General features: G+C 48.4%; 1 pseudogene; it reads right to left on the reverse strand.

Moving 5' to 3' along the window:
* Window positions 1–16,842: 16,842 nt before the first annotated feature.
* On the reverse strand, window positions 16,843–38,444 carry LOC147729919 (large ribosomal subunit protein mL50 pseudogene; annotated as a pseudogene).
* Window positions 38,445–72,089: the final 33,645 nt, after the last annotated feature.

The following is a 72,089-nucleotide window of genomic DNA, read 5'->3' on the forward strand; positions in this document are numbered from 1 at the left end:
ACTAGGAGACCACAGGCAGCTGAGATGCCATCTTCTCCCACTCACAAGAAGCACATCACAAGCAGCAGTGGAGCAAGCTTCTCACACTCACAAGAACGACATCACAAACAGCAGCAGTGCAAGCTTCTCACAATCACAAGAAGGACATCACAGGCAGCAGCTGTGAAAGCTTCTTACACTCACAAGGAGACCGCTGGCAGTTGAGGTGCAATATTCTCCCACTCACAAGAAGGACATGACAGCCAGCATCTGTGCAAGCTTTTTACACTCACAAGGAGACCACAGGAAGCAGCAGTGCAAGCTTCTCACATTCACAAAGAAACCACAGGCAGCAGATGTGCAAGCTTCTCACACTCGCAAGAAAGATATCATAAGCAGCTGTGGTGCTAGGCAGTGGCTTTTGCAGGCGCAAGAAGGATGAAGACACAGAGTAGCCCTGCAGATTACATTAGCACAGATCAGGCTTCAGTGCCAGGCAGCTGTTATTTGCATACTCAAGAAGGATGATGAGACAGAGGAGCCCTGCAGAATACATCAGGCAGCAGCAGTGCAAACTTCTCACATCCACTAGGAGACCACAGGCAGCTGAGATGCCATCTTCTCCCACTCACAAGAAGCACATCACAAGCAGCAGTGGTGCAAGCTTCTCACACTCACAAGAACGACATCACAAACAGCAGCAGTGCAAGCTTCTCACAATCACAAGAAGGACATCACAGGCAGCAGCTGTGAAAGCTTCTTACACTCACAAGGAGACCGCTGGCAGTTGAGGTGCAATCTTCTCCCACTCACAAGAAGGACATGACAGCCAGCATCTGTGCAAGCTTTTTACACTCACAAGGAGACCACAGGAAGCAGCAGTGTAAGCTTCTCACATTCACAAAGAAATCACAGGCAGCAGATGTGCAAGCTTCTCACACTCGCAAGAAAGACATCATAAGCAGCTGTGGTGCTAGGCAGTGGCTTTTGCAGGCGCAAGAAGGATGAAGACACAGAGCAGCCCTGCAGTTTACATTAGCACAGATCAGGCTTCAGTGCCAGGCTTGGTTGTTTGAATACTCAAGAAGGATGATGAGACAGAGGAGCCCTGCAGAATAGATCAGGCAGCAGCACTGCAAATGTCTCACATCCACTAGGAGACCACAGGCAGCTGAGATGCCATCTTCTCCCACTCACAAGAAGCACATCACAAGCAGCAGTGGTGCAAGCTTCTCACACTCACAAGAACGACATCACAAACAGCAGCAGTGCAAGCTTCTCACAATCACAAGGAGACTACAGGCAGCAGAGGTGCAAACGTCCCACACGCGCAACAACGAAAAACAGGAATAGCACAGAGATGCACAATGCTATATTCTCATACTCGCAGGCAGCAGCTGTGCAAGCTTCTCACACTCACAAGAAGGAGATCACAGCCAGCAGCTGTGCAAGCATCTTACACTCACAAGGAGACCACAGGCAGGTGAGGTGCAAACTTCTCCCACTCACAAGAAGGACATGACAAAATGTAGTGGTGCAAGCTTCTCACACTCACAAGAAGGACATCACAGGCAGCAGCTGTGAAAGCTTCTTACACTCACAAGGAGACCGCTGGCAGTTGAGGTGCAATATTCTCCCACTCACAAGAAGGACATGACAGTCAGCATCTGTGCAAGCTTTTTACACTCACAAGGAGACCACAGGAAGCAGCAGTGCAAGCTTCTCACATTCACAAAGAAACCACAGGCAGCAGATGTGCAAGCTTCTCACACTCGCAAGAAAGACATCATAAGCAGCTGTGGTGCTAGGCAGTGGCTTTTGCAGGCGCAAGAAGGATGAAGACACAGAGCAGCCCTGCAGATTACATTAGCACAGATCAGGCTTCAGTGCCAGGCTTGGTTGTTTGCATACTCAAGAAGGATGATGAGACAGAGGAGCCCTGCAGAATAGATCAGGCAGCAGCAGTGCAAACTTCTCACATCCACTAGGAGACCACAGGCAGCTGAGATGCCATCTTCTCCCACTCACAAGAAGCACATCACAAGCAGCAGTGGTGCAAGCTTCTCACACTCACAAGAACGACATCACAAACAGCAGCAGTGCAAGCTTCTCACACTCACAAGAAGGACATCACAGGCAGCAGCTGTGAAAGCTTCTTACACTCACAAGGAGACCGCAGGCAGTTGAGGTGCAAGCTTCTCCCACTCACAAGAAGGACATGACAGCCAGCATCTGTGCAAGCTTTTTACACTCACAAGGAGACCACAGAAAGCAGCAGTGCAAGCTTCTCACATTCACAAAGAAACCACAGGCAGCAGATGTGCAAGCTTCTCACACTCGCAAGAAAGACATCATAAGCAGCTGTGGTGCTAGGCAGTGGCTTTTGCAGGCGCCAGAAGGATGAAGACACAGAGTAGCCCTGCAGATTACATTAGCACAGATCAGGCTTCAGTGCCAGGCAGCGGCTGCTTGCATACCCAAGAAGGATGAAGACACAGAGCAGCCCTGCAGATTAAATGAGCACAGATCAGGCTTCAGTGCCATGCAGTGGCTGCTTGCAGACCCAAGAAGGATAAAGACACAGAGCAGCCCTGCAGATTAAATGAGCACAGATCTGGCTTCAGTGCCAGGCAGCGGCTGCTCTCAGACCCAAGAAGTATTACGGGCAGCAGTACCACTACCACCAATGCTACTGCTACCAGTACCACCACCACCAGTACTCCCGCTACCAGTACCACCACCACCAGTACCACCACTACCAGTACTACCACCAGCAGTACTACCACTACCAGTACCACCACCTCCAGTACTACCACTACCAGTACCACTACCTCCAGTACTACCACTACCAGTACCACCACCACCAGTACTACCACTACCTGTACCACCACCATCACCAGTACTACCAGTACTACCACCATCAATACTACCAGTACTACCACCACCAGTACTACAACTACTACAGCCACCAGTACTACCACTACTACAGCCACTAGTACTACCACTACCACCACCAACAGTATTACCACCACCGCCAGTACTACCAATACCAGTACTACTACCACCACCAGTACCACTACCACCAGTACTACCACTACCAGTATTACGGCCAGCAGTACCACCACCACCACCAATGCTACTGCATGCAGACCCAAGAAGGATGAAATCACAGAGCAGCCCTGCATATTACATCAGCACAGATCAGGCTTCAGTGCCAGGCAGCGGCTGCTTGCAGACCCAAGAAGGATAAAGACACAGAGCAGCCCTGCAGATTACATAAGCACAGGCTGCTTGCAGACCCAAGAAGGATAAAGACACAGAGCAGCCCTGCAGATTAAATGAGCACAGATCAGGCTTCAGTGCCAGGCAGTGGCTGCTTGCATACCCAAGAAGGATAAAGACACAGAGCAGCCCTGCAGATTAGATCAGCACAGATCAGGCTTCAGTGCCAGGCAGCGGCTGCTTGCAGACCCAAGAAGGATAAAGACACAGAGCAGCCCTGCAGATTAAATGAGCACAGATCAGGCTTCAGTGCCATGCAGCGGCTGCTTGCAGACCCAAGAAGGATAAAGAGACAGAGCAGCCCTGCAGATTAAATGAGCACAGGCTGCTTGCATACCCAAGAAGGATGAAGTCACAGAGCAGCCCTGCAGATTAAATGAGCACAGATAAGGCTTCAGTGCCAGGCAGCGGCTGCTTGCATACCCAAGAAGGATAAAGACACAGAGCAGCCCTGCAGATTAGATCAGCACAGATCAGGCTTCAGTGCCAGGCAGCGGCTGCTTGCAGACCCAAGAAGGATAAAGACACAGAGCAGCCCTGCAGATTAAATGAGCACAGGCTGCTTGCATACCCAAGAAGGATAAAGACACAGAGCAGCCCTGCAGATTAGATCAGCACAGATCAGGCTTCAGTGCCAGGCAGCGGCTGTTTGCAGACTTAAGAAGGATGAAGACACAGAGCAGCCCTGCAGATTACATGAGCACAGGCTGCTTGCAGACCCAAGAAGGATAAAGACACAGAGCAGCCCTGCAGATTAAATGAGCACAGATCAGGCTTCAGTGCCATGCAGCGGCTGCTTGCAGACCCAAGAAGGATAAAGACACAGAGCAGCCCTGCAGATTAAATGAGCACAGATCTGGCTTCAGTGACAGGCAGCGGCTGCTCGCAGACCCAAGAAGTATTACGGGCAGCAGTACCACTACCACCAATGCTACTGCTACCAGTACCACCACCACCAGTACTCCCGCTACCAGTAACACCACCACCAGTACCACCACTACCAGTACTACCACCAGCATTACTACCACCAACAGTACTACCACTACCAGTACCACCACCTCCAGTACTACCACTACCAGTACCACCACCTCCAGTACTACCACTACCAGTACCACCACCACCAGTACTACCACTACCAGTACCACCACCATCACCAGTACTACCAGTACTACCACCATCAATACTACCAGTACTACCACCACCAGTACTACAACTACTACAGCCACCAGTACTACCACTAATACAGCCACTAGTACTACCACTACCACCACCAACAGTATTACCACCACCGCCAGTACTACCAATACCAGTACTACCATAATCAGTACCACTACCACCACCAGTACCACTACCACCAGTACTACCACTATTACGGCCAGCAGTGCCACCACCACCAATGCTACTGCATGCAGACCCAAGAAGGATGAAGTCACAGAGCAGCCCTGCATATTACATCAGCACAGATCAGGCTTCAGTGCCAGGCAGCGGCTGCTTGCAGACCCAAGAAGGATAAAGACACAGAGCAGCCCTGCAGATTACATAAGCACAGGCTGCTTGCAGACCCAAGAAGGATAAAGACACAGAGCAGCCCTGCAGATTAAATGAGCACAGATCAGGCTTCAGTGCCAGGCAGCGGCTGCTTGCATACCCAAGAAGGATAAAGACACAGAGCAGCCCTGCAGATTAGATCAGCACAGATCAGGCTTCAGTGCCAGGCAGCGGCTGCTTGCAGACCCAAGAAGGATAAAGACACAGAGCAGCCCTGCAGATTAAATGAGCACAGGCTGCTTGCATACCCAAGAAGGATAAAGACACAGAGCAGCCCTGCAGATTAGATCAGCACAGATCAGGCTTCAGTGCCAGGCAGCGGCTGTTTGCAGACCCAAGAAGGATGAAGACACAGAGCAGCCCTGCAGATTAAATGAGCACAGATCAGGCTTCAGTGCCAGGTAGCGGCTGCTTGCAGACCGAAGAAGGATAAAGACACAGAGCAGCCCTGCAGATTACATGAGCACAGGCTGCTTGCAGACCCAAGAAGGATAAAGACACAGAGCAGCCCTGCAGATTAAATGAGCACAGATCAGGCTTCAGTGCCAGGCAGCGGCTGCTTGCATACCCAAGAAGGATGAAGACACAGAGCAGCCCTGCAGATTAAATGAGCACAGATCAGGCTTCAGTGCCATGCAGCGGCTGCTTGCAGACCCAAGAAGGATAAAGACACAGAGCAGCCCTGCAGATTAAATGAGCACAGATCTGGCTTCAGTGCCAGGCAGCGGCTGCTCTCAGACCCAAGAAGTATTACGGGCAGCAGTACCACTACCACCAATGCTACTGCTACCAGTACCACCACCACCAGTACTCCCGCTACCAGTACCACCACCACCAGTACCACCACTACCAGTACTACCACCAGCAGTACTACCACCAACAGTACTACCACTACCAGTACCACCACCTCCAGTACTACCACTACCACTACCACCAGTACTACCACTTCCAGTACCACCACCATCACCAGTACTACCAGTACTACCACCATCAGTACTACCACCACCAGTACTACAACTACTACAGCCACCAGTACTACCACTACTACAGCCACTAGTACTACCACTACCACCACCAACAGTACTACCACCACCGCCAGTACTACCAATACCAGTACTACCATAATCAGTACCACTACCACCACCTGTACCACTACCCCCAGTACTACCACTACCAGTATTACGGCCAGCAGTACCACCACCACCAATGCTACTGCATGCAGACCCAAGAAGGATGAAGTCACAGAGCAGCCCTGCATATTACATCAGCACAGATCAGGCTTCAGTGCCAGTCAGCGGCTGCATGCAGACCCAAGAAGGATGAAGACACAGAGCAGCCCTGCATATTACATCAGCACAGATCAGGCTTCAGTGCCAGGCAGCGCCTGCTCTCAGACCCAAGAAGGATGAAGACACAGAGCAGCCCTGCATATTACATCAGCACATATCAGGCTTCAGTGCCAGGCAGCGGCTGCTTGCAGACCCAAGAAGGATAAAGACACAGAGCAGCCCTGCAGATTACATGAGCACAGACTGCTTGCAGACCCAAGAAGGATAAAGACACAGAGCAGCCCTGCAGAATAAATGAGCACAGATCAGGCTTCAGTGCCATGCAGTGGCGCTTGCAGACCCAATAAGGATAACGACACAGAGCAGCCCTGCAGATTAAATGAGCACAGGCTGCTTGCATACCCAAGAAGGATAAAGCACAGAGCAGCCCTGCAGATTAAATGAGCACAGATCAGGCTTCAGTGCCAGGCAGCGACTGCTTGCATACCCAAGAAGGATGAAGACACAGAGCAGCCCTGCAGATTAAATGAGCACAGATCAGGCTTCAGTGCCATGCAGCGGCTGCTTGCAGACCCAAGAAGGATAAAGACACAGAGCAGCCCTGCAGATTAAATGAGCACAGATCTGGCTTCAGTGCCAGGCAGCGGCTGCTCTCAGACCCAAGAAGTATTACGGGCAGCAGTACCACTACCACCAATGCTACTGCTACCAGTACCACCACCACCAGTACTCCCGCTACCAGTACCACCACCACCAGTACCACCACTACCAGTACTACCACCAGCAGTACTACCACCAACAGTACTACCACTTCCAGTACCACCACCTCCAGTACTACCACTACCACTACCACCAGTACTACCACTTCCAGTACCACCACCATCACCAGTACTACCAGTACTACCACCATCAGTACTACCACCACCAGTACTACAACTACTACAGCCACCAGTACTACCACTACTACAGCCACTAGTACTACCACTACCACCACCAACAGTACTACCACCACCGCCAGTACTACCAATACCAGTACTACCATAATCAGTACCACTACCACCACCAGTACCACTACCCCCAGTACTACCACTACCAGTATTACGGCCAGCAGTACCACCACCACCAATGCTACTGCATGCAGACCCAAGAAGGATGAAGTCACAGAACAGCCCTGCATATTACATCAGCACAGATCAGGCTTCAGTGCCAGTCAGCGGCTGCATGCAGACCCAAGAAGGATGAAGACACAGAGCAGCCCTGCATATTACATCAGCACAGATCAGGCTTCAGTGCCAGGCAGCGCCTGCTCTCAGACCCAAGAAGGATGAAGACACAGAGCAGCCCTGCATATTACATCAGCACATATCAGGCTTCAGTGCCAGGCAGCGGCTGCTTGCAGACCCAAGAAGGATAAAGACACAGAGCAGCCCTGCAGATTACATGAGCACAGACTGCTTGCAGACCCAAGAAGGATAAAGACACAGAGCAGCCCTGCAGAATAAATGAGCACAGATCAGGCTTCAGTGCCATGCAGTGGCGCTTGCAGACCCAATAAGGATAACGACACAGAGCAGCCCTGCAGATTAAATGAGCACAGGCTGCTTGCATACCCAAGAAGGATAAAGCACAGAGCAGCCCTGCAGATTAAATGAGCACAGATCAGGCTTCAGTGCCAGGCAGCGACTGCTTGCATACCCAAGAAGGATGAAGACACAGAGCAGCCCTGCAGATTAAATGAGCACAGATCAGGCTTCAGTGCCATGCAGCGGCTGCTTGCAGACCCAAGAAGGATAAAGACACAGAGCAGCCCTGCAGATTAAATGAGCACAGATCTGGCTTCAGTGCCAGGCAGCGGCTGCTCTCAGACCCAAGAAGTATTACGGGCAGCAGTACCACTACCACCAATGCTACTGCTACCAGTACCACCACCACCAGTACTCCCGCTACCAGTACCACCACCACCAGTACCACCACTACCAGTACTACCACCAGCAGTACTACCACCAACAGTACTACCACTACCAGTACCACCACCTCCAGTACTACCACTACCACTACCACCAGTACTACCACTTCCAGTACCACCACCATCACCAGTACTACCAGTACTACCACCATCAGTACTACCACCACCAGTACTACAACTACTACAGCCACCAGTACTACCACTACTACAGCCACTAGTACTACCACTACCACCACCAACAGTACTACCACCACCGCCAGTACTACCAATACCAGTACTACCATAATCAGTACCACTACCACCACCAGTACCACTACCCCCAGTACTACCACTACCAGTATTACGGCCAGCAGTACCACCACCACCAATGCTACTGCATGCAGACCCAAGAAGGATGAAGTCACAGAACAGCCCTGCATATTACATCAGCACAGATCAGGCTTCAGTGCCAGTCAGCGGCTGCATGCAGACCCAAGAAGGATGAAGACACAGAGCAGCCCTGCATATTACATCAGCACAGATCAGGCTTCAGTGCCAGGCAGCGCCTGCTCTCAGACCCAAGAAGGATGAAGACACAGAGCAGCCCTGCATATTACATCAGCACATATCAGGCTTCAGTGCCAGGCAGCGGCTGCTTGCAGACCCAAGAAGGATAAAGACACAGAGCAGCCCTGCAGATTACATGAGCACAGACTGCTTGCAGACCCAAGAAGGATAAAGACACAGAGCAGCCCTGCAGAATAAATGAGCACAGATCAGGCTTCAGTGCCATGCAGTGGCGCTTGCAGACCCAATAAGGATAAAGACACAGAGCAGCCCTGCAGATTAAATGAGCACAGGCTGCTTGCATACCCAAGAAGGATAAAGCACAGAGCAGCCCTGCAGATTAAATGAGCACAGATCAGGCTTCAGTGCCAGGCAGCGACTGCTTGCATACCCAAGAAGGATGAAGACACAGAGCAGCCCTGCAGATTAAATGAGCACAGATCAGGCTTCAGTGCCATGCAGCGGCTGCTTGCAGACCCAAGAAGGATAAAGACACAGAGCAGCCCTGCAGATTAAATGAGCACAGATCTGGCTTCAGTGCCAGGCAGCGGCTGCTCTCAGACCCAAGAAGTATTACGGGCAGCAGTACCACTACCACCAATGCTACTGCTACCAGTACCACCACCACCAGTACTCCCGCTACCAGTACCACCACCACCAGTACCACCACTACCAGTACTACCACCAGCAGTACTACCACCAGCAGTACTACCACCAACAGTACTACCACTACCAGTACCACCACCTCCAGTACTACCACTACCACCAGTACTACCACTTCCAGTACCACCACCATCACCAGTACTACCAGTACTACCACCATCAGTACTACCAGTACTACCACCACCAGTACTACAACTACTACAGCCACCAGTACTACCACTACTACAGCCACTAGTACTACCACTACCACCACCAACAGTACTACCACCACCGCCAGTACTACCAATACCAGTACTACCATAATCAGTACCACTACCACCACCAGTACCACTACCCCCAGTACTACCACTACCAGTATTACGACCAGCAGTACCAACACCACCAATGCTACTGCATGCAGACCCAAGAAGGATGAAGTCACAGAGCAGCCCTGCATATTACATCAGCACAGATCAGGCTTCAGTGCCAGTCAGCGGCTGCATGCAGACCCAAGAAGGATGAAGACACAGAGCAGCCCTGCATATTACATCAGCACAGATCAGGCTTCAGTGCCAGGCAGCCGCTGCTCTCAGACCCAAGAAGGATGAAGACACAGAGCAGCCCTGCATATTACATCAGCACAGATCAGGCTTCAGTGCCAGGCAGCGGCTGCTTGCATACCCAAGAAGGATGAAGACACAGAGCAGCCCACTCGAATTTATAAAAATAGGTAATATTTTTATCTTTTAAATGACACCAAAACGAAAATAATCCACTGTAGGGAACTAGAGATATGAATTTTTAAAGATTAGTCACTTTCTAGTGCTTAGAAACCAACAGTGCCCCTTTAAGTCATTTTTTTTTTCTCTGGCAGGGACACACCTTGATAAATTGTTCTGAAGAATTCTCACCACTGTAGTGGGCCGCCTTCTTCAGCAAGCGGGGTCCAGTTAGAACACCTTCCTGGCGTTCTGCTTGCAGGTACCAAAGTATCCAACACACAATCCAAGGTTCTGGAATCTCCAAGAGGGTCCTTGAAAGTGTGAAACTTCAATTCCGCAATCCAGTTTAACAAAACCCTTACAAATCCACACTGGTACTCCAGGCTTTGAATTCTTTGTGGGGCTGTTCAGGTGAGCTCTGTTAACCTGTAGCTTGCAGGGAGTTTCCACTCTTGAGTCTTTTGGCAGCAAGGTAATCCACAGGGCTGTAGTTTCAGAGGGTGCAGTCTTCATAGGTCATGCCTTAGAGTTCCTTGCACACAGCAAAACCTTCAGCAGGGCACTTCTTGCTTCATTCAGTTTCAAGCAGCAGATCTGGAGGGCTCTGCCCCTCTCAGATACGTATTCAAAATTCTCTTGGTGAAGCACCAGGTCACTGCTGACCAATGAGAGCAGGGCAACTCCTCCTAGTTATGACCACTTCCGGTGGAGTGTGGCATTTAGTTTGTCCCAGAGTTCATCATCCTTCCAAACCCATAATGGCTGATTTTCCAGCAAGGAGGTAAGAGCTGGCTAAACACACCCCCTGGGATATCTCATTTCCATGGATCCTCCCAGTAACATCTGCAAATTCCTTTCTTAAGCCTAGTCCTGACTCTGGGTCACTACTGTCAAAGTGGACTAAAACCCAGGCCTCCCCTCTTGCCTTTGAAGAGCGTAGTTTACGACGCCACCTCCTGGCCTGGAATTCCTATAGAACAGATCAGTGCCTTCCCAGCAGCCTGGCTAATCCACGTAACTCTGACCAATCAGGGCAGACCACTGAAAGGCTGAATTTGGACTTACAAACAAGAAAGTCTCTTCACTTATTGTATGTACACTTTAGGAGAAATTCAACAATATAATATCGTTGGATTTAATACGACCATTCTGGGAAGTCTTTGAATGGTCCGGCTAGTCCTCTCCTATCAATATTTATTAATCAACCACTTACTACCATGTTAACCTATGGGCCATGGGGTTTGCAATGGGGAAAATGACTTGCGCCACTTTTGTAGCACCAGGGCTTATAAAACCATATTTTATAAGTATTTCCCTAATTTCTACCGGACCACCACCCCCTGTGCAACTAGGGGAGACTTCAGGGGTTCTGAATCTGCAGAAATATTGCAGATCACCCTTACCCAATTCTTCCAGCATCAAAGTCGAATTTGAGCACCTCTTTAAGACAATGTGGGGAGTGAAATGTAAAATTTCACTTTACCCAGGCTTCTAAAAACTCATTTTATAAGGGCGCTGCTTATAGATAACTGACCCCCCAACCCCTGGAATACCTAGTGGTGACCCTGGGGGTCCCTAATATGCAAAAACATGGTAGGTTTTTAATGTTTAAGGGCCCCTACCCCCAAAGTCGAGTTTGGGCACAATTTAAGGTTTAAAAACTGTCCTGGCCACCAGTGCAGCTTTTAAACTGACCTCAGGCTTCAGCGCTGCACACATGCTGGTGCAGAGAATCTGCTGGCCTCTAAACTGCCATGCCCCAGGATACTGGAGACGTCTAGGTAGTTTCAATCCCCTGATTGTTAACGCATCCACAATTAACTATTGTAGCAATCGCTGTATGGTACTCTTTACTTTTAAACATATTCATCTAAAACACAGCATGCCACCATTGGTAAAATTACAATCTAACCCACATAATTCCACTACACACCACATGCACACACTCCATAACACATGGCGAAAACACATTGGCATTTACAATGCCATTAGCTCAAACTCAAATAAATCCGAGCCCGATTGCATTTCTAATGCTTGTTTATTTTGCAGCACACATAGAAAGAGGAAAAAGCCTCTTGTGATTGTGTAAGTGCCGGAAGGTTTCCCTTCCTGCACAAAATAATCATCCCTGCAATGCAGGCACCCTTGCACGAAGGTGCAAACGTGCCTGCGTTGGTGCAAGGCAGCCCATTGTGTGCTGGTGCAGGGGAAAAGGACAGGAATGCGCCATATCTAATAGGTACGTCCCTTTTCTTTTGCCGTAGGGCAGCACAGCAGGAAGGCCTGATGTGCTGCTCTACAGCAAAACCTCATAAATGAGGCCCTGATTGCTTGAGGGTGCATCATTTCAATGGAAGATTTATTTGTATGAGTAGCTGCTGTGCATGAGGGTCAGAGATTATGGTCTGATCCTGAATAATTCAGCTAAGAGGAGGACGAAGTACTCAGGTATGTAGATATGCACCTATTTGTTGATCAAAGATCAGATTTGCAGATGTCTCAGTGGGTGCTCAGGTTGTGGCAACAGGTAAATCTTCTGTTTGATGTGTATTGGTTTGCTGTGATCTTGTATTAAGTACAAGGCTATTGTTTTGCTCAAGTTTGCTTATCCAAGTACGTAAGTAACAATTTACAAATCAGTATGCAGGTTTTACCCAGTTAAGGAAGGAGGTGTTAGGAATTTGAGGGAGCATATGACTGACAGCATGCGGTGAATTCGCACAACCCGTAAAAGAAGGATAGAGAAAGTATTGGTGAGTAGACAGGACAGACTAAATGTCCATACACACTTGGGTACAACAGGAGGTTTGCTTGTAAAGGCAGTGGAAGTTACTGAAAACCGGGCAATGCAATCAAAATCCTTGAACTAGACCCAATCCATCTATGCAACCACGTCAAGGTTAGAGGACCCATTCCCAAGGAATCTCGGCAGCAGGACTATTTGAGTCTGTGGCAATCACTGAGTAGCTGTCTCCCAACTTATTGTATTGTTCTATTTCATGTTCCCTCATCTTTCTTATGTTTCCCCTTTTTGGTTCAAAATGTTAGTTGGGCTTTAGGGTTAGCTTGTTTGCTTGCTTCTTTGTACTGTCTACACATCACCTCTCTTCTTAAAGTCCTGGCTGTCCTCTGCGCCCTGGGCTTCCTCACCTTTTTCCCGGATGGTGTGAGGACCCACACCAGCACAATCTGGTTCGTATTTTATTAAGCACTGGTAAAAGCTGTTTATAGTGAATGGTTACCATTCTTTCTGTAACCATGTGTTTATTTTTAACATTGAATATATATCTGTCATGTCTGCTGAACCCATTGGTGTTCCAAGAAGCATACAAGTGGCACCTCTCTTTCTATCCCTTTTCCCGTCATTCTCTCTGATTAATGTGCATTTGTTAGTTGTTTCAGATTTGCACCTTGTAGATTTTTGTTGCAAACTTAAGTATACATTGCACTCAAGAAGATGGACCTTTAAGGCCAGATGCATCAAGGCAAAAAACGGTCGCAAACGGGCAAATTCACAGAATCTGCCCCTTTGCGACCAGTATTTTTTCATTTGAGATGCATCATTCCAAATGCAAAAATTGCAATGTAAGTAATTGAAAAATTGAGATTACTTAAATTGCGATTGCATTTAAGGAATCGCAAATTGTGATTCCCTAAATGCAATGCATGAAGCAAATTAAAATAGCGATTTTGCTATTAGGGGTCGCAAATTACAGTGAAATGAAACTGTACGGTAATTTGCTAATACTTTGAAAAATGCACCAAAGTGCATTTTCCAGGGGTACATGTTACACACACACATGACCTTGGAGCATGTGTGCGTGCAACATGTGGTCACATGGCAATTTCTGTGGTGCAACAGGGGTCCTTTTGGCACCCTTGCACCCTTGAAATTGCATGCACAATTTGCGAGTACCTCTAGGCCCATAGGAATGAATGTGACTCGCAATTTGCAAGTCGCAATTAAGGAATGTTTAGGAATCGCAACATTTTCTGTGGTTAGTACATGCATAGGCAATTGCGATTCTTTAATTGCGATTCTTTAAAAATCGCAATTAAAGAATCGCAGTTGCCTATTTTGATGCATGTGCATCTTAGTTCCAGATTGAGGCATAGCGCAATAAATCGAATACGTTTAAATAAAGTCCCACAGAAATAACGGAAAGTGGAAAGACGCCAATTCCTTCTTAGCGCATTACCTGGAGGCGCTAGCTTTTTCAGAGTCAACACTCCGACCACCTGGGGAACCTCGCCGCCTGTGTGTTGGGCAGGACTTTGGATGCTGCAGTGAGCGGAGCAGCATCAGTGCAGGACTCGGGTTAGTGGCTACAGCGGGGCTGCGAGCGTTGCAGGGACTCCATTTCCCAGGAGTCCCTGCGTGACCGTGTGAGAGCTTCTGGTCCGCTCTCCCTGTTGGCCCGCCCACCGCCCACTGGAGGGCTTTTTAAACCCCTGTTCTCACCACAGCTTTGGGACGCCAATTCCTTCTTAGCGCATTACCTGGAGGCGCTAGCTTTTTCCGAGTCAACACTTCGACCACCTGGGGAACCTCGCCGCACCACCTCCGCGGGTGCCGCTTCGCCGCCTGTGTGTGGGGCAGGACTTTGGACGCTGCAGTGAGCGGAGCAGCATCAGTGCAGGACTCGGGTTAGTGGCTACAGCGGGGCTGCGAGCGTTGCAGGGACTCCATTTCCCAGGAGTCCCTGCGTGACCGTGTGAGAGCTTCCGGTCCGCTCTCCCTGTTGGCCCGCCCACCACCCACTGGAGGGCTTTTTAAACCCCTGTTCTCACCACAGCTTTGGGACGCCAATTCCTTCTTAGCGCATTACCTGGAGGCGCTAGCTTTTTCAGAGTCAACACTTCGACCACCTGGGGAACCTCGCCGCACCCGCTCCGCGGGTGCCGCTTCGCCGCCTGTGTGTGGGGCAGGACTTTGGACGCTGCAGTGAGCGGAGCAGCATCAGTGCAGGACTCGGGTTAGTGGCTACAGCGGGGCTGCGAGCGTTGCAGGGACTCCATTTCCCAGGAGTCCCTGCGTGACCGTGTGAGAGCTTCCGGTCCGCTCTCCCTGTTGGCCCGCCCACCGCCCTCTACGTTTACTATAACTAAGATCAGTCCTCCCGCAGCGCGGGACGCAGCTCGGGCGAAGACCGGGCTAAGAGCGGGCCGTTTGAGGCCGTTCGAGGTCTGAGAGGTCTGGGCTGGGCCACTCACCTTGGCTTGCTGTTGTTGTTGATTTATTCCATTTCTACCACTTCGTTCATTCCTATACCTACAATGTGTACACGGGGTAGTCGCAGCAAAACTACTCAGGGAGTTAAAAAGTCCAATGGAACCCTAGATGATTTCCTCACAAAGACCAATTTGGCCATTGATGTGGAAATCAGTAAAATGCAACATAGGGTATCCCTAGAACTAGAAGCTGTCCGAAAGCTTTCCCTGAACCTAGCTTCCTCCAAAAAATCATCTTTAGGGAACTTTGCCTTAGCTTTAACCCCAGAGCGTACATCAGGCCCCCGCTCATTGTTAACGCTGGCAGATATCCATCATGTTCCAACTATATCCTTACCTGAGCCCCCTCTGAATCCAACACCACCACCTCTAAAGCCCACTGAGGAGTGAGTCTGTATCTTATGCCCCCGTGGCAGGTTTAGGCTTCTCCACTAAATCCGTTTTGTCTAAACCAGCAGTAAATGCTAAAAAAGCTGCCACTCACAAAAAGAAATGTCTTGCTAGATCCATCTATGCTCGCAAAAAGGCCAAAATTGCGAGATCCCAGTTCTTTAATAGTAGACGACCACTGGCCACACATGGGGTGGATGAAGAAGCCTCTAAAACTAACATTTGCACCCTGGGTAAGGAAAACGACCCTGGTCCATGCAGTGTTGTGTTAGACCTTACTATGGGGACCTCTCCAGATAAGATCGAGGAAAGGCCAACTGAGGGTAGGTTGAGTGAGATAGGGAAGGATAGGGGTAGGGATGAAGAATTCCTTAAAATTGTTTGGGACACATTAAAACAGCTACTTACTCCCCTGGAACTTAGACTTTCCCGTATAGAAAACAACCTACAAGAAATGGATAAGACTATAGTCACGTTGGCTAGCCTTAGTCTTAAACAAATGGAAGCTAAGCTTTCTCAGGGTGAGGATTGTACCCCTCAGACTCAGGTGTTAGAACCTCCGGCCTTGCCCCCCCCAAGACCCAAACCTATACCCAAACCCCGTACTAAAGTCTGTAACCCCACTGCTACTATTCCAAGACCTACAGCCCCAAGCGCCCGTCCCCCTCAGAGTATAGCACCTTCCAAACCAAGGCCTCAAGCTGTTTCACACCAGTCTAACCAGCCAACAACCACGAATACACTCCCTCAGCAATCCAGTCGACCAAATTTTCGAGGGGGGTATATCGACTTGCCACCAGAAGCGGGGCCTTATGTCATAGTATTAGCTGGCGTGCCCGCCCTTGGCCCACAAACCCAAGAGAACCATTGGTCTTTAAAAAATAAGGTCGTTTACTGGCTTAATGTAAATAGACAGCTCCCTAATCATCAAAGAAGTCGGGTACTAATGGTACGTAGAGTACCTTGGGTTGGCCCTACACGCAAGTCCATTGCTGGTGATTGTATAGTAGTGTCTTTCGCAGATCCCCACACAGCTCAGCACCTCTGTTCATGGGCCTCATGTGAAGACGACCCCTCTATTGTTGTCAGACCTCTCACTTTTTTCTACCCTCCTCGACAGCAGTTTGAGATGGAGGGGTCCTGGTCAACAGTCCAAAACTTTAGACAGAAAGGACAAAGGGACGGCTGGCAAAGCATCACTCTTTATTACCATCACATTCTGCCATTAATATCAGAAAAGAAGCAACTTCTAAAAAACATTAAAGAAACGAGAACATTGATCAGTCCAGGAAGCGAGACCAATCCTGTCTAGAAGAATGTACGGTCCAAACCACACAGCCAAGTGTGAAGGGCATTCTTGATAGAGAAGGTTTGGAGCACACCCAAGTTAGCAGAGTACACGACATGTGGTCCAGTCTTATCCTCAGTATCCCCATTCGATCTTGAGATTCGCAGGTAGGTCTGCAGCTATGAGTTCATCAAATTTGGACGCATCCTTGACAGGGGTCCTGTAGAAGGCAAGCAGGTCAGCGATTGTCTGCATCTCACGCAGTTGGCTATTCGGAACAGCATGACCCAGCTCAGATGCCAGTCCCGCCAGCAAGTGGAATTTCTGTAGACCATTTTCAAGGGATACCCGTTGCCAGTCAGCAGAAACCCCAAACACCTTCCTCACGTTTGCCTCCAGGAGTTTTTCCAGGTCTGGGGGAGGGTTATACTTCCGGCTGCGGGGAGGAGGGCCCACTGAAGCAGGTTCTGCTTGGCTGGAGGCTAGCTCTAGATGTCCTGTGACCCTCACAACCTCAGGGTCTGCAGTCTTCTTCCTGAAGCCGTCCCACAGCGCCCTGCGGCATCCACCGGCCACCGCAAAGCCAAAATAACTGGTGGCAAGGGGTTCCCACTACTAACATGTTCGGTTGTATGGATGAGGTTGACTGACTTGGGGAGATTGATGCCTCAATGCACTCCACGGAATTCATTCTCTCTCAGGCGACTGCTCCTCTCACCCCCCCAGTAATTTGTATGGATTGTTCAACCTCTCGTAAAGGCCCTAGCACAACCCTGGATTATGTTAATACTCCTACCTTGATCAGGACAGGGGCCCTGGGTTTATCGCAGACTATCTCAATTAGTAGCCCGGCAAATGCAATCAAGGTGGCCTCATGGAATATTGCAGGACTAAAGGGTCGCCTGGACAATGACGACTGGGTCGACTTCATTGACACATATGACTTCGTCGTTTTCCAGGAAACTTGGTCAATCGTCCCCCTATTTAGGGTAGGCTACCTGAATTATTACAAACCGGCTACACAGGGCCCCAGAGGTAGGGCTTCAGGAGGACTCACCGTATGGATTAGAAATTCCCTGGGTTTCCGTGTAAAGGAAATCCTGGTAGAGAATGCTGACCTCCTTTGTATTACCCTGAGTAAAGATAACAGCAAGGACATCCTCTTAATTAACATCTACGCTCGAGGTTGTCAGGGTGGGAGGAAGCAACCAGTCCTGAATGACCTTGAATATCTCCTGAAGAAGCACAAAGGTGATCATCTTGTCGTAGTAGCAGGTGATTTCAACTTCTCATTCGAACCCATCCTTAGTCTGGCAGAAGATGTGGGGATTGACGAAGATACTGCCTGGAATATCCCCCCGCTAGCTATAAGTAAGGGTGTCAGGGGTACGGAGGCGGCCCTCCACTGGCTGGGACTTTGCCTGGAGTGGGGGCTTCGGGCAGTGAATGGCCGCACCCCGTCAGACAACTTAGGGAAACCAACTTTTGGTAATGGGACCAGTGCAAGTCGCATTGACTACATATTGGTCAATATAGAATCCTGGTCACATGTGATAGATATGGTGGTAGAGACTAGGCCAGAGAGTGATCATAACCCCCTCTCTTTGGGGCTCAGGGTTCCCGGACTGGGTAATCTCCAAATAGAAACAACCTGCCTAACGCCTGATTTAGTTCTGTGCGACAACAGAAGACGGGTCAAATGGTCTAGGGTCATAGCTGACCCAGAGCTTATCTGTAAAATAGAGGAGTTGGTCTTAGACACAAGGGATAGGATGACTGTATTATCCCCCTTTGGTGGAGCCGATTCCCTAACCATTAATCTTCACGAGAAGTGTTTTACGGCTCTCAAAAATCTCCTCACTAGGCCACCCAAAAAAAAGAAAGACAAATCACACAAAAGATGGTACAATAAGAGCTGCAGAGAAGCTCACAGTAAACTAATAGCAGCTGTTAAAACCAGGATTACTCCTGATATTAGGAAAGCTAGGCAGTTTTATAAACAAGTCCTTTGGGCAGCTAAGAGGGACTGGAACGATTCCTACTGGTTAGATCTCCTTAAAGCTTGTGAGTCATCTAACCAAGTACAATTTTGGGAGACAGTTAGATGGGGCAGGGACCCTGACTCCCAAATACCGGTCAACCATGTTTCTGCTCTGGACTGGGTGGAATTTTTCTCTGCACAATTTAAAGACACGAATGCCGAACAGGAACTGTCAACCGAGCCTGCGGTGGGGACAACACCAATAATTCATGGGGATAGGCTCACATTTTCCGCATCAGAAACGGTACATGCCCTAGGTTCTGTCCAGTCTGGTAAAGCCCCAGGCCTAGATGCTATACCAGCGGACCTTTTTAAACTGAACCTTGATTTATGGGTCCCATACATTACTATATTGGCAAACACTATCGCAGCAGGGGCAAGGATTCCCCAATCCTGGAAAGGGGCTGAGATACTGCCAGTATATAAAAAAGGGGATTGATCACTACCTAATAACTATCGCCTCATAAGCCTGATCGATTCTATTAAAAAAATTGTTTCAAGAATGGCCCTAGCAAGAATTCAGGGGTGGATTGAGCAGAACAATATACTCTCCCCTATGCAGGCAGGGTTTAGATCAGGCACCAGCACCTTAGATCAGGTGTTTCGATTCACCATGCTTTATTGGAAGGTGGTCTTCTTGGGCGGAGGGGTCATCTATGCCGCATTTGTTGATCTTAAGTCGGCTTTCGACTTAGTTCCAAGGGCAAAACTATGGGAAGCTCTTAGACTTATGGGTCTTCCTGTAGAACTCCTGGAACTAGTCAGGCGTTTACATGAGGATAATTTCGCCCAGGTAAGGTGGGGGAGGCAGGGTCAGGTGACCAACAGCTTTCCTGTCCAACGAGGGGTGCGCCAGGGCTGCGTGTTGGCTCCCACCCTGTTTCTCCTCTTCATCAACCAGGTAGTTCAATATTTTAATAATACACAGACTGATGCACCTACCCTGGGCGGATCAAAATATCCTATGTTAATCTTCGCCGACGACACCCTGCTCCTTTCTAAAACCCGGAGTGGGTTACAGGCAGCCCTGAATAGGTTTGCTGAGTTTTGTAAGAACAATGATTTGCAGATCAACGTTGATAAAACTAAATTTATGGTTTTCAATAAAAAAAAACAATCAAAAGTTCGGTTACTCTGAACGGTGCCCCAATTGAACAGGTCAAGGTCATAACGTACCTGGGCGTGATCCTTGATCATCAACTTAGCTGGAACCCCCAGTTGGAGGCTTTAAAACTTAAATTTGTCCGCCTTACGGGCTGCTTACTGCAGGAACAAAAAAAATCCCTGACCAAACGCATCATTCCTGCTCTAAAAATTTATGAGGCCAAGGCCAATGCAGCAACCCTGTATGGAGCTGACATATGGGGTTATAAGGATTTGTCAGTCTTGGCCACAGCACAGAATAGGTTTTTACGGAACCTGGTAGGGCTTCCACAATCCTCACCAATTAAACCACTGCTATTAGACCTAGGTTGCAGACCTTTGGACGAGATGGCACAGTTTCGCCTAGTGGCACTCTGGCGTCGGCTCTGGACGACTCCAGAGCTTAGCCTCTTCGCTCATGAATTGGATGAGGTTAAATCATTGTGGGGTGCTCATAGAATCCCATGGTTCAGGGAAGTGAAACAAATATTGCATTCAATGGGCCTCTCTGAGCTCTGGACAAATCCTGGGTGCTCCAGGTTTCCATCAAAACAAGAGTTTAAGGATCTTTTCTGGGCCACGAAAAAATCTATACTGGTCACCCATTCTTCGGACAATAATCTAACGGGACTCTTTCTAACATATAAGGTAACTCCGTCCCTTGAGCCCTACTGGGATTTGATTTGCAAAACCCTAGACCGTAAACTGTATCACCAGTTTCGGGTAGGCACATTGCCCATCAACTCCTTTACTATAAAGTGGGTGAAGAATGCAAGCAATAAATGCTTTTGGTGTCCCGACCAGCTAGAAAGCATTGGCCATCTGTTTTTTGCATGTCCAGCATATCGACCGACCTGCGCCTGACCCAAGACCACCTCTCCTTCAGGAAGAAGCTCAAGACCTGGCTATTCGAGCAGTAGCAGCACTCCCCCCCCCTAGCGCCTTGAGACCCTCCGGGTAAGTAGTGCGCTATATAAATGCCTGTGATTGATTGATTGATTGATATCGATCCCGTCGATTGAAATGGCTGAAACCCATATGTATAACTTTGAATTGTGGGGGACATCGTGAAGCCCTGCAGAAATTACGTGATACAAGAACTGAAATGTCTGTGATTTGTGTAGCTAAATTTCTGGGTTGGGCGTGGCTGATCCGTTCAATGAAATTGAAAACCCTTTTAAATTAATTGTCATGATATGATTGCATGTTGTTTGTTTGACATACTTTTTTTTTTAGATATTTGGGGGCATGTCTGCAGTAGTTTTTTATATATTATGTATTGTATGTCGTCTTTTATGAATTTTATTCGAAATAAAAACATAAAAGAAAAAAAATGGAAAGTGGTAGATGTGCAAACCTTGAAAATTAATTAACAGATTAGCAAAGGTACAAATTCATATAATTCAAATTAGACTTACATCAGTAATCAATACAAGAATGCGTTAGTCAATATGATTCAAATCAATTCAAAATCGCGAATACAAAGACAAACTGTTTAAAGTTGTCATAAAGTAAATCAAAGCAGGCAGTTTCCCATGAAGGTAAATTCCCTCTTTAGCTAAGCTGGGAAATCTGAAAGGTTGGGAAGAAATCAGACGGAAGGTGTCGGCACAAAAAGCCTCTGAAGGCAGATTCAAACAAATCAAATAAAGATTTGATCAAACAAATGAGAAGGAATTTACCCATTAGTCTAACTCTTCGTGCGAGAGGAAAGAACATCATCTTTAAAGGGAGCAAGGGAGGCTTCTCATCCTAGGAAAGTGGAAAGGGCATCTGAACTAACTCAGCACTGCATAGTTGAAATTATGTCTTCTATGAAAAGATACAACTCGCCATCATTCCCATGAACTGAACCTATCAGGATTGAACATGTTGCATAAAAGAAGTTCCAGTTCTTTTCCTCGGCTACCATACAATGGTGCCTCTGCTGCAGGGGGATACAATACAGTTAAGAGGTTCCCACTCGTAGTTGCATGCCCATCATTTGACTCACCAATGAACATACACAGATACACATTCACACAAAAACTAAACAAGAAATACATTTAATTAACATTGACTGGGACAGCTTGGCTTCTGCAACAAGAAAGAGAACAAGTACACGACAGACAGAAAAATGGGGAACTAAACATGAGCCATTTTAAATTGAGGCTTACATTAACTAAGGCCAACTTTAAAATGAATATCACACAGTGAATGTGTGTGTGTGCTGCAGATTAATGTACATACATGTACAAAGCATTCAAAAATTAAAATCTCTATCATGTTAAACCCATCGACAGAGTGAAAGGGACTACTGGGATTCTCAACATCATTGTAACTCTTTGCCGAAAGCTTGACAAGAGGCAGTTTAGGGAATGTGACAAACAGGCATGTAGCAATGCAAATAATCAGTATACAGGCTATACCCATTTGCAGACTGAAACACTGCACAGGGCACCAAGGTGAATGCAATGCAGGGGAGCTGTTGCTCAAAATTGAGACATTCACAAACGGTAATGTGGTGTGTAGTGGGGGATAACTGGGCTATCTGATGTGGCAGATGTCATACTAGAAATTAGAAGAGTGTTTGTGGAAAGGGAAGGGATACAGAATCTGGATTTTCTTCATGACCACCCCAAATTGTTTACCTTTTTATGGACCCTATATGTGCTGGTACTATATGCCCTGTGAAACTATTGCTAATTGTCACTGTGCTTATGTTCTGCCCCATAAATGGTAATATGAAAATAGGTTTCATTGAACTAGTGTGTGAGATTTCATAGAAAAACAATTCAAGGGAATAGCACTACTGAGAAACCATTTCTTCCAAACGGGTCAATGAAAATTTTCAGGATAAATAGAATTTCACAGAAATCAGTACATAGAATGTTTTTTTTCTTGAAATTGGCTCTGCATGTTAATGTTTTGCGGTGTAAATGAAATAAATGGTTGCAGGTTTTACTTTCTGATACATTTTTGTTGAATGCCTTTATTTCAATCCTTTACATCAGGGACATTATTTTGTATTTATATATTTTACATTGTCAAATAATGAATTTAGATGCTTTTACTTCGTGAAACCCTAGCCACCCTTAAACATCCTCCAACTCTGCGGCCATAAAATGTCTCTCCACGTGTAAACTACACCCATCTACGACCCCTGAACTCAACAGATGCCACCCTCAGCACTGTGGAGACTTTACTTCAAATTCGGTGCACACCCTACCCAGGCCCTCCTCACCAGCGCCTCAGGTTGCACCTCGACATGCACGCTACGCATCCAAAATTAGCCTCTTCTCTGGTGCTCACGATGACCCGGCACTCTTAATCAACGCCCTGCTTGCACCTCGACACGTACCCTTGGGGTCAGAGTCTCTACTCTTCTCCCGGTGCACGCGATGTCCAGGCGCTCTTCACCAACACCCTGGCTGCACCACGATACGCACTCTGCGTGTCCGAGTCTCATCTCTTCTCCCGGTGCAAACGATGACCAGGCACTCCTCACCAATTCCGTGGCTGCACCACGACACACACCTTGCGGGTCCGAGTTTCACTTCATCTCCCCATGCACACAACTACCAGGCGTTCCTCACCAACACCTTGGCCTGCACCACAACACGCACCCTGCACGTTTGAGACTCAGCTTACTCCTGCGTGCCCATGATCACAAGGCAGAACTTCCAGCGCCTCCAATCACAGTTCCAACAGCCTCTCCCTTGGTTAGAACAGCAAACTGCAGACCAGCTCCAGATCACGAAGCAAGGATTGGCCTTTCCACAGCAGTCTCTTCAGTTGCTCCTTCTTTAGCAGAGGGTCCTCTTGACCACAGAATGGGTCCAAGCCTTTTCATTCTCAATCCATTTCTGTTTCATTCCAACGTTCAGGGGTTCCAGCTCTCATAGTTATACCCCTTAATGTCTTTGAAGTTCGTTTGTGCTCAGGGGTCTCTGACCCCTCCCTAAATCAGTTCTGTGTGTCTCCCTCCTAGTGTTACCTCTCTCCCTTTGATAGTGGGGATCTGGATCCTTAATCACTCAGCAGGAGATGGGTCAATTGGTTTATAGCACCAGCCCAGGCCTTTTCACCTCCCGGGCTTCTCCTCCCCCTAATCTCCAGATGCAGGGCAGCCTGGTGCCATCTCCACCCCTCCCTGGGTCAAGACCTCTCCCAGCTCCTCTCACCTTCCAGATTCAGGCAGACAATCCACATTTCAGCAGAGACTCACAGAAATGCCTATAGAACAAAACTCAGCCACTTTCTAAAAGAGTGGTTTCTAAATACACAGTGACAAAACCACTTTCACAGAAAGATGTGTTATGACACTGTGAGTTCATATATACTAAACTTCACCTCTCTATTATAAACATACGGGAAACTAGGCTAATAAACAAAACACCCAGCCTCCCCATTCTGCCTGTGGGCAGGATGGCCTTTCAGCAGTGCAAAACGAAATGGAGTGTTTTTCACTGTCAGGACATAACACACACCTTAGTATATGTCCTTGCTTTTACCTACACTGCACCCTGCCCAGGGATTACCCGGGACCTACCACAGGCGAGCCCATTGTGTATGTTAGAGGGAAAGCCAGGCCTGACAAGTGATTGTGCTTGTCAGGACAACATGCTCACTTAAAAAACTGCCCGCAGGCACTACACTGCAGGCCTGACTTCCCTTCCCTGCCCGCCTTTGCATTACTAGCCCTGGCACATGCAGTGCACATCACTATGGGCTTTACTAGTAAGGCAAACATACCAATCATGGCCAACCAATTACTATTACATTTTACATAGGGAACACTTGTACTTTGACACTGATCAGCAGTGGCAAAGTACCCAAAGAATCTAGATTGCAAAGGAGGCAGAGGCAAAAAGTCTGGGGTAATCACACCAAGACATGCTAGGTCTAACACCCTCCATTTGTGTTCCACAGGTTGTTTGATATATTCAAAGCTGAAAAGAAAGTATGTTACAAACCTCGGAGGCACAAAGTACAAGCCCACCCCACAGAAAGGATTTTAGGATGGGGCTTAGGTGCTACAACAACAAGCTGCCAATCTCCACTAACTGACTGATACTCTTTCCGTGTTTCACGTAAAAATAAATATATTTTGTATTCAATCAGACTACTTTTAAAGCGCGCTACTTACCCGTGAGGGTCACAAGGCGCTGAGGGGAGGGGGGGGGGGAGGGTGCTGCTACTGTTCGAGGAGCCAGGTCTTGAGGAGTCTTCTGAAGGCGAGTAGGTCTTGGGTCTGCCGTATGTGGGTAGGGAGGGTGTTCCAGATCTTGGCGGCGAGGTAGGAGAAGGATCTGCCACTGGAGGTCGTACGTTGGATGCCGGGGACATCGGCGAGGGCGAGGATGGCGGAGCGGAGCAGGCGGGTGGGGGTGTGGAAGCTGAGTCTGCTGTTCAGGTAGGCTCGTCCGACGTTGTGGAGTGCTTTGTGTGCGTGGTTGAGGAGCTTGAAGGTGATCCTCTTGTCGACGGGGAGCCAGTGTAGGTTTCACAGGTGGGGGGTGATGTGGCTGCGGCGGGGGGCATTGACGATCAGTCGGGCGGAGGCGTTTTGGATGCGTTGTAGTTGTCGTAGGAGTTTAGCTGGGATTCCTGCGTAGAGTGCGTTGCCTTAGTCCAGTCTGCTGCTGACAAAGGCATGTGTCACCGTTCTTCTTGTTTCGGTCGGGATCCCCTTGTAGATCCTGCTGAGCATGCAGATGGTGTTCTAGAAGGAGGAGGAGACGGCGTTGACCTGTTTAGACATGGAGAGGGAGGAGTCGAGGATGAATCCTAGGTTGCGTGCATGGTCGTGGGTGTTGGTGCTGTTCCCATTGTTGTCAGCCACCAGGAGTCGTCCCAGACTGAGGGGCTGGGTCCCAGGATGAGGACCTCCGTCTTGTCCGAGTTCAGCTTCAGACTGCTGCTCCTCATCCAGTCAGCGACGGCCTTCATTCCCTTGTGGAGGTTGGTTTTGGTGATATGTGGGTCCTTGGTGAGGGAGAGGAGAGCTGGGTGTCGTCGGCGTAGGAGATGATGTTGAGGTCGTGATGGCGGGCCACTTGTGCGAGGGGGGCCATGTAGACGTTGAACAGCGTCGGGCTGAGCCCTGGGGGATGCCACAGATGATGTCGGTGGCTTCGGATCGGAAGGGTGGGAGGCGGAATCTCTGGGTTCTGCCTGAGAGGAAGGACGTGATCCAGTCAAGGGCCTTCTCTTGGATTCCGGCTTCTATGAGGCGTGTCTTTAGAGTGCAATGGCATACCATGTCGAAGGCGGCTGACAGGTCCAGGAGGATGAGGGCTGATGTTTCGCCGTTGTCTAGTTGGCACCTGATGTCGTCTGTGGTGGCTATGAGGGCTGTCTCGGTGCTGTGGTTGCGTCTGAATCCGGACTGGGATGGGTTCAAGATGTTGTTGTCTTCCAGGTGGCGGGCCAATTGCATGTTGATGATTTTCTAAGTATGGTCGGAATTTTTTTTCCGCTCGCGGAATATGCGAATTTTTGGCAATTTCGCGATCTGCGCAATATTGCCCAAAAATCCGCAATTCGCGAGTTGGTGGATTTTTTTTTCTGGTTCGTGCTTCAAAAATACAATCTTGCGCACGCGGCATTGACTTACCATGATTCTGCATTCGCTGATGAGTTTTCCTCCCTGTTTCCGTGCGCTGCAAGATTTTGGTAGCCGGCCGCGCGACGCCGCGATCGCGAACACGTCATTACGACTCGAAACAGGATATTGCGAATGCAAACATGTCATTGCGACTCAAAACAGGAAATTGCGAACACGTCATTGCGACCCGAAACAGGAAAAAGGCATCGCAAGCAGGCTGGTTAGGTGGAAACAACATGTTTGCGACTGTTGCGACCGCATGCGCAAGTTCTCATTCCCGAACTGGTAAAAAAATCGCGAAAATTTTCAAAAAAAATATTTCAAAAGCTCGTGGAATTTGGTGGATTTTTGCGAATCACGATTACGAATTCACGTGAATTCGCATATCGCGAATTCACAAATTCCGCACATGCTTACGATGTTCTCGATGACCTTTGCCGGGAACAGGAGCAGGGAGATGGGCCAGAAGTTCTTGAGGTCCTTGGGGTCTGTTTGGGCTTCTTGAGGAGGGCGTTGATTTCGGCGTGCTTCCAGATTTCCGGGAATGTCGCTGTTTCAAAGGAGATGTTGATGACCTTCTGTAGTTGGGGTACGATGGCTGCGTCCGCTTTGTTGAATACGTGGTGTGGGCATGGGTCTGACGGACATCCTGAGTGGATGGAGTTTATGACCTTGCGTGTCTCTTCGTTGTTGACGTTGGACCAGGAGGTCAGGCGGTTGGCTCTAGTGGTGTTCACAGGGGAGGTGGCGTCTGGCGTAGTCGGGGTGGTCGTGGTATTGAAGCTGTCCAGGATGTCAGCGATCTTGCAGTGGAAGAAGATGGCTAGTGAGTCACACAGTTCTTGTGAGGGCGGGATGTCAGTGGTGTTGGCGCTGGGGTTGGAGAGTTCCTTTACGATGCTGAAGAGCTCTTTGCTGTTGTGTGTGTTGTTGTCCAAGCGGTTCTTGAAGGAGGATCTCTTGGCTAGTCTGATGAGGTAGTGATGTCTGCGGGTGGCGTCCTTGTGGGCTGCGTGGTTATCCTATGTGCGTTTGTGGAGCCATGTCTTCTCCAGTTTCCGGCATGCGCGTTTGGAGGTTTGGAGCTCGTCGGTGAACCAGGTGGCTCTCTTGCTGGCGTGGTTGTTGGAGGGTTTCTTGAGCGGGTCAAGGGTGTTGACGCAGTCATCGATCCACTGTCTGAGGTTGCGGGCTGCGACGTCTGGGTTGGTAGGGTCAGTGGGTGACTTTGTTCCAGCAGCGGCGAGGTAATTGTTGGGTGGTGTGGTGTGTGTTTGGTTTCTTCAAGGTGAAATGGATGCAGCGGTGGTTGGTCCAGTGGAGTTCGGTGGTGTGGTCAAAGGTGACATGGGAGCCTGTTGAGAAGACAGGGTCTAGCGTGTGGCCGGCGGCGTGGGTGGATGCGGTGACGAGTTGTCTGAGGCCGAGGTTGGCAAGGTTGTCGATCAGGGTGGCGGAGTTGGCATTGTTGTTGTTCTTGAGGTGGAAGTTCAGGTCCCTGAGGAGGATGTAGTCCGTGGAGGTGAGAGAGTGGGTGCAGGCGAGGTCAGCGATGGAGTCACTGAACTGAGCCCGGTGTCCGTGGGGTCTGTAGATGAGTGTTTCTCTGAGGGTGGTGTTGGGGTTGGTGTGGATCCGGAAGTGCAGGATTTCGGCGATGTTGAGGATGTCGTCTGCATGGGTGGCGACCTTGAGGGTGGACTTGTAGACGATGGCTATTCCTCCTCCGACTCCATCGGCACGATCCATGTGGGTGATCTTGTAGCCGCCCGGGATGGCTATAGCGATGTCGGCCGCCGAGGAGTCGTTCCACCAGGTCTCGGTCAGGAAGGCCACGTCTGGGGCGGAGGTGTTGATCGGCGTGTTTGCGTGCGGAGCGGGTGTTGAGGAGTATGCAGCGGAGGTGGTTGGGTCCAGTAAATGTAAATGTAAATGTACATGTATTTATGTAGCGCAAATCACCGACCCGGTAACTAAGCGCTTGCTTAGGGAACCCGTCCTGGTATTCCCCTGTGAAATAGCCCCAGCAGGGTATCCACAAGGTGAAAGCCAGGCATCCCACCGCGAGGGGCCGTTGTGGAGATTAAGCAAGCTATTGCCCAGAGTCGCAGAGTGTGAACCCGTGAATCGAGTAGGCACCGGAGCGAGAATTGTTGAGTTCGTGGACATTTTAGGACTCAAGACCCCGCCGAGCCGGGAATTGAACCCTGGTCCCGGGCTGACCTCTGCTTCCAGGTCTGCCTCCTCTAACCAGTGAGCCACACTTCTCCACATTCCTGGGAGGTTTGGTGGTTCTGTCGTAGGTGAATCCTCAGGTGCGGCAGGAGAAGGGTCCGAGGGTCCGTTTCGGGGCTGCCTGGAAGCAGGTGAGGTTTCAGCCGGCGTTGAGTGCGTGGAGGGTGCTGACTTCGTAGTGGGTTCTGGTGTCATGGCGTTCGCGGGGTCTAGGGGTTCTGGCGCTGGGCGTTCTGGTGCTGGGACTAACTCTGGCGCGCCAACGGCGCGCCCACTGCGCGCAGCTGCGCAGCCGCCCCAATTTAAGGCGGGGAGGGAGGAGCAGCTGGGAGATGGGAGCGGGGTGGCGAATGGAAGGCAGGGGGGGCGGGGACACGGGGGAGCAGTGACGGGAATCAGCCTGGGGGTCCAGAAGAAAAAAGGGGGTGTGGGGGGTTATGAGTGCGACACGAGGGAAGAGAGGCACAACAGGTACAAACAATAAAGGACACTACTTGCAAAATGCGCAGGGGATCGCAAGAAAAGAGCAACAAAAAAGCGGGCGCAGCAGACAGTCAGCATGCTTCAGGGGGCACAGCAGGATCGAACTCACGCTCAGCAGTAGCAGCGATGAGGGAAGGCACCGGCACATGGGTGGAGCTGTGTGATAGGTGTAGAGCTACCTGTCCTGCAAGCAGGGTCAGGGGTATTGTGCAAAGTGAAATGTCAAAGCAGCTGAATGAGGTGCTATCTAAACATAGAAACAGGGTCATACTACTCCGCCCAGCAGCAGAACTTCGCAGAATCTTGCAGAGTTTTTCAGTGCTTAGTGGAATTCTATGGAGTGAAACTCCCTGAGCTTTGCGCAGTTGTTTTGTGAAAAAATGAAGTCCAACTGAGTATATAGCAATACATTTTTTAACAGATAAAATTACATTTACAATGGCACAGTTCATGGGTTTTAGTTCTACAGAAAGACGTATGTAACATGCAAATGCAATGCACTCACATGACATTAGCATTTTAGTACATACGATACGTAACTGTTTAAAGTTTCATTAGGAAAACTTTCCCCTTTTAAAACTTTCTTTCCCATCAGTATGCACAGCTATTAACCTAGCAGTCTTGATTAACAGCATCAATGCCACTCAAGAGAATTCCTATTTACATATTTTTCCATATTTGAAAATCCATACAGGCAGTGAAATGGATGTTTTTTGGTCTGCATTTATCTGTAAAAATCAGTAAAAACAGAAAATTGGTTGCTGTACTTATCATATAGAAAAGTAGCACACTCCATACTTGAAAAGTGTGAAGAGTTAGATAGCTTACCTCCATTTTTGCCTGCCACAGGGACATCGGAGGCAGAGGCCCTCCTGACTCCAAGAGACCTTTCAGGAGCCCTGGCTGGAGAGATATTCAGTATTTAGCACCCTGCCCCAGGAATCTGAGTGCTGCAGGAGTGACTAGGAGGAGATTTCCTAGCAGATTTTCCACCTCTGTGGGACCGGTACAAGTGCTAAGACTTGCCCAGGGAGGACACCCTGAAGGCAGGCGAGAAAACCTGGTTGGCCCGCTGTGAGCTTTTAGATGCAGTGAGTTCAGGTTCAGCTGGATAAAACAATAAATATATTTGGCTTTGTGGTGTCCTGCACGCCCACAGCTTTGTCACCCAGAAGGATTTTTAAAACCAAAAAGTGAATATATCCAAATATAATTCCTTGGACTACGGTGTAGCGACAAACTTTTCCCAGAAACAAACAGACCTTGGTGGCTTAAGAAATACAGATTTGTCTTACTGAGAGCCTTAGTGCAAAAATCAACAGCACTGGCGGGAGCTCAATGGCAGTGCATCCAACTTCAAGGAACAGTCTCCAGCTCCAGTCTTGGTCTTTGCCCATAAAGGAATTTTATTTCTGAGATAAAATATTTGACTAGGGCGACCTGCTTTGTGTATCCCACCTCAATCATGGGTAGCCTGAAATCCCACCTAGACCCAGTTCATATGCAAACTATTACTTCTGATTAGCGCTTGAAGTTTTCTAGGCACTTTTTGCCTTCAACATTAAAAATCATATCACCCGTTCCCTAACCTGCTTTCCATTATTTTGGTATCTTGTCCCTCATAAAATCTTTCTCATTTTCTAAATTGGTTTGGGCATTTTATTATGTGGATTTATTAATTTACAAAAACTGTTGGTACTGCTTTAAGTTAATACACATTTTCTGGGGGGCCCTGGTTTGGCCAAAACTATGTTTTGACCAAACCAGGTTTGTTTATTAACCTGGAATGGGGGCGCTGAAAGGAGTCATTCCCTTCAAATTAATCACCCAGAACGAAATTCACAAGGCAAGAGCTGTTATCAAAGGATGTGCTTTGCTTGAGGATATAACTGGGTGAGGCTATCCAGAAACAGTTCCAAGATTTACCCAAAAAGTTATTAAGTCGAGTGAGGTGGATTAGTGGCCATGGCCCTATGCCCCGTCAGGTGCTTACAGGGTTAAAGAGGGAATTACTATCAGAAGTCACTGTTTGCTGCTTAGACCATGACCAAACAGAGAACATTAGGCCTGAAGTATGGAGTGAGCACCGATGATGAGAAGCTTGGGATAAAGTAACTAGCAAATCGTTGATTCCTCTCTGTTGCTTCCATGAGGTGCCTCCTCGTTATTTTGTTGATTTCTTTTGTTCGACAATTAGACTGTGGTCATCTGTTGGCACAGTCTTATGCTAGGGATTGGATCTAACTATGATATTGCCTGTTAAATTGAATCTGTGAGAAGGATAGGACAATGATAGGATGTACCTGGTTTATGATTATTATAAATAGGACATTTTCGCTACGAATCAATATTTTTAATGGTTGGGGCTTCTGGTGTATGACATTAACAAATGGATGCTTCCAACTCAAGCCGTTCTTGGCTGTTTTGACCCTTTGCTGCAACATAGAGACTAGATTCCAAAGAAGCAGTACAACAACAGGCAAGAAGGCTACTCTGGCTGCTTGCAGAGGCCCTCTAGAGTTTGAAGCAGACAAAAATTGGCTTTATACCAATGCGATACTGGGTGAAATGTTTCATTGTACTCCCAATAGTCAACCCTAATTTAAGGTGTAAGCTGGTGGCATTGTAAGAGTATACATTAAATTACATCATTTTACAATAAAATGATCCATTTGAAAAATGAATGGCAAAACCTGCAGAAGGATTGCAAACAGGTTTCCATGATATGTGACAAGGACAGGCTAAGGCACACACCAAATTAAGGGCATTTTTATGCCCTGTAAACTTACAATGATTGGTCATAAGTATGGCTACCATATCAAGGCCAATTTCCATTATACCCAATTGCCACATCACTGCCAGATTCTAGGCCGGATGTACAACCATTCCATTTAGCGAGTCGCAAAGTGCGATGTTTTGCAACTCGCAATTTGCGACTCGCAACATGGAATATACAACATCATTTTTTAAGAGTAGGCAGTGGCCGTGGAACCATAGTCTTCTCTTAAAAAATATTTTCGCTGAGTCGAAGGGAGCCCTTGGGGACACCTTCAAGTTTGCGTGTGGCTTACCACTTGAGATAGGTGGTAAACTGTGAGGGGCATATTTACATTAAACTAATGCAGTGTGGTGCAGCAAGTCATTTTACTGCACCGTGCTGCGTTAGTTTTGAAGCTCAGGGATGCAACATATTTAGAACAATATGTCGCATCTCTGTGCTTCCCCCTGCGCTGGCTCACAAACTGCTGCCATGGTCCGACGCAGGCACCCTTGCACCATGGTGCAAGGATGCCTGTGTCATGGGGAGATTGTTTATGTGCAGGAAGGGTTCCCATCCCGCACATAAACAATCAGAAAAGGCATTTTACAACTTCTATGTGTGGTGCATTAGCACACATAGAACTTGCAAAACGTCATGGATTTAAAGGCTTGTTTATGTACAAGAAGGGACACCTTCTTGTACATAAACAATCATTAGAGGTCATTTCCTCATTCTATGTGTGCTGCAGAATGCAGCACGCATAGAAAGAAAAAAAAACAAGGAGAAATTAATACATTTCTCATCGTTGTGCCTCCCTACGCCTTCCCTGGGGAGGCATAGCATTCAGATGCATTTCCAGATTTACGATTTCTTGTAAATCTGGAAATGTGTCTGGTTCCATCGGTGTTGCGTAGGAACACCCTCAGCAACACCCATGGAATGCCCCTTTCACGCAAAGTACTGAATGTAAAGGGGCCATATTTACAAGGGCAGGAAAAGCCATGCAGGATGGCTTTTTCTGTCCTTGTATTTATGGGGCAAAAAAATGCACTGCCGATGCGTCACAAAAAGTTACGCACTGACAGCGCAAGGGGCTTGTAAATCTGCCCTGAGTGTTTTGCGACCACATTTGCGGTCGCAAAACAATCGTACATACTAGTGTGACTCACTATTAGGAAGGTTCCTACTAGTGACTCACAAACCCTATTTTGCAAGTCGGTAATAGGTTACTGATTTGCCAAAGAGGGTTTGTACATACCACCCACTTTTTTAGTGGTCGCAAACTGGCCTATTTCCCGTTTACGACCGTTAAAAAGGGTCGTACATCTGGCCCATACTTAGCCCCAGTTAGCACACCACAGTCACACTGCTGTCTTTTTAACAAATCACTGCCATTTTCCCATCACACCCACTTCCACATCATGACCAGTTTCCTATATGCCCAATTAGAACATCAGGGTCATTTTATTACGTAAGTACATCATGGCCTGCTTTTATTATATCAGGTTAGGATATTATGACCAAGTTAAATTAAATCTATCGAGGACATAACTCGTCACAGTTATGAAAGTTAACATATCTGGAGCAGTTTTCATTTTGCCCTTTGAGAATTTCATACAATGTTCATTACAGCATATCAGTTACTTCCATAATGTGATATATTAGATTGATTTCTTGTAAATATATTAGTTTTCAAGTGTAATATGATGTTATAATCATTGTTTAATTTACCAGATGTGTTGATGGGGGTGCTTCTGAGATTTTGGAGACTTTGCTAAATTATGACACTAGTGGATAACTGCGTCCACTAGTTGCTCACACTTACACTTGCCTGAAATAACTTTCCACCCGGTTAGCGATATTTGTGCTTTCAATATTTACCTCCGAGTTCAGATTGTGCCCAGTTAGAACTTCATGGTCATCCTCGGCTGCTCATTGTGGCCAATCTGCACAATCGGTCGTTATAATATGTAGTTAGAAGAACTTGCTCAGTCGGAATTAAGTTCACTAAACTCATCATGATCATTTGCACAGTTTTAATTCTTCTCACTAAATATAGTTTGGGCAGTTTCCATGACTTCCTTAGCCCTCCACTGCTAATGTCTTTCATATCTCTTTAGCACATTAGAGTCACTTTCAATTTTGTGTGCTTAGATTATTCGGGTCATTTGTCATTATACTCAATTAGCGCATGGCAGCTAATTTCTATTATGCCAAGTAAATATATCGCTGTCACTTTCGTTTACACTCAGTAAGTATACTGCAACTCATTCTTACTGTAACCTGTAAACACATGTCGGCCAATTTGCGATTTTACACAATATACAAGTTGGTACTAAACTCATTTATCACGTTGTTCCTATTGCCTAATGCCCTCTCACCACAGCAATAATCAGGGGTGGCTAGCTGGCCAAGATGGTGAATACATAGGCCAGCTGCTCCTCATCGGCGCACATTACATCCAGAAATGGCGCCATCGGCCCCATTCCGTGCCAATAGCAGTGACCTGACCTCCTGGGACTGGAGAGGATCCCCTTTGGCCACGAGTGGTCGACCGTTTTCTGCGGGCTGCTTCTGGAGGAGCAGTTGGCAGTGAGCCACGCATTGGCTGAGCTGAGCGGCGGCCTGGGTGCGCACGTACGGACAGAGCAAGCTGCGCAAGCAGTTGAGCAAGACCTCTGACCTCCTGGTCAGAGAACTCTGCTCTCTCCTCGTGCAGCTCCATTGTTGCACCGCTGCACCTTGCACCTCCTAGTCCTGGTACGTGCTCAAGGCCCATTTGGACTGTCTGGTTTTGTGCCTGGTTTTTTTTTGTGTTATTGTTAATTGTGCCTGTTTTTTCTGTTGTTTCTGGCGTTTCTGTGGTTTCCTTTATTTGTTTTCTTTTTCTTTACTTTATTCTGTTTGTGTAATTTTTGACGGTGTCCTTTTCATGCAGTATTCCCTGCCGCTGCCGCCCCTCCCCCCTGTCGGTTCCCGCTCCCACTTACTTAATGGAGGACGTGTGCAGCGGGCACACCGCTGTTGCACCAAAGGCGCGCCGCTGGTGCACTAAAGGTTCACCAAAGGCTAGCCAGTCTGTGCCCGTCTGCGACCCGACCGCGACCAGCGACAGTGTCCCTGGTTTTCCGATTTCCCAATACTACGACTCAGCCTCCCACCACACACTCAATCCCGGAAGAAACAACAACAGCCATCTGTCGATGCCAGGCACCACCCACAGCCAGTTCTCCTGCCGACACTGCCGCTGAACCTTATACAACCTCCACACCCCGCCTACAGCCACCGCCCACCCTCCAGAAATCAGAGCACCCGAACCCCTGACGGTTATCGTCCTCAACGTGCGCTCCCTGCACAAACATGCAGTAGCGATATGGGACCCCCTCACCACCCTCTCTACAGATGTTGCGTTCCTCACAGAAACCTGGACCAACTCCACCTCCACTCCCGACATCACCACCGCCATCCCCAACGGATACAAGAATCAGATGAAGGACCCCTCCAAATCACCCAGAGGAGGACTCGCCATCGCACACCAGAACTCCCTCCTTCCCACCACTTCCAGCACGAATGACACCTCGTTCCACACGGACCACCTCTATTTCCTGATCCAGACTAGCCCCAGAACAACCCTACATGGCACCCTCACCTACAGACCCCCAGACCACATACTGCGTTTACCACAACCATCATGAACCTCATTGCACCCCATGCCATCGCCTCCATGGACTACATACTGCTCGGAGACCTGAACTTCCACCTCAACAACCTCAGCAACCCAAACTCCACCACCCTCCTGGACAACCTCGCCAACATCGGGCTGAAAGAGCCCATCACCACCCACACCCACAAAGCAGGACACACCCTCAACCCCATCTTCGCAGGAGGGAACAACATCCTCTTCAGCCACCCCACGCAGCCCCTCTGGACAGACCACCACTGCGTATACTTCTCCTTCGAAAAAAACACAGCTCAAAAACCTACACCACGTCCCCACAAAGGAATTGGAGCAAAGTTAAAGAGGAGCACATCAACTCCACCCTCAACCACGACCCCCCTCCCACCACCAAAGACACTGTGACGACTAAGAAGTGCATTCACTCAGGAGCCCCCACAAACCACTGCCCGCTGCACATTTTCCACAGAGCCGCTGCCACCATAGCACCTGAGCTACAACGCACCATCAATGCCACCTTCGAATCTGGCACATTCCCAGATGACTGGAAACGTGCAGAAGTCAAGCCCTTCCGCAGACCAGACGGACCTCAAAAACTACAGATCCATCTCTCTCCTCCACTTCGCAGTTTAAGTCAACGAGAAAATCATCAACAACCAGCTCACAAACGTAATGGAAGACAACTCCATCCTCGTCTTGTCCCAATACGGATTCCGCAGCAACCACAGCACAGAGACCACCCTCCTCACCGCCACAGATGTCATCTGCACTCTCCTCCTCCACACGGCAGCCCTCATCTTACTGGACCTCTCTTTAGCCTTCGGCACTGTCTCCCACCGCACTATCACCGCCAGACTACACAACACCAGCATACAGGGGACTGCCCTGCCCACGTCTGGATACGCTCTTTACTCACCGGCCAAACTCAAATATTCAGACTCCTGCCCTTCCTCTCCAAACCCACTGAGATCAACTAGAGAGTAGTCAAAGGATCGAAGCTCAGCCCCACGTTCTTCAACATCTACATGGCTCCCCTAGCCGCCATCATTAAAGAGCATGGACTCTGCATAGTATTGATTGCTGAAAACACCCAGCTCATTCTCTCCCTCATGAGAAAACCGAACACCATCAAACTCAGCTTCCAGGAAGGAATGGAAGACATCGCATCCTGGTTGAGCAGCAGCTGTCTGAAGCTCAACTCAATGAAGACAGAAGTCCTCGTCTTTGGAACCACCCCCTCAGAATGGGACAACACCTGGTGCCCCTCCGCCCTCTGCAGCCCCTCTACTCCTATAGACCATGCCCGGAAACTCAGCATCATACTCAACTCCTCGATCACCATGACCCGACGGATCAACGCTGTCTCCTCCGCATGCTTCAACACCCTCCTCATCCTTCATAAGACTTTCAAGTGGATCCCCCTGAATCCAGAAAAACCATCACCCACGCACTCATAACCATCAGGCTGGACTACAGAAATGCCCTCTATGCCGGAATCAACAAATCCCTTCGCCAGAAACTCCAGACCATCCAGAACATCGCTGCCAGACTAGTCTTCGGTATTCCACAACACAAACAAATCACCCAGCACCTACGAGACCTCCATTGGCTCCCTGTCAAGAAAAGAGTCAACTTCAAGCTACTCACTCACACCTACAAATCCCTCCACAACACCGGACCCCAATACCTCAACGAAAGAGTCTCCTTCCACGCACCCAAGAGAAACCTCCGCTCCGCCGAACTCGCCGAACCCCGCGCATCCACAGGGCCAGAACATGTGGAAGAGCCTACTCCTACATCGCAGCACAGACCTGCAATAAACTCCTGCTCAACATCAGATGTTCCCCCACTCTGCACACCTTCAGGAAAGCCTCAAGACCTGACTCTTTTGCTGATTAGGAGCAGCATAACCTTCCCCCACCCCCAGCACCTTGAGACCCCCGTGGGCGAGTGGCATGCCTCACAAATCCCTGATTGATTGATTGTAAGAGGAGCTGACTGTTAAGGCCACCTAGACTCGCTGGTGTCCAATCTCTCTTGGTGACCGAGGTGTACGTCGGTGAGCATAGCATTGGACATGGTCTCATGACATGTGCCGATTTCCAGAAGTAGAGTGGCTTGGGCTATAATTGAGAAGAGAGCCTGGGGGTTGTGGATGGGCCCACTCCTCATGCACTGAGGAGTCATGCATAGAGGCCCTCCTTGAAGCAGAGGAATGACGATGGATTGCTGTGTCCCTGAGACCCTGCACTGAGTTGGCTGCCTGGAGGAGAGTCGTAAGTGAATGGCTGGGTGCCCGGCGTAGGCTGTGGCCCGACTTAGGGGTACTTGGAGCCATACATCAGGAGGCAGCTGCCCTTGCCCTCATAGCCTCTATGGGATCTGATACTTAGTGTAGCCCTCTCTGTGTCCCCTGCCCGATAGGAAAGCTTGGACAGCAGAAGCCACTGGGGGTCCTTAGACAGTTCACCTGATGAACGGGAGCATTGCTCATTAATGCAGGGCCCTCTGGCGGAAGTCGGTTTCTTAACCTTTCCTCTGGCGGGGCCAGCGAGAGCTGAAGATGGCGCCTGGCCATAGGAAGATGGCTGGGGGCAAACCCTGGTAACAGAGCCTTGAGGAGGGGGTTCATTGAGAGACACTGAGGGGGCCGGCCTGCCCTTTACTGCTAGGGCATTGGATTGAGAAAGTGATCTGGATACAGTGAGGGGCCCTTGGAGTTTGGCTGATTGCTGGGGGGGCCCTGTGTCTACCCACATGCTTACATTGGTTATGGGAAAATCGAAAGCAAGGATCCTGGGCTCACAACCTGCAACATTGGAGGCTGGCAGCAATGTTGAGATCCCTGTAGAGCCACTTGAACCCTCATCCCATCCTTTACAACTCCAGCTTGACAAGATTTTGGAAGCCATTACAGACTTCAATGCCACCCTGCAACGTAAAATAGGCATGGTTTCTGCTGAGCTAGGATTACTGTATGTAGACCATCATAAGCATGCTGAGAAGGTGAAAGATGCTCAAGCCCTGGTCACTGACTTGCAGACCGAACAGCAGGCACTGAAGCTACAAATGGTTGAACGGGCGGAGCAGGTGCGCATTCTGGAACAACCAGCTGAAGATGTTGAAGGGCGGCATCGCCGTAATAACATTCGGATAGTGGGCCTCTCAGAGGGTATGAAAGGAGAGGACATGGTGGCCTATCTGGAACATTAGCTGTGAGCAAAGTACATCATGTGCTGGCCCACGCCCGTCCTGGGGTGCCCTCCTAGGCCGATGGTGGCTAAACTGTCACACTACAAAGACAGAGATGTATTACTGCAGCTGGCATGCATAGGGGGACCACTCCATGGAGGAAATACTAGAGTGTCCCTTTTCCCATATTACACGGCTGCTGAGTAATCCAAGAGGACCTCATTCCTGGAAGCCAAGAGGGCAATACGGGAAGAGGGACTGCAATATTCTATGCTGTCCCCAGTGAAACTCAAGATTATACTGTATAGTGCTACACACTACTGAGCCGATCCAGTGGAAACCTAGAACTGGTTAGAGGTCAATAGAGCGGGGGCTTGTCCCACAATGGACCAGGTCACAGATCCTAAAACCAGGCACAAAACCAGAAAGTGTACTAGCTCCACCTTCAGACGGAGGATACTCAAAAAGCCATCCAGATCCCAAACAAACAGGGACCAAGCCACGGGACTCCTGGTGGCAGCAGGGTCACTGATCAGAGACCATTTGGATTCTGAAGACAGTGTAGCAATGGGGTGCCACTTGGTGATATCAGACTCAAGCGACTCTACCTTGGAAATTGGCAACTCCCCATTGGTGACACCTCAGATCATGAAGGACGACGCTCTCTGAGGTGGTGGGGGTCTTTAGGCCAGAGTGCCTCATTGGCTAACTCTCATATTTGTTTGTGCTGTTGAAAGAGCCCTCTTGCCCCGGTGTGGGAAAGAGGGCTCTTTCAACAGCAACTGCTATGATGAGTTTGCTCGCCGACATACTGCAATGAAGCCAGTGAGGTTGTTGGTTAATGATCTCTAACTATTGCAGAAATGGAATAATGCTATATGTCAGGGCTGGCATGGGACTGACCTTCATGAGCATGCCTACGTACCCCGCTGTGTTTATACCTGGGGAGCTATGTTTACACCACAGTTTTCATCATCAAAGTTTCGGTTGCAAGCCGTTGCTGGAATGCTCTTGGTATGGGGAGTTTGTAGCTGGTTTGTTTGTTTTTGTCTTCAGGACTGCTGTGCATGCTACAATAGGAGCTATGGGTACATGGAGGGGGGATACTGGGGTGGTAGTTGGACGATTCTCCTCTGGCTCATACCATGACCGACACACACCCTAGCCTTACGGTTCTGACCTGGAAAATTAGGGGATGGGGTCAGCAGCCAAGTGGCACTACATACATAGGTGTCTCAAATGTGGAGGGATGCATATTGCTACGCTTTCAGAAACACATCTCACAGGGGTGGAAGCAGAGCATTTACAGAACCGCTGGAGGGGGCAACACAACAACATATTTGGCTTTTGATTGGGGGTTGTTTTGTGGCTGCGAGCAGGGGTCCCCTTTAAAGCAGCACACACCAACATAAATAAGGCGGGGCATTATGTTTTATTTACAGGCAGGTTATATGGTGGACAAGTCACGCTGGGGAGTCTTAATGCACCTAACCAAGATCAGGTTGAGTTCCTACATTCCTTCTCCATGCCGCTGAGCCACCTCACAGATGAAGCCTTTATCTTAGGCAGGCACTTTAACTACATGGCGGATACCACCCTTTATTGTTCCAGCCCCTCCTCTGCCTGGTGCACCATCCCACAGGTAGACCACAGGCTTACAGGATTGGCTGCGGGACTGGTGGCTTGAAAACATTTGCTAGACGCAACATGGTGCAGAGAGGAATTACTCTTATTACTCCCACATGTACGGGCTGTACACCCATCTTGACCCTTATGTGTGTACGAGCCACTGTGCCAATATGTGATCCAGATGAAGTATCAGTGTCACACTCTCTCAGACCACAGCCTGTTATTAATGGGCTTCTGTGTGATGAATGCTCAGCGGTGCCTACGTGGTGATTGAACCCAGCAGCACTATCTGCAATTGTGAGATATTTTAAAGTCAATCACGGCAAGGCCCCTGATTGCTTAGTAGAGTGAGAGGCCTTCAAGGTGGTCATCCATGGGTATTGCCTAGGCTGATCTGTTGGTGTGCAGCGGGAGTTAGATAGAGAGCTGCGTGAATTGGATGATGTCCTGCACAAATTGGACAATGCGCTGGATGTGGATCCAGACACGCTTGCACAGATCCATCTGCGAAGGGAAGGCATAATGTAGCAATAGAGTGGCTGCATTGCAATAACTATAGGGAATACAGCAACAGACACATAGAGAAAAAGGGAGGGCTTATTAAACCAGAGACCTGAGGCATGCCCATCATCCGTTTGCTTACATCAGACGGTACAATGCTGAATACCCCTGTGAACATCAATGAAGCCTTCAGAGACTATTATGTGGACTTGTATCAGCACAGGGATCCACATTTGTCTGGGACATCAAGTGTCTTTCTGGAGCAACTCTCCCTCTAGGTCCTGCGAAGAGAGACACAGGAGAGTTTGGGGGACCTGGTGACACACCAGAAAATCAGAAGTGCCATTAGAGATTTACTCAATGGATGCGAGAATACTAGTTCCTAAGCTAGCTGAGGTGCATGCCGAGTCATTTAAATCTTTGGCATTTGCTGGCCACGACTAGGGAGGTAATTGTGGTCCCACTTCCCGAATCTAACACCCTGGGTGCTGCAGTGGCCATGTCCCACCCCCTCTCCATGTTGAACATGGACTTCAAAAACCTTAGCAAAGTCTTGGCTACCAGACTGATGCAGCATATGCATGGTTTATTTCAGACCAGAACAGTTTTATACCATTGCGGAATACCTCCCATAAACTTTGGCAACTTTATCATATATTTTACCACCCTGATGTGCAGTCAGTTCCCGGTGCCATGATTATGTCATTTGACACTGTTAGGTGGGATTTTCTTGGGGAGCTCATGCTTAGAATGGGCTTAGGGGAAGGCTGGGTTTATTTGGTGTAGCTATTGTATACTCGACTGAGCAATATGAAGTCCATTGTGGAACTGGTCATGGATGTCCCCTGTCCCCCCTCTTGTTCGCCATAGTAATTGACCCATTGGCGGAACTGCTCAGACTGGAGGGCAGAGTTGGGGGCTTCACAGTGAGGGACTGTGTGAACATATAGTTTCACTTTATGCTGATGACCTGGTGCTCTAAATGGTGGACAAAATCTTGGATGCGGGCTGCATGATGCACCTACTTGAGGAGTTTGTGTCCTTTTGGGCAGACAGGTCAACTGGACTAAGGCTAAAACCTGCCTGTTCCAAGTCGCATGCAGGCTTTTGCCATTGCTGGCATGCCCACAAAGACTGATGTGGGCGCCTGATACCTTTAAATATAGGGGCATTCAGATACACCACACGTTAGAGGAGCTACAGGCGAGCAACCTGAGGGGAGCCCTGCGCTCTTCTAAATCATGCGCTCACTTCTGGAGATCACTCAAACTCACAATCTAGGTGTGCATTGTGATCTCGAAGATAGTAATGTTCCTGCGGTTGCTTATTACTTTTTTAATCTCCTGGTTAGTATACCAGGTTCTGATTACGACAATAGGACTCCGGCCTAAAAGACCTGATTTGGGATGGTGACTGCACAGGGTTTCTCTAGAGGCCCTCAGATGGCCACTGTATGAAAGGGGATAGGGGGCCTCGGACTTTGAGCTCAATTTTGTGGAGGCTCAACTCCAGTGCAATACCCAATGGTTAGATGGTGCCAATAAGGCAGAACTCGGTCCTGCCAGTATGGAATCTAACGAAGGGGCCCTATTGAGCAGACTGCACCAATCCACAGTGCGGATTCCCGACCCAGGGCCACTGTTGTCTGCTGCCCTTAACTGTTGGTGCCGAAATGTCTGGCAAATTGGGGGGATCCCGCTCTATGCCCCTGCCTTACCACTAGTGGGACTCCCGCATGGTGACCCTCTCTACATCTTTACTGCAGCAAAGTTGACCGAATGGACGAAAACAGGATTGGTGATGGTAGGAGACTGGCTCAGCATGGGCATATCAATTCCCATGGAGTAGATGATGGAAAGGAATGGCTTGCGACCCAGTCAGTTCCTCATGCATGAGGCTTTGACAATGGCGCTTAGAAACTTATGGGGTAACATGGGAAAGAAGCCCCAGATTTGTGCTGTACTTCAGTTGCTGGTAATGACGGGATCAGTACAGCATATGATGCCATGGTTTCATAAATCCCTAAACTGAATGGTCGAGAAATCCCTTGGGTCACTAAGGGCCACATGGAGAGTGGTTCCCAGATCTAGAATGGGGTAGGATATTGTTATACCGAAAGACTGTGTCCCACAATGCACGTCTGAAATATATTTAGTTTAATTATACCCACATGACATATTTGAGGCTGCACAGACTGATGACCTTATATGAGGAGAGCTCCGGGGATGCCCCTGTTGTGCGCATCTTGATGCTGACTTTTGTCATATATCGTGACTGCTCACACCTGCAGGAATACTCACAGGAGGTCTTGAACAAGCTGAACAGCACACTTCAACGCACCCTTCCTTGTACAGTGTAAACATACCTTATAGGGGCCTTTACCAGGCCCACATCCCGAAAGGTTGGCAATAGGTTTATAGATTGTGATAACCTGGAAGTCTATGGTGGGACCGGCTGTAGGGGTGTGAATGAAAGGTGTAAGGGAGCTGCTGCAGGAAGAGGCCAGAGGAGTGCGTTTGCGCCCAATAGTGGGACTGTGGGTGGAGATGTAAGCATGGGAGAATCCCACTGGCAAGGTAGACCCTGGTACCATAGGGCCCGATGCACTGATGAAGACTGGCCTAGGAGACATCTGAACACTGGGAAATATTACAACAGAGCCACCCAGTTGTGGGGTACTATCTCCCCCAAAGCTCAGGACCCCTACCCAGAGATGCTGATGGCCAGACCACACCATTGCGGAGCACCGGACCCCATGACGAGCTATAAGTATCTCCTCCACACGCATTTATCTGTAGATGCTGGCAGAAGTCCCCTCAAGAGACAGTAGTTTTGGAGTTTTTCTCCGCTTTTCAGTTTATTACCTTCCCCTCTACCCATTTCCTTTCCCCTTTCCTCTTTTTTCCTTTTATTCTCACTAAGATGGCTTTTGCACATGCAAGCAGACAGGAAAACTGCAAGGTCGACTGTATTATGCCCAAAGGTGGGCGAGAGCTCAGGAGCGTTTAAGAAGACCCTGGCTTTTTGAACCTACTAGCTGGGGTATAATGGAAAATTGAACGCGACGTAGAAGTCTGTTTCCTTTCAGTAGTAAATCAAAGTAACATATATTTGTTGTTTGACATTCACTTTTTATTTGGGGTGAATAAGTCCAAATTCAGAAAGTAGGGTGTGCCATTTGATGTGTGGTACAAAGTTGGAGAACAACACATGGTAATGCACCTTAAGACCATGCCAAAAGACTGAAGAGGGATTCAACCCATGGACTAAGATATATACAGAATTGAAACTGCTTTTTAAATGAAGACGCTATGGAATTTTCTTTTTCTCTAAGCCTTGAGAAAGTCCCAGGCATATCAGCCTGAGGGGGCGACACATGTTGGCTGTTCTCAAACCACGCCCCCTATCTCCACTACTCTGCAAACACACCTCCTGGTGCGCCACTGGTTGGGAAAGAAGTCCACCTAATTCCTGAGACCCTCACTAGGTAAGGGGACTTCACGCCCAAACTAGTAGCATGCCAGGAGGTGCATTTGCAGAGTGGTGGAGAACGGAGGCATGACCTTCAAAGACTTCTCAGCAATCCTGCTGTGTTACTTACTGGAGGTAATAGGAGGGCTTGTTGGCCCCCAAGGACCCTCTGGATCCAAGAGGGTCCTTGGGGGACCCTCTTGGATCCCCAACTGGCAGTGCAGTGCACCAGAAGGCGTGTTTTTAGAGTGGTAGTGAAAGGGACATGGCCTCCAACAACTTGCAGGAGTTGTTTTTCCTTGTTTATTCATTTTTCCAAGGGAGGGGAGTTGTGTCCCCCCTTTTTCCAAGAAATGATATGGTCGTACATAGACCCATTGTCCCCTACCACTTTGCAATTGCTGCGAGGGCCCGGATGCGCTAGCACCTGTCTGTTGCCTCTGCTGGCTTCCCTGCGGCTTGACTTTCCAACATTTGACCAAGGGGTGTTTCTTTCCACACTGAGAGCACTCATGCCTGAACCTACAGTACCCCCTTGTGCACATGCCTTTATTAAAATCCAAGGACGCCCCTGACCCAGATTCTGTAGCTGTCGTACTCCCCAGCCCTCCCCGGGTGGGTTTCCCCTGAAAGGGCCAGTACACTAAAGGCAAGCCACTTGCAGTAAATATGGTCTTGCCCCCCACCGGTGCCTCCATTGTGTGTTGCCATAAATCAGAGTCCAATTCCCCCCACTTTGCCTCCTCATCCCAAGCCATACGGGCCCTGAACTCCTCATCATATTGGGCCCAAGCATACCCACTCCCCGTGATCTGAGCCTTCAGAATGACATCCATATATTTAAAAATAGCCACGCAGCGCTCAGGAAACTTTTCGCAAAACACGCTGGCATAAATAAAAAATGCCGGCGTCCAGTTTTCAATTGTCAATGGCACTTAGGCCGCTTAACCAGCTCATACTCCTCCTCCTTAGACCCTTCTTTTGACCTCACCTCCCTGTGAAGTAGCTTCAACAATTCAACATATTCCCCTTTCCAAATGCGCTATTTAGTGGCTAACATCAAATGAGCACCCAGGGGCTTCGTCACACCCATGTAGGGCAGCTTTTTAAACTTTAATTCTTTACTCTGTAAAGGCTCTTTACCTGGCACTTCTGGATCAGTATTCATTCCACTCTCTTCTTTAGCGCCCGGTGCACCCACATCGCCAGTCCCTACCCCTTGATCTTTAATGTATTTACCTTGATGAAGCTTGCCTTCCAACTCACCCCGCACCTCTTCACTCCCTGTTTCCACCGACACAATTTTTGGTTTCGCCCGTGGGACAAAATTCTCACCTGGCTCTAACAAGGCTGCCCGACCGGGCGCCGACCTCCATGCCACTGGCTCCACGTGGTCCGTCGTCCGAGGGTCCCAATGACACTGCCCTCCTGGGCTGCACCACCTCTGGTGCCTGTAAAACACCAGGAGACACATGAGAAAACATCCCCCCTCCTCCGTGTCCCTCCATTCCCCTTCCTCGGGGCTGTCCTCATCATAATCCAGTACAATCACTTCCTCTAACTGTTGAGGATCTGTCACAAAACTAACACCGTGGATCTTAACCGACCCCACATTGCTTACACCAGTCCTAACGGCCCCTGCATTCACTCCTGGCAGGGAAGCCGACTTTACTCGCTGATACTCCCCCCTGTGTTGACTATCTTGAGCATTCCTGTCCAGTGGCCCTGCTGACCATCGAATCCTACTTGAAGTTGGGGGCAACGAGGTTGCGCCGGACCTTCGTATGCTGGCCACGCCGGGATCCCCCGCTGGTACAGAATGTGCTGCGCAAGGCTCCACCCTCCCTTCTCCTCGGTGCAGATGGGCCGCGCCTATACCTACCGAGGCCACTGTCCTGAGACGCTCCCCCTTACCCTGTAAAGAAAAAGTTTGAACTGGTGTGCTGGGACCTCCAAAAACGCTATCTGGCCTGCTTTCACCCCTATCCCAAAAACCACCCTCCACAAACCTATCACTACCCTGCCCTGCGTAACGGGACCTTACCTTACTTTCCCGGGGCTGACGGGGGGAAGGGTCCCCTTCCACCTCGTCTTCACTCCACTCTAACCTCGCCTGTACCACTGGCGCAGAAGGGGCCAAAACCTGGCAACCCCTCCCCACCACAGTCCCAATGGGTCCAAACCTCACCCCCTCATCTCCTCCTGCTTTACCTGTGCCCACTATAGAGCCCTTGCTCCGTGGAGGGCTAACAAATTCACTGCTACCTCCTGCCCCCATGCCCTGAACTCCCTCCCCCCACGAAGGAAAAACATCCAAGCCCTGCCAATCTTGGCCCCCTACAGCCATCTCCAAGTCTGCCTCCGAAAGCCGTAAGCCCTCACATTGCTCTCCCCACCTCAGTGACCTGCCTCTGTGCCACCCCCAGAGGTTGCAACACCCCCACCCTCCAACCTGTGCCCATTCCCCCTCTCCCGGAGAACTGCCACCTACTGAAAAATCTCCCCTCTCGAAGAATAAGGAGGAGAAAAGAGAAGAGGGCTAACCGTATCCCTCCCTCCTCCACCTCCAAACCCAACCCAGCATCTTCATCCCTACCACCTTGCTCTGAAACAGTGGACAATACTACTGACGGGGCCCTCTCCTCCGTGGCCCACTCCCCCCTCTCCAAACACCATCAGCCTCCATTTGTTCACCAATGATATGAAGGGGGAATATGCCCTTGTTGTTCAAACTCCACTGCCCCGCTCAAACTCGTTAATTTCCTCACAGAAGTAGGAGTAGACATATATCTCAGCTGCTCCCATTCCCCTACCCGACTAAAACTGGGGGCCGCACTGGCTTCATTACCAAAACCCCCCTCCCGCCCACCCACCGCTGACGCATACATCTCCTGAGCAGCCAACATAGAAGCAAAGTGCCTCCTGCGGCCCGCCCCCGCGCTTTGCTCTCCACGTGGGGGCAGATGAAGCCCGCTGACTCGTCAACAATGGGACAAAAGGCTCCCCGGCTGGCAACACGGCAGCGCTCCCTCCCGCCGCACTCCTCTCGCTTTCCCGCACCCCAGGGCTCACCTGACTAATGATGCCCTCACCGCCGGGCTGAAAATGCCATACCGGGGCCGCCTTCCTTGAACGCGGGCGGGCCCGCTCCAATACCGGGGTCAACCTAGGATGCTTGGGCAATGTGCATGCAGCCAGCGTTGCTGCCACGCCCGCCGAGGCCTGCCGCGCCGGGAGCGGCGGCTCAGCTATGTCACCGATGACCAAGTCCATGCGCCCAGCTTCGCTCCGGATCATAAGGGCTTCGAGCACCCTGATGTCTTCTGCCGCCATAGCTAACACGCTGACACTTCGCTGATGGCTACACAAAAAACACGCTAAACTAAACCTGAAAACATTTTCCCTGACTGAAAAATTTTTCCCTGACTAAAGCTCCCAGCCACCTGGTCACCAAAATCAAAATGGTGGCTGGGAGCAGTAGCCCAACGCATTTAAACAAAATGCCCGCCTGTTCTCTGCGAGCCCCCTCCCCCCCGCCCCTCCCAAACTGCCCGGGGTGGGGGCAACATCCCTGCGGGCTTCCATCCCCCCAAATCCCCCTTTGCCTCCCAAGTGATAGGTATTTTTGAGCATCACTGAGAATTCTATATTTTAGAGCTACATGGGTGAGGAAATCTAACCAGGGTATGGGGCACACATGTTTTTCCTGTGTCTTTGCCAGTGGGAATACTAATCAATTCCCAATTCATTGCGTTTAGCCCGGATAATCGAGACACACATGCAATAGCAATGTAGGCACAGGGATGCCCATGGCAGTGATCCCTCCAATCAGATACATTTTATACCTGATAATTATAAATATTAACTGAAACCTTTGGAGACCGGTGAATACATAGTGACGTTAGAAATCAGTCCCAAGAGGCAACTGGAGTTTCCTCGAGGGAGAACAGGCCGTGGCACAAGCTCGTGGGGGGAATCCTTGAACATGGAGCCGCCGAACACAATGCCCTCATATCACGGACGAATGGGAGGGGACATCTATCTAACCAGAGGAATTTGAAGGTTATTGTGTTTGCGGCCTGGCACCTGACCTATAAAATCCTAAAAGACTCAAGTCACACTGTTCAGTTTACAGATAGCAATTGGAAGAAAAAAAGCATTGGCATAGCCAATAGGTCTCGCATTTGGGACCTTATAAGTATTTAGACATGCAACAGTTGTTGTTGTTGCACCAAGGATATTCTGCTGCATACTTAATACCTATAAGGTTCCAAAAGCGAGACCTATTGGCTATGCCAATGTTTTTTTTTTTAAGTCACTGGGAGATTAAAAGTGATTTGCCCAGAATTACATCCATTACCATTGATCTCTGTCTTACTAGATCAGATCTGAAATGCCAAGATATTTATGAAGCTATGTCTTAAGGGAGCTTACCATCCTGTCAGAATCCGAGAGGATGACAATGGAAGACTGCTTTTCACACTCAGTTTGTGTATTAGGTCATGCCTTTTGAACTGTGCTGCATAATAATATGTTATTTGTGAAGTGTTGCAAGGATTTCTAGGTATGTTCTGTATTATTTACATGAATAATATTATGCTCTATTCAGTTTCTCTAGAGAAACACATACAACATGTTAAAACTGTATTACACTGGGGCTTGGCCAGCCAAGATGGCAGAGCAGACGTAATCCTCTTGGCTGTGTCGCAACTCGCTTTGAGAAAAGTAAGAAAACAATTGAAAATTGGTCCCCAAAGAGTCGCAACAGCAGCATTCACACCACTGATGCTATCAGTAAGGGAAGTCAGAGGCTTTTTGGTGATACGAACCTCCGATGCAGCATGATACAAGGAGGTCCAAGCTCCGGCATGGCTGTCATGGTGGGATGAGCAATCTGCCGGTAACCGAAGCGCTGACGAGCAGGGATGAAAACAGAGGCACAGAAGGGGCACTCTTTCCCCCTCCACGATTTGTGGGGGGAAACAGGCCCGATGCTCAGGAAACCATCAGAGCGGGCTACCTGACCTTAAAATGGCGCCCGACTCAGACACAATCCTATAAAGAATAGGTCACCCTCTAGAAAGAAAATATAAAATAAGCATTGCAGAAGATATCCTAGTCCTGAGAGGCTCCTCAATGAAAGGGGGATAGAGCCTGATGAGAGGTCCACCTGGAACTGACCAATATAGACAAAGGGGGCCCACGCCCAACCTTAAGCTGGGGACTGTCTTAAACGTTGGAAAGCTTCAAAGGACCCTGGATAGTGAGCCTGCGGGTCACCTGGGGTCTATACAAGAAGCAAAACATTCAACCTAGGCTTCTCACAACAGTGCATAAGGGACCCTCTGAGCACAAAGAAAGGTGAGACCAGGCCTACGCACATAGCAAGTGAAGGGAGGCAAGACGTGTTTTCAATTGAGTGGATCACCCCGTACCAGACCTTACTCAGCCTGGAACCCCACCTCATTTATTCCTAAAAAAAACATCAACACGTTAACAGGGTCTCTAACTACTTTGCCCAAATCCCGCGGCAAGGCAGACACCGACCCAATGATCCTCAAGAAAGAAATACTTTTATTCTCCATTAATGATATAAAAAATGGCCTCCTCTGTAGATCTCTCAGAAAAATGATTGGCCCTCAGCTACAACGTAGACTCTTTTTTTTATATATAATTTTTATTGAACATAGCAATGGATAATCAATGGTACAGAACATCTTTTCATTTTTCATTTTCAATATTCATTTCAATAGTTAAAAAGGCTTTAAAAAAAAAAATATATATATATATATATATATATATATATATATATATATATCAGACATGGGACACAAAGATTAGGAAGAGGAGAAGAAATTCATCAAGCACAGAAAGGGAATACAAACAACAATTTTATCAAGAAGGGTCTGTGCAAAATCCGCAATCTATAAAGTGACACTGCAAAAAAGTGCAAAAACCTGCAATAAAGTGCTACTGCAAGTGCAAAAAGCTAAAATAAAGTGAAATCTAGAAAAGTGCTAGTGCAGTCGAATGTAAAGACCCTTTCCTTATCTCCATCCATCTTTTTCAGCTCATCCCTCCTTTAATTGTTCCAAATCCCCAAAATACTTCCAATTCCTTTCAAACCTCCTAATAGAACCTACTCTGCCCGCGTATGCTTTTTCAAAGAGACAGGTTCTCCTCATCTTATTGAACCATTTTATCAGTGATGGAATTTCCCTTGATTTCCAATTTTGTAGTATTAAAGAGCGAGCGACCGCACATGATATAAATATAAATACCTCTTCAGATTTGTTAAACCTGCTCCTATCCTTGCTTATGCCAAACAAGGCCGCTTCTACCATTGGCGAAAATTATTTTCCAACGGCCAATTCAATTTCCGCAAATATCTCTTTCCAGAAAGATTCCAACATCGGGCAGGCAAAAAAGATATGATACCATCCTCCCTGACCATGTGCTGAGCATCTAAAACACTTATTTTCTGTTCCAGGAAACATTCTTTCCATAGCCTCAGGCGTATAATAAGCTAGCCAACGGGACAAGAAGGCCATCCTCTTATAGTTGGCAGCGCGCAAAGATTTGTTTCACAGTAAACAGAGAGCCTCCCAATCTTTCAAGGAGAAAAAGCACTGGGTCGAGAGACTTACTTTATTCAAATGTTTATCGATCAGTGGGGATTGACCCGAGCAGTGGAGCAATTTATACCACTGCCCTATCCCGCTGCTCTTCCTTCCATAAAGGGTATTTAATAAGTTATTAGGGGCATTCAACAGGCCACTTACATCCTTTTTAATAAAATAAATAACCTGTAGATATTCAAAAAAAGATGGTCTCCTTAGAATGTTTGTTCTAGTTATCACCTCTTGCCAGCTAATAACCCTATTTTGGACTAGCAAGTCTCTCAACTCCCGAAACCCACACAATTCCCATTTTTTAATCTTAGACAAACTTAATGGAAGGCCTATTTTACTACATTCGGACAAACTTAGATACTGGGAACCATCAGAACCATGTTTTTTAAAAAGCAGCAGCAAGCGCGTTGTATATTCTTTCAACGTCTTATACCTCGATTTTTTAGGAAGCTTTGCGGTCTTTAAAAAAATTGGGAGGTACAACGTAGACTCAGCGGGAAGCAGGGTAATGGATCTGGAAACCAAACCGGTAGAACTGTAACAAACTGCTGAATGCAAAAAGGAAACCACAGCTTCCCTCCAGGAACAACTACAGGAGTCTATACTAGAAGGGGGGGGGGGACTGTATAATAGGTCATGCAGGGAAAATATAAGGGTCTGACACCTGGAGGAGGGAGTGGAGGAACCCGACCTAAAAGACTATGTGCAGGGACTATTCGTGGAAATACTAAACACTCATACTGCAGACATCAAAATTGACAGAGTCTAGAGAGTGGGGAGAGCGGCACCCTGGGAGAAACAGCGGCCAAGAGACATTCTCGCTAAAATGCACTCATTTAAAACTAAAGAAGCAATCCTACAAGCAGCACGGAAAAAAAGAGACAGTGTCCTTTCAGGAAGCTTCTTGCGCCCTCTTGCAAGATGTGTCGCAGGCCAAGCTGGTCCACAGTCACCAATTTCCTCCAGTAACGGATAATCCTAGATCTGAAAACATCAAATACAGATGGACTTATGCATTCAGGATAGCCTTTGAATTCCGGAACAGAAACCACCATTTCACAGAGCAAGGCGGATGTTAGGGCTACTCTCCCCTGAAAAAGGGAACACTGAGCACGCAACAGATACAAGAGCAGCGCCATCCACGAGCATGGCAGGACCGGCCCCGGCTCTCTCAACGACTCCCCAAGCAAAAGAAGCGCTGAACGGGGCATAACGATAAGAGTTAGTATCAGGGGAAGGCAAATTCTCTAGGGGCATCCCTGACAAGGCAGAATCGGGAAAGGCTTCACTCTGGACTCATAATTTCCAGCAGATGTCCAGACAACAAAGAGACCTGTACAACTATTGTCACTTCACTAACCCGGCCTAGTTAGCCAGCTACATCTACAAGAGAAAATAGCATGAATGTTCCTGTCAAGAACTCTTACTATAGGTGAGAACATTAAGCAGAGTTGCAACACCAATGGCCCGATTCACCCAAAACAGACCAGGAAGTCAACTCGTTAAGTCTATTACTGGGAACTGTAATCCTTGTTTTGTTATGTTGGGGGTTTTTCCTTTATTATGTCATTTGGTTATCAGGTACTCAGGGGCCTAACGATAGGACTAAAGTGGGGTTTCTCAACACTCAATCAGTTACAGGTAGTATGAAGGGTCCTGGGAGAGTGGGACGGGGACTACAGGGTAGGGGGTGGCTCGAAGAGGCAATTCCTTATGGCCAGCAGAGATTCAAGAGAAGAAGGAACCCATACGACAACAGACATGACACTCACTACACTTTCATGGAACATACAGAGTCTTAATTCCCCGAAGAAGCGACACAAACTCTGGAAGCATCTCAATGACCAGCACTATGACATGGTGGCTTTACAAGAAACACATCTAAATAGAAAGTCACCAGTAATCAAATCTGGGAGGGGCCGAGGCCACCCATTGTTTACATATCACGCTACGTGCCAATAATATTGAGTAAAAAATCAACCTTGCCTTGTTCTTTGTAGTTTTTACCAGAGAGTCCACACATCCAAAGATAACAGGCTTACCTTGATATTAATCACCAACATACTAGACAGAGTCTTACTCACTTCCTTCCAGAATGTCTGGATCTCTGGGCTATCCACAAACATGTGTACATCGTCCTCACTCTTACTACCACATTTCAGGCAGGCTACTTCGCCTCCTTTCCCAAACTTCGATAATCTCTGCGGGGTCCAGTAGGCTCTGTGAATGGTGAAAAGATGATTTCTCCCCAGGTATGCTGGTTTAACTATTTTGTACAACATAGACATAGATACGTGCCATTGGTGTTTCAGCAATGTCTCCGGCAAGCATCTTCCCCACAGTTCCATTGGCAGAGTAAAGGCTCCATCCCCCAGTTCGAATATCAACCAGTAGATTACCGCAAGTTCCTTCTTGACTACTGTCACTAGCATGAGTCAGTCTTCAAGTTTATTTTGTTCCCCTATTGTGATAAAAGAAGATTGCTACAAACTCTGCATTTGTAGGTATTTGAATCTGGATACCTTATGATCTGATCTTTGTTTAAACCTTTCCCATGTAGTCAGGTGTCCATCCTGAATTATATGCTCCCATCGTATAATACCTGCCTCTAGTAATGGCGCTGCCATTGCATCTTTTGTCCATTCTGGGGAACCAGGAGAGTCCCAAATAGGAGCCAGTAGACTATGGTATGGAAATATTAAAACGTTTTTAATCTTACACCAAGTCTCAGCCAGCCCCTCCAAGATCTTTAGCCTGCCCTTTTTGAAGTACTTGGGGCCGTGTATTTAACCATAAAACCATATTCGCCCCCTACCTCCTGCCTCGACATCACAGCCAATAGTCTCCCAATCTCAGAGGGTCTGGGTCTGTTTAGCAGCATTCTTCATTAAAAAGGCCCATGAGTAAAACAGCAAATTTGGCAGTGCTAAACCTCCTTTTCCCACCCTCCTCAATTTCTTCCATGCTATCCTTGGCCTTTGCATGACCTAATGAAGCTTGTAATCTGACTTTGCATCTTTTTAAGCCATTCCTTCTTAAAGGGCAGGGGAATTGCGTTGAAAAGAAAAGGGAACTTGGGGAGACTATCATTTTTACTAAATTTACACGTCCGAATAAGGTGAGCGGAAGATGAGACCATAATTTCAGAAGTCCACCAACCCCTTTATTAACTATTTCAAAGCTTACTTTAGTTAGTTCTGTTAAGCATATAGCCAGTTTGTACTTTTCAGGGTCTAGAAAGCACAATTTCTGACTTCTCATGCTTAGTTGGTGTGAGCAACAAGATTAAGAATAATTAGGGGTCCAATTATTAAGCCTACCCGCCTCGTCTGGCACTTTTGTTTCTTCTCTTCTCTAAATAAATGAGAGAGAGTGGAAGGCTAAAGAGTGAAATTGAAGAAGAGGGAGGTTATAACCGAGGGCGGCAGGGCCTTTAAGGAAGTAAATAGGGGCTATTGTGTGGCACTTAACTCAGCCCTAAATAAATAAAAGACAAAAGAAAGCTTAACACTTGAGGAGGAATTATGCGCTACAGAGAAGGCCGACAAGAATACACTTTCACTAATCCTCCGAAGGAAAGTGACAGCTAAATGCTATTTACACTAACATGGCGAAGTTGACACTTCTTAGGCTCAAACATAACATTTATCTACAAGGCAACAAAATTGGGGCATACTTAGCTAGGCAACTTAGAACACAGAAGGAGAGGGAATACATAGGAGAACTGCAACTTCCCTCAGGAGAGCTTGTGTCTACGTAACAGGGGAAAGCTCAGGCCATGGGGCAATTCTATTCAAATCTATACACAGCAGAAATCGCAGACCCAAGGGCCCAACTGGACTATTTACAAGAGGTACAGTTACTACAAGTGAATCAGATACAAAATGGAATGTTGAGAGACTCTGCCACAGAAGACAAAGTTAAAATGGCAATCACCTCTCTAAAACTACACAAAGCTCCAGGACCAGACGGCTTCACTGCACACTTATATGAAACATACATCCAGGAACTGACCCCTACTTAACTAAGCCTTTAAACCACATAGCAACATCAGGGAAGGTTACAACTACAATGGGTGAAGCAGTGATTTCAGTACTCTTAAAACCAGGCACAGCCCCTCGAAATTGCGGATCTTACCGCTCCATTGCGCTAATTAATCTTGCTGCCAACATTTACTCTAAAATCTTAGCAACACGACTAGAGAGTCTATTACTCGATCTCATCCAACCTGATCAATCAGGTTTTATTAAGGAACGCCAAATGCTTGACAACGTGTAAAGGGTAATCCACCTTATCGAGAAGGTCAATATGAAAAAGGACCTGTCAATCCTACTGTGTTTGGACGCCGAGAAGGCGTTTGATCGTGAAGATTGGCCCTTTCTCTTCAACACCCGTAAGAAATTTGTCTTTGGAGACTACTTCATCAAAATGGTTTCTGCAAATTACTCAGCGCCACCCTCTAGAGCAGCGGTCTTCAATCTATGGGGCGCCATCCCCAGTGGGGCCGTAGAGCCATGGGAAGGGGGTTGCGCACTCCCCAGCCTTATTGTCTGTACGCAAGGATTGGTGAATGGCATCAGCTCGAGGCGGTTGTCCCAGACAGAGCCTCGCACTGGGCGCTGCTCTGAGAAGCAAACTTATTGTGCACACTCCTCACCAGCTGATGAAGGAGGATGGGTCTTGCTGTGGGGGATCAAGTACCAGCTTAATTGAGCCCAGCACGCCTGTTAATGTACTGTGTCCACAAAGGAAGATGCGAGCGAGGCTTGGGGGTTGGTGCTCATTTGCCTGTGCAACTTACATTTCTCATTTTGGAAGCTTTTAGTTGATTTTACCTGTTAGAAAACTGCTTCACAACTGTTCTTAGTTTGAGTGGTACATTCCTTCATTTTCTGGCATATCTTTTTCAATGGTGGATATTGGCAATGGAAATGTGCTTACAGTCAGTGGTAATTTTACCTTCCAGAGTGGATTTTTGCAGGGAGTGAGTTTCCTTTTTCTGTTATACGCATTATTTTATTCTAGTGGCAATCATCAATTGCAGCTGACGGTATTTGCTTTGCATTTTTCCTGTAAAGAAGATCGGAATCATATGGGGAAGTAGCCGTCTTGCAGTAATGGCGCCTTCTGTGCAACTTGGCCTGCATGTAATCCTAGCTCCTCCATTTTCAAAAGAGCTGTGTGTTCTTGGACATATTTTTATCTACCTGCGCCACGATTGTTCTATCTACTAGTATTGGAAGCACCTACAAACAGGACAGGATTGCACACAAAAATTATTGACATTTGCCTCAGGAAAGCACAGCAGGTGCTAAACAAAGGAGTGCGTGGCTATTAAAAAGTAGTTGAAGCACTTTTTGCATAGCTGATCCGGCAAGGCCTTTTTTGGGTAACGTTTGCCTTTGTTGGTTTTAGCGAGATATTTATGTAGGTATCTATTTGCAGACAAGGGCATCAAGAGTTCAGGGTTCTAATCCTCATTTGCCAAATTGAGCACACTGTGCAACCCTGCTCTCATCACCCAGACTCAATGTGCATCGATGTATTTAAAGGTACAGAGCGAGTGCGCTTAGAAACCTGCTAGTCTAAACCCAGCACCAAGCGGCGTTTAAAGTGCACAATTTGTTCAAGAAAGCAACAGGGCCCGGAAAGCAGACCCTTGGCAGTTAAGTACGAGACTCGTATTGCCTGTTCATTGTTACCACTGAGAGGACGTTTAGATATGAAAAAAACACACGGCCTTAAAGTTGTCTAGTGTCTAAAATGGTTGCAATGGGGCCAGAAGCCAGAAATGCCAGCTTCTTTCCCATGTGTAAGCTTTGTGATCCTGACCAAATCAATATTTTCTAAGTGCCTCCATTCTCTTAAATGCAAAGTTAGGGAGCTCTTGGAAACCTACTAGTCCACAATACATAGCACTATATATTTTTTTAAAGGCGTGACATCCGCAATACAGCTGTATCCTCGTGACAGATAATATCTACCTAGAGTTGACACGGGCATCTGTAGCACATTGAAGCCCGGTTTCAGTTCCCCGGCTGGCTCCGTCTGAGGCTCCGAGCATGTGCACATGTTGTGTTCATTTGAGCGACAGCCGTCTGATAAAAGCAGGAAGGCATATCAACAATATTCCACAGCCTTCACTCCCCCCAACAGACACTGAATCTATTAATCTCCATTTCGCCTCTAGCCATCATGATTTCACCAGTTATTCTTCCCGGCTGACCCGCGCTGTGAAATGGGATCTCTGACGGGACACGAGCAGTGCTTCACTGGGGCGTAGTTTGCAGGATTACCCCGCTTCAAAGGCAGGCCCTGTCTCCAGGCGCTCCCGTCCAGAAACGGCAATGTGGTGCCCCTGTGCTCAGGGGTACCCCGGCATTTATCAAGTAATTGTCAGCGCTGGGAGCAGGGGGGCGGTATCAAAGCATCTTCACCGGGGAAGGCCTCAGAGCGCTATCAGCCTGGTACAGCTGAGGTGAAGGGGCTCCAGGGGGGCGCCACAGCCGGTGCCGCCACTATTAATTGAAAGCTGATAAACGGAAGGAACACGGTTAGCAAACAGCTAGTATAGATGTCACATTTATCAGTTATTTCTGCTGCTACACTTACACATCTAGTAATATCATGCTCAAAATAAACAAACATTCTTCACATGCAGCGTACCGGAAGTGATGCATTACTGACCTCACAGCGCATAGTCTGCTATTTCCTTTGTAGGTATAGTGTACTAAGTTACGCAGTTCTATACTTAGGTCATGCACCCCTGTCTGTGTTGTCAATGACATGATTATGGGGGGTACAATACAACCACTCACCCAAATAATGAATGAATGGATGAAATGATGGGTGGTTGTGCGGATAGATGGATGCCTGTACGAACAGATGGTGGCATGTATTTATGGATAAACGGATGGATTGTGGTTGGAGCGGTAGATGGAAGAATATGACCTAAATAGGTGGATGATGGATAAAAAGATATGTGCACTCTGGAAAAGACATTTCCACAACTTAATTTGCAAGAAAGATGTGACGCGTTTGCTACACACTAAACAGGCAGTGAAAACATACTTGTTTTATAACCTTTGACAACATCAGCATTACAGGGTTAATCCAGGCATACCTATTGTATATATTTCGAATTTCAGCACATCCTGGAAATCCCCGATTCTTCCTGACTGTAAACAATCGTTCTGAAAGGGGAAATAAAGCCAAGGCCAGCCCGAGCGCCACCTCTTTCCAATTAATGGGGGCGCGAAAATTGGAAACAGATGGCACTGATGCTCGCTCTCGCAAGCCATAGGTCCTGGGCAGATGAAAAGTGACATGCACCCACCTTTACCCAATTGCGTGCTGTCTTACTTAGAAAGACGCACGCAAAGGCCAACAGCTTGTGAGCAAAGAAAAAAAAAACACACGGACAAGCGTGTGGTCCGAGTTGGAAGTCCTTACAATAAGCCTCGCAGAGCAGCGACTGCGCGCTGGCTCAGGCGAGATCTAAAAACAAAACAAACAATTGCTTGCAATCTGGGTATTACTAAAATTCAAGATTTAAATAATGACTTACATATTCACAGTGCTTTCTGTCACAAGCTGTGACCTTCTAACCTTTTAGCACTAAAAATGCATAAGTCACTATTCTCCATTGCATCATCCAAGATTTAATCCTCCAGGTCTCTGTTTACACACAGGCCTCTGCAGTGCAATAACTAATAAAGGTTTCATAATGTACTATTGTGCATTACCCACTGAGTAACAACATTTTATAATTATTTTTCATTTAAGCTACCCGTTACTTTATACCAAGCGACCTGGCAGAGAAAAGACCTAAAAATCTTACAGAATACACTATTTTCAACATTATTTCCCCACTGCAAAAATAATTCTCCATTGCAATTGAGGGTGTTTATTGTTACTGATGATGAGTAACAGGTTCTAGAATTTTTCATCAGGAGGGGGTCCTTACATCTATAAACTTTTGAGAAGGGGGTCTCGACATCAAAAAGTTTGAAGACCTGTGCTCTAGAGTAATGGTTAACAGGATGAGCTCAGATATCTTCAACCTCGAGAAGGGAGTGAGACAGGGATGACCTCTTTCCCCTCTCTTATTTGCACTAAGCATAGAACCACTGGCGGCAAAGATCAGGGGTAATCAGACCATCAAAGGCATTTATTTAGAGCGGGAGCAGCAAATCAAAATGGAGAGAGAGGACTAGATAGGCTAGCCCGGATCCCCTGGTTTATATGTAGTATCAAAAAAGGACTAGCTTAGTTGTGTTTGGGAGACTCAGTGGGTACATATGTCGGCAAACCAATTGGTTTGATTGTGAAGCCCTCACCCACCAACCTAGTTGGTGGCATGCTTCATCATCGGGCCCACCACAGTGACACCGAATGTGTCCCGGGTGTGCTTCGACTCCAGATTACTGAGGAGCTGGTATACTTGCTGAGTGTGCTGTGTTGTGGGTGTGAAAGTGATTTAAAAGCTATGCAGTGGGTCCCAGTTCCCGAGGGTATATGGATAACTTTAATGTCTGGGCCCCTGATAGCAGATAAAAAGGCAAATGGACACAGTGGAGTGAGTTATGGGCTCCCACGTCCTGTGTGGTCTACATGTTTCAGCCAGGCCTTTTATTTACATCTGGCTTTCCTCAGGACCAATGAGTATGTGTGGGTGAAAAATAAACTATATTAAGTGGTTAGTGTTGTTTTATAAAAGTGTCACACTCGCTAAGGTGCTATACGTGTTAGAGGGGGATTCCCTCTGCTTTACTATACACGTAACATAAAGACACAAACAGACATGCAAGGTAGAGTCAATAAGAATGGTATTCTTTTAACACAACATGATGCCGGCTTCTAAGGTGCGAGAACGACCTAAACCGGCAGGCAGAACGTGGCCATGTGGGTTACATGGCAAGTGTGGTTTTATAGCGTTAAAACGGGGTGGGGGTCGTGGGCTAAACAGCGAGATGAGCGTAGGGTGAGGTACAGGTAAGTGTTATACATTTTCCTCACACTTGCTGTTTGCTGTTAAAGCTTCCTGGGTCACCTGGCAGGGGGAGAAGACCCTAGGCATTGTAAAAAGGCATTGGTTAGAGCCGAGCCTGTAGAGAGAAAGATTCTGCTGCTTACCTAGATAGTAGCGGTGAACCAGCATAGTTACTCACGGAATTGCCGATCTGCGTGCTCCTGGGACCTATCGTCCTGCTGCGGTGTCCCGAGTAAGAGTGTGCGGTCCTCGGTCGGGTTTAAGTAGCCCGTTAGATTCACAGCACCTGGAGCAGGATAGAGAGAAGTGGGTTTCTGCACGACCGCACCCACTTCTCTCTATCCTGCTCCAGGTGCTGTGAATCTAACGGGCTACTTAAACCCGACCGAGGACCGCACACTCTTACTCGGGACACCGCAGCCGGACGATAGGTCCCAGGAGCACGCAGATCGGCAATTCCATGAGTAACTATGCTGGTTCACCGCTATTATCTAGGCAAGCAGCAGAATCTTTCTCCCTACAGGCTCGGCTCTAACCAATGCCTTTTTACAATGCCTAGGGTCTTCTCCCCCTGCCAGGTTGTTAAAGATTAGACTGCAAATGTCAACATTATCGGCGCCATCTTGCCCCCTTTTCAAGCCCATTCGTGCGCGTAAGCGGCAGCCATTTTGAACACCATGGCCTCCCTGCCCCTCGCTGATAGCCAGCGCGTCTCTCTCTCTCTCTTAACCTCGCAAGCATTCCCCTCGCACATTGGCAACCCCCGCTCTCTCATGCCTTGGGTCATAAACCCCCCCTTCAGCGCAGCTTCAACACAGAATCCCATCCTGTTCCCAGTGCGACACCTCCCCTCATTCCTTTCATGGCCACAGACCCTTTTGATGCAAACCCCCTTTTCCTGTGTCCCCGTTTGTCTTCCTTGTTCCCAGGCCGCCACCTGGCCCTGCGGATACTGTTTATTACCCCGTACAGTAGGAAGCTTCCCCTCCCCATCAAAAGACCCTCGAGCCGATCAAAGCCCCCACCCTATGAGATCCGATCAACCCCATGCATTCCGTGAATCGGCGGAATGCCCTGCTGTGCGGCAACCATCACCTGTTGTGACCGGGGTGGGGAATCCAACTGTAAATGTATGTGGGAACGGGCCTGAAGGGGAGATTCCGAGGATGTTCTTTCAACTATCAACGTGTTGCGAGAATGTGTTATGTGCAATAAAGGTCATAAACCCTAGTATAAGAGGCCAGGCCTCAGAGATGTGGTTAGAGCACCTCGTGACGATACTTGCTGTCTGAATTGATGTGTTCTCCTCCGGAGAGAATAAAATCCTCGTTTCCTGCCTTCCAGTCTCCAGCGCCTGCTTCTTCATTGATTAACATTGGTGGGTCATAGAGGCGATACCGCCGGGCAACAAAAAGGGTCTTTGGTTACTGGTTGTCTTTGGAACCCTTTTTAACAATTGGCGTCCCAAACGTGGGGCCCATCAGCGACTCGTGGATCCAGTGGGAGAGGTCCTGACGACAGAGTGAACGACTGCAACGATCGGAAGGTACCCTGTCCGATAGACCCTCGTCTGACAGCCGATCATCCGAACTTCACTGGTTCCGAACAGACCTCTCTCGAGTGATCTGCGGTCCTGACTGGGAACCATCAGGAGTGCCACGAGAAGTACGAAGAGAAGAGGACGATCGGGCGCTGGATTCGGAAGACAAGAAACTGTCCATGCGGTCCGGGTAAGGTCGTGTAAACACGACGAATTGCGAAAGTGATAGATAATTGAAAGTGATTGATAATTGTTGAGAAAATACTAGTATTACTTTTTGTTAATTTATTTGGAGATTCACTGTCTGCAAACGGAGAAACAACAGGCTCTCCCTTTATAAACAGCGAAGGATAGGTACGCACCCGTCGGACCTATCTTTCTCCCCCATTGAACAATTGCCCCCCACCCCCCATTGATTAACTGTTATAGATTGTTTTCTGGAGATTCTCTGTCTGCAAACAGGGAAGAATAGGTCCCCTCTTTGCAGATAGTGAAAGGGTAGGTGACGCGAACCTTTGCGAGCCTACTTATTCTTCCCATTGACCATATTGATTTTTTATTTTTGACCTAACATTGATTGCTCAAGATTGGTTCATGAGGTATTCACTACGTGCAAACAACGTAGAATAGAAATATTCTGTCTAGTCTTTGCACGCAGCGATAAGATAGGTAGTGCTGACTATTATCCCATTGTGATCCGTCATGCCTGTCTTCTCCCCACTGGTTAGTAGCCTGTTTAGCCCGGACCGCTTATTAGAGATGAACCATCCGGCTCCGCTGGAAGGCACCCCTAATAAGGACATGTTCATGAAGCATGGATTAATCGCTATAGCCTATAGCCAGCTGTGGCATAAATATACGAAAAAGGATCGAGAAAGTCAGTGGCCACTGGTAGGATCCTTTGAAGACGATAAAATAAACACACTAGAAACAGCCCTTGGTAAAAACAAGACGACGCCCACTATGCTTGATAGCTTCGGCATGTGGCGAAAAGAAGCCGAACAACGTAAAAGGAGAACTGAGAGTAGGTTGGGAAAAGAGCTGCGGAAAGCAGCCCACCTAGCGGCTCAGAAACTAGAGAAAGAGATAAAAGAAAGAGAGGATACCAAACAGAAGCTAGAAATAGAAACATCAAGCCAGTGTCTGGTTAGAACACCCTCCACGCTCTACCCTGAATTACACTCGAAACAGCGAACCAACGATGATCTGCTGCTAGGTCCTCCGATCATCCACATGCCCCCTCCATATGCACCTTCCCAACCCTTAGCACAGCACCCACTACCCCCAGGTACAAGCGAGAGTAGCACCACGGCTTCAGCCCCCATGGCCTCTGTGCCGGCTGAACTCCTTGTATTAGATGCTACGCAAACGACAACGTTGGGCGACCCAGAGGCCCGAAGGGTTGGTCCTGCAAGAACATATAGACTAAGCAAACATGAGCGAGCAGGGGTCGACAAGATAGCAAAGATACTGGTAGAGAAGAGGGAAGATGAGGAGTCCGTCACGGATGTGTTCAATTCTTATACTGGGAGTCACAGACGACACTTTACTGTACAACTGTGTTACCACGTCTTAAATGCGTACGAGGACCGATATCAAGAAAAAGGTCCCCAGAGCCTAACGACTCTGTTCCGGAAGGTTGATATCGGGGACGAGAGTGAGAGTGATGTGACGGACCTCCTTACGCGTACGCTTGAGGTTTTCCGCCACCTCACTGAACAAAAGCCGAAAATCGAATCCACAACATCCGTAGCAACCGAACCACAAACTGAACGATCTAACACCATGATGCCGATACGAGAGGCTGCCCCTTACTGGGTTCCTCCACGAGGTGAAGGGACTCACGATGACGCAAACAACAAAGATGCAAAGGGAAGGGTAGTGTACAATTGGGTCTACCAACCATGGGACCGGCAAGAGATTCTGACCTTCCGGAAATCTCTGCCTGACCTACGTAAAAACCCCACTGCCTTCTATACTGAGTTGGGTACAGCTCTAGGATCGACGATTATGACTCTGGCTGACATCGACTTGTTTTTCGGGTTATGTCTACCAGCTGATGTGTGGAAGCAAATCCGGAAAGTCGACCACTCTGAGCTGTTTGGACATAACTGGTCACAACTCGATGGCATTGACAGACAACGAGAACCCGGACAAAAGCCTTTGAAAGCCATTTTAGACCTCCCGGATAAAATCGTACAGAAATTAAAAACCCTGATCCCAGAAAAGAAAGTGGACTGGTCGATAGTAACGGCTTGTCGCCAGAAACCTCAGGAGGATGTATCGGAATATTTCTCCCGGTTTGAAACGGTGTTCTCCGATTACAGCGGCCAGGATCTGACCACTGCAACCGGACACCATCTGTTTGTCCAGAATTACGTTAAGGGCTTATCACCGGAGGTCTCGCAGAAACTACAGGCCAGCGAAAGTAGTTGGGCAGCCTCCAAACCCACGGCTATCCTCCAGATGGCCCAATATTATGAACATCAGAAAAACGAAAACGATAGAACAACAGAGAGAAAGAAGAAAGAATTAAAGGAGAGGGTGATGATGGCTCAACTGCAAGGGGTGACTCTGGGACGAGACCAATACCGGGGAAACCATCAGATGAACGTCCCTAAAACGGCACCTCCCAAAGACCGTACTTCAACTCCCCACATTGGACGTACAGACATTAGAGAGGACCAGTGTGCCTTCTGTAAAGGATCGGGCCACTGGAAATCTCAGTGCCCAGTTCTTTTGGAACTCACCAGAAATAGAGATCCTAGAGATTCAGCAAACGAACCAAGAAATAGGGGACCACAGCGAGGACCCCCAAACAACGCAACTAATGATAGATCAAGTAGGCCAAACACATTTGATCGACCCCGACAGAACCAATGCCAGCAATCTGACTACGATGATGTTCATGACTTTGCATAGGACTGCCTAGGGCAAGGGAGGGATCCAGTCGAGCTCCATGTTGACCAGCAAGGCCCTTATGTCACTGCTAAGGTCTTGGGTACAAAGTCACCATTCCTGGTAGACACTGGCGCAACACGTAGTGCATTATCTAAACGACTGATTCCAAGGGCACCCTTGTCTGGCTCACTAATAACATCGACAGGTTTCGATGGGACGCCCTCCACTAACCCTTTGTCCGCCCCAATCCTCTTTGACTTAGAAAACAACACCACTGACACTACGTTTTTGCTTTCCTCCAATAGCCCTGACGCAATTATGGGACTCGACTTATTGAAACACTTCCGAGCAACGATTAGATGTTCCCAAGATGGAGTCCGAGTTTTCCTTTACGACAATCCTGTTCTGCTTAGACATTGCCCCCCCAGACACATGTTTTCCATCACCGACGCTGACACTTCCCTGCTTGACACTCTGCCTCCGTATCTGTGGGCCAAAACGGATTCGGATGTAGGGCGCATGATGATCGACCCAGTGCACATTACTGTTCGACCAGATGCAGCACTCCCAAAACTTCCACAATATCGGATATCGCCCGAGGGCGAGAAGGCATTGGTAGAAATCATCCAATCACTGATAGACGCAGGAGTGGTAGAGGAAGTAGTTAGCAACGTTTGCAACAGCCCAATCTTGCCCATCATTAAGAAACAGGGAGAAGGAGACGAAAAAGCATACCGCTTCATCATTGACCTTCGAGAGATCAACAAAGTGGTGGTACCCCAGTACCCTGTGGTCTCGGACATTACCACCATCCTGACTTTGATTCCCTCCACTGCCACCACCTTCACTGTCATTGACCTCAAAAACGCATTCTTTTCCATCCCCATCCACCCAGACAGCCGATATCTCTTCGGTTTCACCCTAAAAGCCCGCTCATATAGGTTCTGCCGAGCACCCCAGGGCTACACAGAAAGCCCTAGCATCTACAGCCAGGCCCTCAAGAGACAACTGGATCAAGTCCAGTTACCCGATGGAGTGGTGTTAGTACAATATGTCGATGACATCCTCTTGGCAGCCGACACCACTCCACTAGCTGTCACAGCCACCATTCAACTCCTACATTTCCTTGCAGAAAATGGCCACAAGGTCTCTAAGAAGAAGTTGCAATTCTGCCAACCCCAGGTCACTTACCTAGGCCACCTTTTGTCCAAAGACGGGAGGAAATTGACTCCTGACCGAATCCAAACCATTCTCGACACCCCCGTCCCTAAGACCCAGAAACAGGTCCGCTCTCTACTAGGCCTCACCTCCTTCTGCCGACAGTGGTTACCCAACTTTAGCCTTGTAGTAAAACCACTGCTTTCCTTGTTAGCAAAGGACATCCCTCTCCCACTCCCTTGGACCCCTGAGTGTCAGGCTTCTTTCATGCAACTACGAGATGCCCTCTGCTCGGCCCCTGTGTTGGGTACCCCCGATTACACAAAGCCCTTCTCCCTTTACACCCATGAAAGGGAGGGGTGTGCTTTATCTGTCCTGACCCAGTCCATCGGCTCAAAGCAACGACCATGCGCTTACTTCTCAGCCACTCTCGACCCTGTAGCCAGAGCCCTGCCTGCTTGCCTTCGAGCCGTAGCTGCTGCCGCGATCTCTATCCGACAGAGTGAGGGGATCGTGCTCTCGAATTCCCTCACAGTACTGGTACCCCATGCAGTTGACACCCTCCTAAACCAAACCAAAACACAACACCTGACGAGTGCACGACTGACAGGGTACGAACTGACTCTGCTCGCACCCCACATCACTCTGAAGAGATGCACCACACTGAACCCAGCAACCCTGCTGCCCTTACCAGAAAACGATCCCAATGCACACCCTGTACACGACTGTGTGACCCTCACAGATGAACAGACCAGAAGTAGGGTTGACCTCAGGGACACGGCCTTTCCCAACCCCGACGGAGAGCTGTGGGTGGACGGTTCTTGCATCAAACTCCCCGATGGCACCACTTCAGCTGCCTATGCAGTCACCACGGCTCGAACTGTAGTCGAGACAGCCCGCATAACCCAACGATCTGCCCAGGCGGCGGAACTGATTGCCCTGACACGAGCCTGTATTCTAGCAGCAGGAACCACAGCAAACATTTACACCGACAGTCAGTATGCCTTTGGGGTGGTTCACCATTTTGGGCTCCTTTGGAGGGAGAGGGGATTCTTGACCTCACACGGCACCCCCATTTTGCACGGGGATCTAGTCTCCGCCTTGATCGAAGCCGTCCTTCTCCCCAAAAAACTAGCAGTCATCAAATGTCAGGCACACAAAAAGGTGACAGACATTATTGGATAGGGGAATGCACTAGCCGACATCACTGCCCGAACGACAGCTGAAAATAGGACGACAACACGCATGTACGTGACCAGGTCACAAGCAGAAAAATGGTCTGACGCTAGGGACACTATTAGAAACATTCAAATGGCTAGCACACAACATGAACTGACTGAATGGACACGGGTGGGATTGAAAGATGACGAAGGCTGCTGGCGGACAAAAGACACAAACAAATGGTTGTTACCTGACTCATATCTGATTCCCATACTGACTATGGCACATTCCCCTGCCCACATAGGATCAGCCCCCATGATTGAACTTGTCTCCAGAGTTTGGCACAATGATAAGATCACAGAATCCGCCAAACGCCTGGTCCAACAATGTTTGATATGCCTGCAACACAATCCTGGGAAAGGAACTGTAGTACCCCGGGGAGGGTTTGGGGTCCCGAATCACCCGTTTGAAGTCCTGCAAATGGACTACATCCAACTAGACAGATGTCAAGGCCTGAAATATGTACTTGTGGTGGTATGCGCATTTAGCAAATGGGTGGAAGCATACCCAACCCGTGACAACACTGCTATGGCCACGGCAAAAGTACTATTAAAGGAGTTTTTCCCCCGTTACGGCCTTTGTAGGATTTTGTGGAGCGACAATGGCCCCCACTTCGTAGCCGAAGTTATCCAACTCATTTTGAAGGGGTTGGGTGTAAAACAAAAGTTCCATGCAGTCTTCCACCCCCAATCTGCTGGACTAGTTGAACGACATAACGCCACACTGAAACTAAAATTGGCCAAAATAGTAGCTACCACAGGACTGAAATGGCCAGACGCACTCCCCCTGGCATTGCTCTCAATGCGTTCCACCCCTACCAAACACCACTTGACACCATACGAGGTTGTCTTTGGCCGACCTATGAATGTCTGGTCTGCACCGAAACCAACTTCCATTCATGACGTCCCGGACGTCCTAATGTCTGATTACTTATGCCAGTTGACTAAAACTCTGTCTGTTATCCATCAACAGGTGCTGCATGCCATCCCTGACACTTCCAGGGGTCCCGGGCACACCATCCAACCTGGGGACTTCGTCCTGATCCGGAACTTCCAGCGTGCCAAGAGTCTGGAACCCCGGTGGACGGGCCCCTGGCAAGTCCTCATCACCACCCGAACAGCACTACGGGTGGAGGGAAAACGCAACTGGCTGCATGCACACCACTGTAAGAAGATCTCTTCGACCCTGACCTCGACCGAAAACATCGACAACCAAGAAGAGCTCCTGAACAAAGACCGACCGTCACTAACCTGTTATCCTGATACCGAAACACTTGAACTTTCAAAATTCTCTGATCCCACAGTGCCATCGAAAGAAGGGTATTTCCTGCGTCGAAAGGAGGGAGCCTCGGCTAAGTAGACCACGGACTGAGTTAAATCTCAGAACGGTGACCCAAACACTACCAAGGGTTACCCGGAGAGAAGCAAAACAAAGTCTGTGGTTCTGCCCGCTACCGAGCACCTTGAAGATGATGGAAGCGCCAGATAAGAAGATGATGGAAGCGCCAAATAAGAAGATGATGAAGGCAACAGGAAATACCCACCGCAGAAACCCAAAAGCAGACAGACTCCATAGCCCAAAGACTATTGCACTCTTCATCACGATCCTTTTCTGTTTTCTCCTCATGACCACACTCTGGATTGTGAAGGAAAATGCACCTGCTCACGAAACATTCCTGACCACTGTCCAGCCTACCACCATGAAGGAACATTATCTGATTTCGCTCTCTCCCCAACTCAGAGAGAGACGAAAGGAATTTTGGAATAACTCCTTCGTACAACTACTTCACCAGCACAACCTTGCCACAAATGCCACCAACTGTTGGGTCTGTGGGTTGCTACCCCACGCCACTGGACACTCGATACCATTCATCCCTTCACCTTTCTCAGTTCACGGCTCCTGTCTTGCTTGGCTGATGCTTCTGCAAGAAAGCTTTAAGGACAATGTCACCTCCAGCAAAACCGTAACGCATTTCTACCACGGGGTCTGGCGGAACAGAACAAAGACACACTTCTGCCCGCAGACCACCAACAACACAATCCACTTGGACATCCCTGCTAAAGAACAAGTTGAAATGCAAGTGTTCAATAATCCAACCAGAACCACCTTCTCTTACCTGCGAAAACGAACGGCTGCCACTCTGACTGTGGCCCTGTCAGTCATCAACGTCACCGGCCACATGTGCATGGAAGGGCTTGGGACTCAGCTGGTAGGCCACAGTGCTTGCCGGTTTTCCAGAACTCTGGACTCCGCCGACCCACCTTCCTTTGTGGCATCTCCAAACACGTATTTCGTCTGTGGCACGAAGGCTTACACCTGGCTCCCCAAAGGCTGGGGGGGCACTTGTTTTATTTCCTTCATCCTTCCTCCGACTTATGTGGCACCAGCAAATCATCACAGACAAAAACGAGCCAAGGACATTGAACAAGCCGACTCAACAGGAGCGCAGTTCATCGATGCTATGAAAGGACTTGTCCCCCTCTGGGGCCCGATGGCAAACAGCCGTGCCATCCGACATCTGACTCAAGCAGTTGAGACAACAATGAACATCACGGCTGGTATCCTTGCTAACAACACCGCTGAACTTCAAGCGGTCCGCTTGGTGGCCCTCCAGAACCGCCTTGTCCTAGATGTGGTTCTTGCGGATCGTGGTGGGGCATGTCGCATTATTGGGTCCAGCTGCTGTACGTACATACCGGACAACTCACCCTCAGTGTACAAAGCCATCAAACATCTTCATAGACTCTCTTCAGAAGTCCACCAAGAACAAGAAGAATGGTCGCTTGGTGGGTGGTTCTGGAGCACCGTCAAGAACTGGGGCTGGAGACTATTCACCATTTTCCTGATTCCTGTGGTTGTAATATGCGGTTTATGCTTAGGAATTCAATGTCTACCACCCCTGTGTACATTATGTATAAATTGTATTTGCCCTAAGACTGTGGACTTTGGAAACGAACATATGAGAGCAATATATGATGCCGAGGTTAGGAATTTGATGAAGATTGACATTGAGTAAGCAAGTTGGCTAAGATATGTTGAAAAGGGAGGACTGTTAAAGATTAGACTGCAAATGTCAACATTATCGGCGCCATCTTGCCCCCTTTTCAAGCCCATTTGTGCGCGTAAGCGGCAGCCATTTTGAACACCATGGCCTCCCTGCCCCTCGCTGATAGCCAGCGCGTCTCTCTCTCTCTCTTAACCTCGCAAGCATTCCCCTCGCACATTGGCAACCCCCGCTCTCTCATGCCTTGGGTCATAAACCCCCCCTTCAGCGCAGCTTCAACACAGAATCCCATCCTGTTCCCAGTGCGACACCTCCCCTCATTCCTTTCATGGCCACAGACCCTTTTGATGCAAACCCCCTTTTCCTGTGTCCCCGTTTGTCTTCCTTGTTCCCAGGCCGCCACCTGGCCCTGCGGATACTGTTTATTACCCCGTACAGTAGGAAGCTTCCCCTCCCCATCAAAAGACCCTCGAGCCGATCAAAGCCCCCACCCTATGAGATCCGATCAACCCCATGCATTCCGTGAATCGGCGGAATGCCCTGCTGTGCGGCAACCATCACCTGTTGTGACCGGGGTGGGGAATCCAACTGTAAATGTATGTGGGAACGGGCCTGAAGGGGAGATTCCGAGGATGTTCTTTCAACTATCAACGTGTTGCGAGAATGTGTTATGTGCAATAAAGGTCATAAACCCTAGTATAAGAGGCCAGGCCTCAGAGATGTGGTTAGAGCACCTCGTGACGATACTTGCTGTCTGAATTGATGTGTTCTCCTCCGGAGAGAATAAAATCCTCGTTTCCTGCCTTCCAGTCTCCAGCGCCTGCTTCTTCATTGATTAACATTGGTGGGTCATAGAGGCGATACCGCCGGGCAACAAAAAGGGTCTTTGGTTACTGGTTGTCTTTGGAACCCTTTTTAACAAGGTGACCCAGGAAGCTTTAACAGCAAACAGCAAGTGTGAGGAAAATGTATAACACTTACCTGTACCTCACCCTACGCTCATCTCGCTGTTTAGCCCAACACCCCCACCCTGTTTTATCGCTATAAAACCACACTTGCCATGTAACCCACATGGCCACGTTCTACCTGCCGGTTTAGGTCGTTCACGCACCTTAGAAGCCGGCATCATGTTGTGTTAAAAGAATACCATTCTTATTGACTCTACCTTGCATGTCTGTTTGTGTCTTTATGTTACGTGTATAGTAAAGCAGAGGGAATCCCCCTCTAACACGTATAGCACCTTAGCGAGTGCGACACTTTTATAAAACAACACTAACCACTTAATATAGTTTATTTTTCACCCACACATACTCATTGGTCCTGAGGAAAGCCAGATGTAAATAAAAGGCCTGGCTGAAACATGTAGACCACACAGGACGTGGGAGCCCATAACTCACTCCACTGCGTCCGTTTGCCTTTTTATCTGCTAGCAGGGGCCCAGACATTAAAGTTATCCATATACCCTCGGGAACTGGGACCCACTGCATAGCTTTTAAATCACTTTCACACCCACAACACAGCACACTCAGCAAGTATACCAGCTCCTCAGTAATCTGGAGTCGAAGCACACCCGGGACACATTCGGTGTCACTGTGGTGGGCCCGATGATGAAGCATGCCACCAACTAGGTTGGGGGGTGAGGGCTTCACAATCAAACCAATTGGTTTGCCTACATACGTACCCACTGAGTCTCCCAAACACAACTAAGCTAGTCCTTTTTTGATACTACATTTATTTAGAGGGGACAGAGCACAAGATATCCCTTTTTGCTGATGATATTTTAATGACATATTCGGACCCTCAGAGCTCCCTCATGGTACTGCAGGATGAACTCCAACTAATTGAACCCATTGCAGGTTTTCGCATTAATCTGACTAAATCGATCATTCTGAATCTGACTCTGACACCAGGAGAAGTGTAACGGTTAAGGCCCCTCACCCCCTTCCAATGGCCCAAAAAGAGCTCACCTATTTAGGAATCAACTTAACGCCCAGGATTAACTAACCTATTCTCGGCCAACTTCCCCCCTCGATTAC

Source organism: Lissotriton vulgaris, chromosome 2_1, assembly GCF_964263255.1.
Source record: "Lissotriton vulgaris chromosome 2_1, aLisVul1.2, whole genome shotgun sequence".
NCBI classification, from domain to species: domain Eukaryota; kingdom Metazoa; phylum Chordata; class Amphibia; order Caudata; family Salamandridae; genus Lissotriton; species Lissotriton vulgaris.